This window comes from Camellia sinensis, chromosome 9, assembly GCF_055761805.1.
Source record: "Camellia sinensis isolate YWXY chromosome 9, ASM5576180v1, whole genome shotgun sequence".
Taxonomy (NCBI): Eukaryota; Viridiplantae; Streptophyta; class Magnoliopsida; order Ericales; family Theaceae; genus Camellia; species Camellia sinensis.
Genome location: NC_138969.1, coordinates 93,456,764 through 93,528,852, shown reverse-complemented (window position 1 = coordinate 93,528,852; position 72,089 = coordinate 93,456,764). Strand labels below are relative to the sequence as shown.

General features: G+C 36.7%; 2 protein-coding genes across 3 annotated transcripts; both read right to left on the bottom strand.

The window, feature by feature from the left end:
- Positions 1-7,505: 7,505 nt before the first annotated feature.
- Positions 7,506-8,599, bottom strand: LOC145798692 (uncharacterized). The gene is made up of 3 exons (XM_082887303.1): positions 8,469-8,599; positions 8,277-8,375; positions 7,506-7,988 (listed from the first exon to the last, which is right to left on the bottom strand). The coding sequence occupies exons 2-3, from the start codon at positions 8,328-8,330 to the stop codon at positions 7,677-7,679; spliced, it is 366 nt and encodes a 121-aa protein (XP_082743429.1). The 5' UTR covers positions 8,331-8,375; positions 8,469-8,599; the 3' UTR covers positions 7,506-7,676.
- An 11,854-nt stretch (positions 8,600-20,453) lies between these two features.
- LOC114291961 (Metallo-hydrolase/oxidoreductase superfamily protein) lies at positions 20,454-66,454 on the bottom strand. 2 transcript variants are annotated; one of them, XM_028235844.2, is made up of 11 exons: positions 66,134-66,407; positions 45,281-45,601; positions 44,370-44,505; positions 37,158-37,285; positions 31,067-31,214; positions 30,885-30,990; positions 27,397-27,455; positions 21,419-21,454; positions 21,222-21,331; positions 21,003-21,064; positions 20,454-20,840 (listed from the first exon to the last, which is right to left on the bottom strand). In XM_028235844.2, the coding sequence occupies exons 2-10, from the start codon at positions 45,466-45,468 to the stop codon at positions 21,007-21,009; spliced, it is 969 nt and encodes a 322-aa protein (XP_028091645.2). In that variant the 5' UTR covers positions 45,469-45,601; positions 66,134-66,407; the 3' UTR covers positions 20,454-20,840; positions 21,003-21,006. The 2 variants fall into 2 exon arrangements, with proteins under 2 accessions (XP_028091645.2, XP_082743427.1); XM_082887301.1 differs by lacking the exon at positions 45,281-45,601 and having other exon boundaries at positions 66,134-66,454.
- Positions 66,455-72,089: the final 5,635 nt, after the last annotated feature.

Here is a 72,089-nt window from a genome sequence, read left to right as displayed (position 1 = left end):
GGTGGGGATGGTGCCTTGAGGTCCTAGGAAGGAGAGGGCCACCCCATCTCCTTGTTGTCCTTGAAAAGGATCATTTTTTCGGCCTCTTGAGGGAGCATCATGTTTAGGTTCATGTTGACCATGCCTTAGTTGATTTTTGTGCTTATTATGTCATAATATGCCTCTGTTTTTAGTTGGTTTTGGTACACCATGCTTGCTTAGCATACATGCCTTGTAATGCCATTTTATTGCCTTAACATGCCTTAGGTTGTAAACCATTGTTCTAGCATGCTTTAGCCTTGGCTTTGTGAATCTTTCATGTTTATTTTGCCATGATTAAGGTCTGTCCTTAGTTGTTTGGATCGATTTTAGCATGTATTGCATAGTCCCTTTGCATTTTGTCTTGTTGGCCTCAAGGGTGTGAGTGTATAGAATGCATTACTTGCTTTGATTTAGTGGGTTGGGACCATTTTCCATGTCATTTTAGTCCACTTGACATGCTTATATGCTTGCATTTAATCCTCCTTCAATGTGTTTAAAGGTTGTTACCTTATGCCCCTAGTTTAGGCCTCGGAGTATGCTTGCACTTTTAGACCACTTAGGTGCCATCTAAGTGCACCCTTGGCTTTGTTTAAGTCTGCATTTGACTTGTTTTAAGTCCCCTTAGCCTTGTGAGGTTTGGTGGACTTGACCTTGGTTTAAGCCTCCTTGGCTTGTCTTAAGCACTTGGGCCATTGTTGCATGATATGCTTGCTTTGTTTAGTTGGTTTGGCACCTCCTGTAGCATGATTTTCAGAGCTTAATTTGCATGCTATATGTCCATGTTTGCATCCTCTTGAGTGTGCTTGAGAATTGCTCTTTAATGTTTAAAGTGTTGGAGATCATTTGCATGCATGTTTGTGTGCTTATTAGTCCTTCATTTTTGAGCACCTTGGCCACTGTTTTAGGCCTAATGATGGCTGCCTAAACCATGCTTAAGTCCATCCTTTGCTTGTTTGCATGCTTGCCTTGCATATTTGCATAAATGCATTGCATTGCCATATTGCATCCTTAGCTCGCATGCCTAGGTTGCATTGCATTGTGCATGCATTGCCTCACCTCTTGAAGTGAGTCATGATAGAGGTAGAAGCCCTTTGATTTGTTTATATGCATTGCATGACATTTGAAATCAAAAGTGCACACTTGGTTCCTTAGGCCATCACGCATTGAAATGCGCGATTGGTGGTCCGAGAACCAAGGACCATGTCCCTTTGAGTCATAAACATGATAAGGGATATGGTTGGTGCATACATTGCATGAATTACATTACCATGCAAAGCTCTGTCCTCTGCTGCTGTCAAACAGATTCTGCAGGAGCTTTTTACCGATCGACTGCATGGAGTGCCGACCGGCAATCCATCGGTGGCCGATGGATTCATTTTTGGCCGATCGCCACCAAATCACAGCCGATGATGATTCCCTCCAGCCGGTGGCATCCCCCAATGTCCAAAGAAGCAATTCTGAGAATTTGGAAGTCTTCAGAGGGGCAGAGCAGGGAAAACAGAGGCAGCCTACGCATGGCAGTAGACTTCTGAGCAAGACCCGAGCACGCGTGCATTGAGCTCTTTTCCCGAGGCCCTTTTTCTTGCTTTCTTAAATTAATCAATTCGTTTAATTAATTTAGTTGGTTTGTAATAATTAATTAGCTAGGTTAGTTAATTCATTATTTGAGTTGTATTATTCTTTTGGTCCCTCCGAGCGAGGGCGAATTTGTAATAAGTGCGGGTGAGTGTGTGCATGTCTTCTAACCCCCACTTCTTTCTCCTTTTTACTTACCTGCTTTGATGGTTAGTAATAGGACATGTTTAATTTAGCATACCTTATGCTTTGTATGCGTGCATCATTCATCAGTATTGCATGCACCGGGCTCGGCGCATCATGCTAACTGCATTAGTATTTCAAATCTAACTTGAATACATGCTACTTGTGCATTTTCACATGTCATTCATAGAATAGCCGAGCCTACTCTAGTGACATTCCGTATGCGTTGCATTAGACATTTAAACATGGACTTGGATCATGCATTGATTGCTAACGAGTTCTTTGTTTTGGCACAGAGTACGATGTAAGTATTTATGCTTTAGCATACCGCATGCGTGTGAGTATTGCCATGATAGCATGATTACCATGAGGCTAGCTGCTTATGTGATATAACTGCTTGAATGCCTGCGGGTGAAGGTTGGATTGTCTGAGTTGGAATGGCTCATTGAAATCCGTGTTTTAGCCTACTTGCGAGTAGCAAATTCCAAAACATTTTTCTAAAACAAACGGATATGCAATGCTTGTTCCCAAAATAGGCAATCTAGTCTATACTTGTTTGCTGTGCGCATAACATAGTAATTCTAGGCTAATGATCGGGATAAGGACACATAACGTTTTCAAAAACGGATATCATGGTTAGTAAAGGCTGATCTTCGGATCGGGCGAGAGGGGGTGCTCATAGCTGACCTTCCCCAATCGTACCCTAGCTCCCGAGCCGAGGCAACTTTGGTGATGACGGACGCGTTGCCTTTGGCACCGAGTCAGGGTTTCCTAAATTCCCCCTTAAAAAATATTTAGGTGGCGACTCTGTATCTGGCAAAGCAGTCCATGTTTGGCACTTCTTTCAAAAATCTGTTTTCTCAAAACGATTTGCCAGGTTTGGACTCTTTGGTTCAGATTAAGAACCGTGACACAAATTGAGTCCGAACTGTAGCACGAAGGCCTCACACGGGCGCGTCTACAGTTTCTGGCGACTCCACTGGGGACTTTAGAGAGCTTGACTCGAACTCGTGATATCCTATTTTGATTTCATTTATGTGTTTCTTTGCATTGCATGTGCATTGGTGCGCCTAGGACACCGTGTTTGCCATCTGCCATTCCTGAATGGTTTGCCCGAGGCTTGTCTTGTCAAGACATGACCATAAGGCTGACCGGTTATGGGCTCTGACAGTTTGGGAACACAAACCCCGGTTTTACCGGGGCACCCTTTTCGACCATTCGCCCTAGTGCATATTCGGATCCATAGTGACCATTCCAAGCTAGGACAGGTTGCTTACCCGATGTTAGGTTGTTTGAAAACTGCTGCGTGCATAGTGAAACCCTAGCTCCTGACAAAATAGGACAGGGTAACCCTACCCCTCCATAGGGGTGTTTTGGCTCTCTTTACTTGCTATGTGCTTTTAGAGTGTATCTCTACAGGAACGTACATATCAGTTTGCAAGTTTGAGTATCAGACCTGAGGGCATCAGTGTCAGTTTATGAGAATCAGTTATCTGCGGGTATCAAGTTCAGTTTTGGGGACAGTGATTCTGGGGAACAGTGATCAGTAGTAGAGTGCAGTTGTTCGGCTACACCTGTGATTGATCTGTTTGGGCTGAAATGCTGTTTGTTTTTCCTTTCAGTTCAGAGTGTCCAGAGAATTAACATAGAATAGCTAGTGTTCCCCTTTGTTGAGGCAGGACTTATGACGACGCAGAATTCAGAAGAGATTGTGGTTATGACAGCTACGCTAGATCAAGGGATCACCCTGCGGAATGAAACCAATGTTGATGTATCGCATCCGCCTAGGTCGCCTGTCGCACACCCAGTCTGGACCCCCCAGTTGTATCAGGCTCGTGAGCCCACCACATTCGAGCTGATGGGAATGATTGGTGACCTCCAAAGATCCATGGCCGATCTGGCCTATGGAATGTCGGCTTTGCCGCCAGCGGCACCATATGCCGGGAATTTCATACCACAGGAGCCCCCGCTACTGGGGCGGATTGTGATAGAGCTCAGCCAACTAGAGGTTGTCTCCAGCTACAGCAACGACGTGTCAGCAACAACTGGGCTTCGCTCTGATGCAGTAACCCAAACCCACGATCAGGCTGAGGCCAGAGGCAAGAACAAAATGAAGGCAGATGCCGATCCCATTGAACAACTGCTGCAGGCAGTCGAGGCTTTGAAAGCCGGGGGGATGAACAAGCAACAGATATCCGCAGTTGTGGCAAAAACTGTGGAGGATGCTTTCTCCACTCCACCTGAGGGTAGTTCAAGTCAGTCAGAAAATCGGGATAGGCCCCGTCATGCCAGAACAGTTCCTCCTATTCCCAACCCTGCACCTGGGAAAGATCAGAAAACCAAGGCAGAGCCTGCCGACCCTTTTGCTAATGCGTCTAGTAAGAATGCTCAGACTTCAAAGTACCTGCCCCGAGGGCGCAGGATCTTCCATGCCCTCTACATGCCTCTGTCTAAGGCACTTCAGATTCTTGCTGAAAGGGGGCACCTCAAACCCCTTGAACCTCGGCCTCTCCCGAAGAATCTCCCTCTCACACGTGATGCTCTTTGTACTGTGCGTACCACCAACAGACCGGTCACGCCACCGACAACTGTTTCCGCCTTCGCCATGAAGTGCAGGATCTGATCGATAATGAGGTCATTCTTCCACCTACCTCAGCGAAGTCTGTTACCACCGAGCTGTTGGACTTTGAGGATACTGCGAGTATGTGATCAGGGGTTGGACCACCTGCGGGCGGCACTCGGTGTATTTCAGATGTGGCGTCTGGCACGCACTTTTTGAGCATTTGTAAATGCAATTTTGTAGCTTCTGGCTTGGGTTTTGAGTCAGTTCTCTATTTTGTTTTTGAGTCTGCCTCTTTGCTTTGAGTCAGTCCTTTTGTTTTTGGGCCTGTCTTGTGGTACCGAGTCAGTCCCGTTGTATAGGATGTCAGGTGATTCTAGGGTTGTTGCCTTGAACACCGTTTTGGTTTTGTAAATACCCTTTTGTTTTGAGTCTATCTCTGTTGTGGAGCCAGTTACAATCAGGGAATTTGAATGGAGCAGCTGCGGCTATCATGTTTCCATGCTTATTGCTAATTTTGAGCTAGTTGTGTCAAAGGATTTGAATCGAACGGCCGTGCATTCCACCTATTCTTTTGTGCCCTGAAAATCATCGCATTGACCTATGTTTTTTCAAAACCTCTTTAACACTACGATAAAAATGAAGGGGAAGGAATTCCTCCGGTTTTGCAAAATTTGATCAATTGAGAGAAAGAGAGGCATGCTAAGCCCTTAATGAATGAGATCATGCTTGTCAGCGTGAGTACTGGGAAGGACCCTGGCTTGATCCAGACCGGTTCCACACCATCTTCAGCGCGAGCGATTTGTCGCTTTCTTAAAAACTTTCAAAAACAGATGTTTTGCGCGGCCCTGTGAAGACTTGTGTGGAATCGCTCTTGAGATTGTGCAGCCTAAGATCGCTCTCAGCCTCAAAATTCAACTCGTCCGTTTTCGAACCTTGAACCCGTTCAGAAAGTTCAACGGTCAACCGCCATGTAAGGCCCGTGTGGCCAGTTTTGAAGCAGCCCTCGAACAAGAGGCACCAAAGTCGAATCAAAAAGATTAGATCTCACCAGAAGAAGCTCATGGAGCAGCCATGATGGATTCTCCTACAAATCATTGCAACAGCCGTTCTCCTAGATACATAGAGGCTTCAACTTCAAAAACCATTTGGCATGGACTTGTTTCACTTTTACCCTTTTGAGAGGCTCGCTGGGCCGAAAACCCGGAAGGGCGACCCAGGCAAAAGTTAGAGCAAGAGAAAAATACAAAAAAATGCAAAAAAAGAGAAGAAATAAAATCAAAAAAAAAAAGAAAGAAAAAAAAAAGAGAATGAAAAGATACCAAAAAAAAATCAAGAAAAAAAGAAAATGCAAAGAAGCTCGCAAGGTCGAAAACCCACATCGGGCACCTTGGCAAAAGTTAGAGCTTGAAAAGTGAAGGTTAAAATACCCGAGTGTACCTTAACCGGAACTACGTAAGGCTTGATTCCCATGTTTGGGATACGTAGGCAACTTCATCCTGAAGTCCAGCCCTCAACGCTTTCATAGCGCCTCAGTCCATGTAATGGTTTTGATCATCCTTGCCTTCTCTGAATCCGATAGTTCGGTTGTGACAACCGGATACATAGGCAACTTCGTCCTGAAGTCCAGCCCTCAACACCTTCAAAGTGACTGTGTCCATATATTGGTTTTGACCATCTTCGTCATCTCTGTGTCCAAGAGTTCGGCCGCCACCAATGAAGACTGTTTGCGGGTTGCTGCGGCATCATCCAAACAAGGGGCAACTTTCCGTTGCCACGAGTCGTCATGAGTCGCCGTTCAAACCAGGGGCAACTTTCCGTTGCCATCCACCCCTTTTCAAGCCAGGGGCAATTTTCCATTACCTCCGATCCGAGGTTGCGCATCTCAAAGAGTAAGTTCCATGCTCGTTGAACATTGACTGTTTGCAAAATGGTTTTTGAAAAGTTTTACTGAGGTTGACTATTTTCTCGAAAATTGTTCCATCTTTTCCAAAAATTGGACCATTTTCTTGGACCCAAAAAGGAAAATTTTCAGTGCTTATAGTCTGACTTGCATGGTTTTCAAATCAAAAATCGAACAAGTACGTTAATCCGACTCTCATCTTGATCAAAACTGTTTTAGTAGAAAACCAAAACAAAAATGGTCAAAATGATGAACTAGGGGCACGGTTGAGTCAGGCCTCCTGTCTTTTCCCCCGTCGCCAACATACTTGCCAAGAAGGGCACAACTCAAGCTGTCATTAAAGGGCTAAAAGCTCTCTCAACCTCCGAGCAACGAGGTATCAAACCAAGTGCGAAGCACGAATCTGAAGGGATCAAGGTACTCCGTTCCCTTACTTGGGGCATCGACCAAGCGTCGCTAGAAGGAATAGCCGTGAGCTGATACTATTGGGCATAAACCCACAACTTCCTATTCGTCCATTAAACACCCCGGGGAGGGATAAAAATGAGAGAATAAAGAATAGAGAGGTGTAAGTTGAGAGAAAGAGTGAGCAAAAGGGATTTTGAGGAAAAAACCGAGCCTGAGGGCCGAGTGATGTGAGAATCACAAATCAGAAAGGGTGGGAAATATACCCGGAGGAACTGGCTCCTCGAGATTTAAGGTCTTTCGTTGAACATGTCCGCGCGTCGTGTCTTTCGTTTTGATCACCTCAACTTTTGTTTTAGGTCTTTTCCGAGCGTGTCTCGTTGTGTTTAGGTCGTGTACCCTTTTGTTTGAGTCCTCCCCACTGTGTTCAGTTGTAGGCTCGATACCCCGGTTGAAAATCCTTTTTTATTTCGAAAATCGTTTATGCTCAGAGTGCTGTGCCATTCTCTACATCTGTGCGAAGCAAGAAGAAGAAAAAAAAAATTTTTGGGGCATCTGAGCGTGCTTCAACTTCAACTGGTCCCGTCTTTGTGTTCCGTCTTGTCAGATTGGGCCGTTTGTTCAGGATTTGCTGTGTGCAGAATGAACCGAGTGTGGTGTTAGGGGCTGTATGTAGACTAATCCCCAACAGAGTATGGGCTGTGCGTTCAGTTTGAGCAGTGTGTTGCCTGGCCTGTTTTGCTATGAGGTCGTTTGGTTATCTGATCATTACAGTACAAATGCTCAATTTTTCAGACAACAGGTCAATTCCATTCACATTGAGGTGTAACATGATGTGATGCGATGCAATACATGAGATATGTAAATGTAACACTTTTTAAGCAAAAAGGTTTCTCATTTCATTATCTACATAGCTTTGAAAACAAAAATCTGCCTGCGGCAGTACAGGGTAATCTAACTACCAGCAAAGAAAAAGAAAAAGAAAAAAATTGGTACAAAAAAGAAGAAAAACAGCAATCTGGATCGTCATCAGTAGTCTCGGGCCCGGGGATCTGTCCTCGCCCTCTTCCTGGACGAAGGTCCAGGGGCATCGTCATCAGCGTCTCCATCTGAGCCTGAGTTTGAGTCGTCTCCAGCCTCCTCAGATGACCCGGCCCCTGCCTCTGCCTCGGACTCATCATCGTCATCATCGTCATCATCAGGGGTCGGCGCCCGAGAGCTACTCCCGACATGAACACACCCCGCCCTGGTACGGGGACGTACAGTGTCTCCACACCCTCCTCGAGCAGGAATAGAGGGCCCAGCCGGAGCACCACCCAACAGAGGAATCTGGAAGGGAGGCTGAAAAGCACAAAAGGCAAATACATCAGAATACTGTGAGCAGTGTATCAGTGCAGAATACAGTATACAGTGTGTGAATGCCGTGAGCAGTTTATCAGTGCAGAATGCGGTGTATGAGTACAGTGTATGAATGCCGTGAGCAGTTTATCAGTGCAGAGTGCAGTGTATAAATGCAGTGTATGCAGTGTATCAGATGCTGTGAGATCAGTGTGTTAGGTGTTGTGTCGTGCATCATGATTACGTGAATCAGCTTATGAATGGTTTGAGACCGTCGTCAGAAGGACATACCGGAATACTATAGAGGGCCAGGAGGTCGAAGGTCCGCTGTAGCATCCCCATCATAGAGGCATTCAACTCCACGGACTGCCGGGTGTACTCGGAGGACGCCTGCAAGAGTACAAGATATATCAGTGTTCCACGGAATATCAAATAAACTGAAATGAAATGCCAATGCAAGATGCAAAGTGAAGTAATACATACCGGAGGCAAGTCGGGGATACCGGCTAACTCATGATCAGCCGGGGGAGGAGCAAAGGGGATCTGGTAGGTCGCCCCATCCTGCCCTCTGTATGTCAGTAAAGTGGGCAGAGCAGGCCAGCTGGTCCCCCGCCCTCTCTGAACTCCACCCCTGCCGCGGACTCGAGCTCTCCTCGACGCTCCTGCTCCAGCCCCCGCTCCCGCTCCAGCTACCGGCGCCGCTGGCCTCTCTTCCTCAACTCGATGGCCACCGCTCAAGGGTCACATAATGTAGGTTCGGACATACTTTGCGTAGTCGCCCTCGCCTCTGTGATGCTCTGCACCCCAGCCGACGGTGTAGTCCCCCATCTCCTGGGCGGCGAACCTCTCAGTATCTCTCATATAGGTGGGAGGTGGACCCGGGACTATCTGCTCCGGTAAACCCAGGGTCTGATGCAAGAAACGCTCGCCCAGGTACCAAGCCCGACAGACTGGGCCCTCCAATAGAATCCGACAACGGGCAGTCTCCCCTGCGCCCTCATAGTGATCCCTCACCACGGCCGGCAATGGAGCCCAGGGCTGCCAGGTGATCTGAAAATAATATGCAGTTTGTTATCTATCTGTTATTGAAAACATACAGTGCTAAGTGAAGCCTAAGCAAATTCTAAAGATGAACATACCTCCGCGGCGGTGATGGTGTCGAAGTAACGGAGGAAGAAAATAAAAGACTCCCGTGGCCTCCGCACGCATCGCACATCAAAGCGATGAGAAAAGGGAACACTGAGTGGGGTCTCCACATCAGGTACTGGGGCAAGCCTGGGAAAGTAGGCATACACCCACAACTGCAGAACTGATATAAGTATGAATATCAGATAAAGCAAAATACAGAACAAAGTAGAAATGGCAGAGCCGTGTGTTGTGTAGTGTATTGTACAGAGTATACAGTGTGTGCAGTATACAGTCAAAGTAAAGCAGAGTATATGTGTGCCGCGTGTGCAGTATATAGTCAGTGAGAGGCAGACCGTGGTGTGTGCAGTGTACAGAATACAGAAAACGTGAAGCAGAAATGTAAAAGGGGAAGAAGATGTACCTCCCAAGCTCGCCAGTAGCCGCCGAGAAGTTATCCGTTGAGGCGGGAAGAAGAGCTCATGTAACCATACAAAGTGGCCAAGTCGGCGCCACCCTAGTCATAATGGCGGATCCGCCTGACATCCACCAGTGCGCTCAACAGGCATAGAGGCACGGTGTTCGCCCGGTCGGCGAAAAGGGTCGTCCCGAGCAGAAACATGATGAAGCCCCGCGCATACTAATCCACCTCCTCTGGGGTCATCTGCGCCTCCTCCGCCAAGGCTGGCTGGATCCAGAAATGGCTCTCAAACCAAGAGTACCTGACAAACCCTGCTCGAGCGAGGGGAGGCTGAGTGCAGAGAAGGTACAGCTGGGCGGCGTCCCACTCATCCATATCGGTGTCGAAGGGGATCGGATCACCCCCTACCCCGATGCTGGTGAGCATCGAGAAATCGTAAGGGGTCATCGTCATGTCCCCCGCAGCGGAGAAGTGGAAGGAGTTTGTGGTATCCCACCACCTCTCCACTAAAGCGGCGAGCAAGGGCCTACAGGTCGTAAGCCGGGAGAGTCCCCTGCAGAAGATGCCGAAACCGGCCTCGTCGACGATATGACGAACCGCGTCTGGCAGCTCTATGTACCAATCCCGAGCGACGATATTCCCATACCCGCCGATGGTATGAGAATCCCCCTGTAATCAAAAACAACAATTGCAAGACAATATTCAAAATGCAGTTTTAAGAAGCATACAGGTATACAGCATGTGTGCATGTTTTCAAATTCGAACAGACATCGGTTGCCGGTGTACTTACAGTGAACTACAACGTGTGATGTGTCAGCGTGTTTGAGTGGTTCAGGGCAAATACAGCATGTGTGCATGTTTTCAAACTCAAGTAGATATCGGGTACCAGTGTGTATGCAGTGAAATACAGTGTGCGCCGTGTGTTTGGGTGATTCAGGGTCAGTGCAGTGTGTGTGCACGTGTAAGTTTCAAACATACATCGGTTGTAAGTTTGTTTGCAATCAACTACAGTGTACAGTGTATCGGTGCATCTGGGCTAAGCAGTTAGAGAACAGAATCAACTAATGGCAGTTATGTTCTACATTGCGGAAAATAATAAAACAGAAGAAAGAATGTTACCTCGGAAGCGCCGAAGGACAGATGGGAAGTAGGCTCACGCAAGAGAAGCTCGGGTGCCACGCTCCTCTCGAAGCTCCGGAACTGGCGTAGTCCATCGGGGAGCATCACATGAACCGCAGGCCTGTAGGTCTCCGGATCGAACGACCGGATATGAAGTGGCAAGGGGTCGGCCTCGGGATCCATCTCAAGCTCGGGAGGGGCCCCGCCCTGTGGAAGATCGTCCGCCATCTCGAAGAGAATGTGAAAATGACCGGAAGACGAAAAAACGGGCGAGAATGTGAAGAGTCAACAAAAAGTCAACCCCGAGAGGGCCGGAAAAGGCCGAAAAAGCTGAAGTGCAGAAAAGGCACAGATATCGAGAAAAACTCGAGGGAAACAAGCCTCGAGTGGCGAAAATTGAAAAAAACAACACCGAAATGAAATTTCAATCGGTTCAAAACGTTCGAAACGCAAGGGTGAACGCGAATCGAACGACGAAATGGAGGCTAGAAACGCAAGAAAGCGAAGAATCAAAGGAGGAAAATGATCTAGAGAGAGAGGGGGAGAAATTTCGAGCAAGGGGAAGTGAAGAAAATAGGGCTAGAAGCCCTATTTTAAAAGACCCGTAGCCAAATGACTGAACTGCACCGATACAGGGACTTTTTGCCGGTCGGCCACACTCTTTGCCGGTCGGCAAAATAGTTTGCCGATAGAAATTGTATGATGGCCGATGGATGGCCGGTGATGCATTCTGATGGCCGGTGGATATCCTGTGGTCTCCTACAGTGGTTTGGGAGCCTCCTACATCCTTTTTGGGTTATGTGTGTGGTTCAGGGCCTTCATTGCTCAAGACGATGCAAGAAACGTGCATCTCCGACGCTCAACCGGCCTCCATTTTGACCCCGGACCGTGTCTTCTGTGCGTGGCACTCGAATTCGTGCAAGGTGTATCCTTTCCGTATCCTTTTGGCTTTTACAAAACTCAAAAGTTGCCCCATGTGCATCACATGTCAATTGCACTGTCTTGTGCATTTCAAATCAATCGCACTGTCTTGTGCACTCGCGTTGTCTAAATGCATCGCGCTATTTTGCGCATCTTATTGCATTTTGCATGCATTCCATCGTGCGATCTTGCGCATCTCTTTGCATTTTGCATGCATTCAATTTCGTTACTTGCGTAGACCGCATGTTTTGCTTGCGTAGACCGCATGTTTTTAATCAATTTCATTACTTGCGTAGACCGCATGTTTTGCTTGCGTAGACCGCATGTTTTTAATCAATTTCATTACTTGCGTAGACCGCATGTTTTGCTTGCGTAGACCGCATGTTTGTAATCAATTTCATTACTTGCGTAGACTGCATGTTTTGCTTGCGTAGACCGCATGTTTTGCTTGCGTAGACCGCATGTTTATAATCAATTCCATTACTTGCGTAGACCGCATGTTTTATTTGCGTAGACCGCATATTTTGCTTGCGTAGACCGCACGCTTGAAACCAATTTTTTGCTTGCGTAGACCGCATGCTCATGTTCAATTTCATTGCTTGCATAGACCGCATGCTTATGATCAATTTCGTTGCCTGCGTAGACCGCATGCTCCACTTACATGTCTGTGCCTTCACAGCATTGTTATGCTTCCCACTTGCTTTGCGTTGCCACGCATTTCTAAGTTGCATTTTTTGACGGTCTAGGAGACCCTAAATCCTCTGAAGGTGCAAGTCCTTCGGTGTTTGTCGTGCCCGAACGACTTTTGATAAGTTGCATTTTTTTTTGACGGTCTAGGAGACCCTAAATCCTCTGAAGGTGCAAGTCCTTCGGTGTTTGTCGTGCCTGAACGACTTTTGATAAGTTGCATTTTTTGACGGTCTAGGAGACCCTAAATCCTCTGAAGGTGCAAGTCCTTCGGTGTTTGTCGTGCCCGAACGAATTTTGATAAGTTGCATTTTTTTGACGGTCTAGGAGACCCTAAATCCTCTGAAGGTGCAAGTCCTTCGGTGTTTGTCGTGCCCGAACGACTTCTGATTTAAGTTGCATTATACATGTATTTCAAGTGACTCACGTCGTCGCATATTCAACTTCACGTGCATCTCAAAAGTCGCATGTTGTCGCGCATTCCATGCATCATGCTTCGTCATGCATTTGCATTTCAAAAACAAAAAAAAAACAAAAAATATATAATTGCATTGTCATGCACCATCGTAAGTAGTTGCATTGTCATGCACCATCGTAAACAGTTGCATTGTCATACATCATTGTAATATAGTGTATATTGCATTGTAGCTTGCATGCATTCACTGCATCACTTCCATCTATGGCTCGCGCCTTTCCATGATTGAGCTTGGTCTGGTATGTGCCCATACTTTTCACGTCGAAACATAGTTCAGTGGACCGTTCTATGTTAGACGCGGCTTGTACGTGTACATGCTTTGCCTAGGCAAGATTTGGTTTGGCCCGCAGGCCATATCCATTGTATCCATTCCCACTGCATATTTGTAGATATTGCATTGTAGCTTGCATGCATTCACTGCATCGCCTCCACCTATGGCTTGCGCCTTTCCATGTTGAGCTTGGTCTGGTATGTGCCCATACTTTTCACGTCGAAACATAGTTCAGTAGACCGTTCTATGTTAGACACGGCTTGTATGTGTACATGCTTTTCTTAGGCAAGATTTGGTTTGGCCCGCAGGCCATATCCATCGTATCTTTTCCATCCCAGTGCACATTGCATTGTAATTTGCATGCATTCATCGCATCACCTCCGCCTATGGCTTGCGCCTTTCCATGTTGAGCTTGGTCCGGTATGTGCCCATACTTCTCGTGTCAAAGCATAGTTCAGTGGACCGTTCTATGTTAGACGTGGCTTGTATGTGTACATGCTTTGCCTAGGCAAGATTTGGTTTGGCCCGCGTGCCTTATCCATTGCCATTTTCCCCAGCATTTACATTATATATTACATTGTAGTGTAATTGTTGCATCCAGCATTAGGATCGTAGTCCTTTCCCCAGCGGGTCGTTTCCCCACCTTTGTCATCCCCCCCCCCAATACTTGTTCTTATGTCCGTCTACATTACTCATAGTTCTGTTGATCGTTCTATGGTAGATGGACTTGTTACCTCCATCAATCTATTTGACATAGGTGTGGTTTCGAACCGCTCATGATTGGATCATGATTCAATTGCTTTGCATATAGTTTGCATTGTTTCAATTACATTGCATCTTCATTTGCATTGTTTATATATTGTTTTGTATATATTGCATATCATTTTGCATCCATTTTTGCATTGTCATGCATGTTGCTAATAACATCGTACCTGTTGAGTTGTTTTCTTTGCAGGCACGATATTGTATGTACGGTTCATTTGAGGCTGGTGCAACCAGACGAGCCGCATAGGTATTGTATCCTCCGAGTGAGACGTATCGAGAATTGCATAATTCTCTTACATCATTTCTGCATTGTAGTGTAGTTTGGTGAATGCTAGCTTAAAACTGTCGCATGTTATGCTTCGTCACAGCTTTCTTTGCATGATCATAAGTTATGTTCAGCTTTGTGCATTGTCTTGCATCTTGCCCCCGCCTTCGGGCGCATATCTTGTTTGTCTTGCATGTTTGTCTGAGTCTTCGGCCTTGTCAAAAATGGGTCGTCTCTGGGCTTTAATATTCACTCCCGTCATTGTTATGACTTTCGAGTTCTGTCAAAGAGGGGCAACTGTAGACACCCCATTTTTTACCGTCCTCAAAACTTGGACGTCACCATTGGAACACTTGGTGATTACCCTTGTTTGTGTTCGTCTTGAGTTCCCGGAGGTCTCGGTTGCACGTCTTGCCTCAGGACCTCTCGACTGGACCGTGTTGTGTCTAGTTTTGCACCAAACACTTGTGTTTTGCCTTGGAGGGGCAGGGAATGCCTTGTGAGGCATCCCCATACATCACCGGCCATGGCTTGAGGCCACCGGCAAGTGATTTTATGCCATCGGCAATGTATATTGCCGGTCGGCACTCTTTATTGCCAGTCGGCCATTTATTTTGCCAAAATGACAATTTTGAATGGCCGATCACTGTTCATCTACTTTTGGTAGATATTTTGTACCAGCTGTGATAGCTGGCACCCACTCTGTTCCCCTCCATACACGTGTATGGAGGGATTTCCCTCTTGGATGGCTTGTTTTGGAAGCCTTACAAGAGGGAGTTGTCTATAAGAAGAGGGCTCCTCTCTTGGCATTAGGGTTAGACAACATTTTTAGAGAGCTTTGATATTAGGGTTAGGAATTTGTATCTATTCCATCTCTATATTTCCCTCTCTTGTTAGTTTAGTGTGTGTTTGGTCCTACTTTTGCACACAAACACCCACCATTACACCTTTTCTTGGTTATTGAGGGCCAAAGGAGTGTTCTTGGAGTTCTTGGAGCTGATTTCAACCTCAAGAAGCTGCTGGAGCTCCATTGTTGAAGAAGGTCTACGAGGGTAATCATTTTTCCCTTTTATCTCCCATTTTTGCGCACTACTTTTACCTATCTTGCATCTGTATTTGAGCTTTGTGTATAACATAAAAAAGTTCTGTTTTTCGGCCCTCTAAACAGTTTGTTTAGAGTGTTTTGTGATTTGAGGTTGTTTAACCCCTTTTGAGGCTTGTAAGGCTCCTTTTTGTGCCATTTTGTGTGAGCACCGGGACCATTGAGTTTGGGCCTCCTCACCACTGAAATCTTGAGGGATTTCAGAGGTAGGGATGGTGCCTTGAGGTCCTAGGAAGGAGAGGGCCACCCCCTCTCCTTGTTGTCCTTGAAAAGGACCATTTTTTCGGCCTCTTGAGGGAGCATCATGTTTAGGTTCATGTTGACCATGCCTTAGCTGATTTTTGTGCTTATTATGTCATAATATGCCTCTGTTTTTAGTTAGTTTTGGTACACCATGCTTGCTTAGCATACATGCCTTGTAATGCCATTTTGTTGCCTTAACATACCTTAGGTTGTAAACCATTGTTCTAGCATGTTTTAGCCTTGGCTTTGTGAAGCTTTCATGTTTATTTTGACATGATTAAGGTCTGTCCTTAGTTGTTTGGATCAATTTTAGCATGTATTGCATAGTCCCTTTGCATTTTGGCTTGTTGGCCTCAAGGGTGTGAGTGTATAGAATGCATTACTTGCTTTGATTTAGTAGGTTGGGACCATTTTCCATGTCATTTCAGTCCACTTGACATGCTTATATGCTTGCATTTAATCCTCCTTCAATGTGTTTAAAGGTTATTACCTTATGCCCCTTGTTTAGGCCTCGGAGTATGTTTGCACTTTTAGACCACTTAGGTGCCATCTAAGTGCACCCTTGGCTTTGTTTAAGTCTGCATTTGACTTGTTTTAAGTCCCCTTAGCCTTGTGAGGTTTGGTGGACTTGACCTTGGTTTAAGCCTCCTTGGCTTGTCTTAAGCACTTGGGCCATTGTTGCATGATATGCTTGCTTTGTTTAGTTGGTTTGGCACCTCCTGTAGCATGATTTTCAGAGCTTAATTTGCATGCTATATGTCCATGTTTGCATCCTCTTGAGTGTGCTTGAGAATTGCTCTTTAATGTTTGAAGTTTGGAGATCATTTGCATGCATGTTTGTGTGCTTATTAGTCCTTCATTTTTGAGCACCTTGGCCACTTTTTTAGGCCTAATGATGGCTGCCTAAACCATGCTTAAGTCCATCCTTTGCTTGTTTGCATGCTTGCCTTGCATGTTTGCTTGCATACTTGCATAAATGTATTGCATTGCCATGTTGCATCCTTAGCTCGCATGCCTAGGTTGCATTGCATTGTGCATGCATTGCCTCACCTCTTGAAGTGAGTCATGATAGAGGTAGAAGCCCTTTGATTTGTTTATATGCATTGCATGACATTTGAAATCAAAAGTGCACACTTGGTTCCTTAGGCCATCACGCATCGAAATGCGCGATTGGTGGTCCGAGAACCAAGGACCATGTCCCTTTGAGTCATAAACATGATAAGGGATATGGTTGGTGCATACATTGCTTGAATTACATTGCCATGCAAAGCTCTGTCCTCTGCTACTGTCAAACAGATTCTGCAGGAGCTTTTTGCCGATCGACTGCATGGAGTGCCGACCGGCAATCCATCGGTGGCCGATGGATTCATTTTTGGCCGATCGCCACCAAATCACAGCCGATGATGATTCCCTCCAGCCGGTGGCATCCCCTAATGTCCAAAGAAGCAATTTTGAGACTTTGGAAGTCTTCAGAGGGGCAAAGCAGGGAAAACAAAGGCAGCCTACGCATAACAGTGGACTTCCGAGCAAGACCCGAGCACGCGTGCACTGAGCTCTCTTCCCGAGGCCTTTTTTCTTGCTTTCTTAAATTAATTAATTCGTTTAATTAATTTAGTTGGCCTGTAATAATTAATTAGCTAGGTTAGTTAATTCATTATTTGAGTTGTATTATTCTTTTGGTCCCTCCGAGCGAGGGCGAATTTGTAATAAGTGCGAGTGAGTGTGTGTCTGTCTTCCAACCCCCACTTCTTTCTCCCTTTTACTTACCTGCTTTGATGGTTAGTAATAGGACATGTTTAATTTAGCATACCTTATGCTATGTATGCGTGCATCATTCATCAGTATTGCATACACCGGGCTCGGCGCATCATGCTAACTGCATTAGTATTTCAAATCTAACTTGAATACATGCTACTTGTGCATTTTCACATGTCATTCATAGAATAGCCGAGCCTACTCTAGTGACATTCCGTATGCGTTGCATTAGACATTTAAACATGGACTTGGATCATGCATTGATTGCTAACGAGTTCTTTGTTTTGGCACGGAGTACGATGTAAGTATTTATGCTTTAGCATACCGCATGCGTGTGAGTATTGCCATGATAACATGATTACCATGAGGCTAGCTGCTTATGTGATATAACTGCTTGAATGCCTGCGGGTGAAGGTTGGATTGTCTGAGTTGGAATGGCTCATTGAAATCCGTGTTTTAGCCTACTTACGAGTAGCAAATTCCAAAACATTTTTCTAAAACAAACGGATATGCAATGCTTGTTCCCAAAATAGGCAATCTAGTCTATACTTATTTGCTGTGCGCATAACATAGTAATTCTAGGCTAATGATCGGGATAAGGACACATAACGTTTTCAAAAACGAATATCATGGTTAGTAGAGGCCGATCTTCGGATTCGGCGAGAGGGGATGCTCATAGCTGACCTTCCCCAATCGTACCCTAACTTCCGAGCCGAGGCAACTTTAGTGATGACGGACGCGTGGCGTTTGGCACCGAGTCAGGATTTCCTAAATTCCCCCTTAAAAAATATTTAGGTGGCGACTCTGTATCTGGCAAAGTAGTCCATGTTTGGCACTTCTTTCAAAAATCTGTTTTCTCAAAACGATTTGCCAGATTTAGACTCTTTGGTTCAGATTAAGAACCGTGACACAAATTGAGTCCGAACTGTAGCACGAAGGCCTCACGCGGGCGCGTCTACAGTGTCTATCGTTGACTGGAGACTTACATTAACTCTCCAAATTACCCTTTACGAGTCACGTGTTAAGTTACGATTAGCTTATACAAAATATGTAGCCAATAGACTGTTAAAGTGCCACAACATACTTGATGTATTGGGTAAGGAGAGGGATGTCAAATTTATTTGCTTTGTGTTTTGTTTTTTATGTGGGAGTCACATTAAAAGAATTTTGTTTGAATAATTGAAAAGCAAATTGAAGTATATATATATTAAAGTAAAAAATGGAATAAAATTGTAAATTTAACATATTTTAGATGAAATGTTTCTTTTTAGAAATGTCAAATATGACGATATCAAATTAACCACATAAACCTTTAAAATATATATATATATATATATATATATATATATATATATATATATATATAAATTAATACGTGCACTAAAATTCTTATTAAAAGAAAACGTGTCCAAATATTCTTGGAGGTTTGAGTATCATTTTTTGGGGGGGGAGGGATGTCAAATTTATTTATTGAGTTAGGTTAGGAATTTCAAATATTCTACCAAATCTCTCACATGGGTGTGGGATCTATACACATGTAGATTTATGTGAGTCCCACCCAATGTGAAAAGTTTGATAAAATATTTGGAAAACATAACATTTCTCTTATTTATTTTTTGTTTTTTTAATGTGGGAGTCACATTAAACACATTAAAAAGATTTTTGTTTAAATAATTGAAAAACAATTTGAAATAAAAAATATTAAACTAAAAACTATAATAAAATAGTAAATTTAACATACTGGGTGAAATGTTTCTTTTTAAAAATGTCAAATGTGATGATATCAAATTAACCACAAAAGCCTTAAAAAAATAGAAATTCTACATGTTATTTATTTGGTAAGAAATATAATAAAATTATGTAAGAGCGAATATCAAGTTAATTTGATTTTCTCATAAATAATATACATAAAAACTTAAAAAATAAAAATTCGGATATTTGAAATAGACTCTACGATAGGCCTATAGGCTTGGTTCGGTTGGGAGAAAAAAAAACGTCACCATTTTAAAAAACATTACAAGGCTAGATTGATAGTTCATAAAATCCCCCGCACTTGGAGAAAAATGTCACCATTTCAATAAACATTTTCTCAGTGTAGTTTGTCAAACAAGTTTTTCATTTCACTTTCTACTCTTTTTATTTTCAAGAACAGCTCAAGTATTTCTTTTCCTCCCAAACACTGAACAACATTGGCCTCGTTTGGAAAAAAAGTTAGGTTAAAATAATTAATAAGACAAAATATCATATTTAATTCATAATTACTTTACTTTTCTCTCACAACTATCAAATCAACCAAAAAAAAAAAAAAACCAACCAGCCAACTTTTCAAACACAACTTTTTTAGTCAGACTAAAATAACCAAAAAATAAAATAACCAACTAACATAACCAACTTCCCAAACAAAGCCAAAATAAATAAAAGGCCCATCAATTTTTGTTTCATTTGAAAATTAAAAACAAAAGAAAACATTGTTCACGATTTGGAATTTTCCAAATTTTACGCTTGAACTTTCTATTTTAAACTAAAATACTTTAATAATATTCAAATTTTATTCTAATTTTGATAGTTTTATTTAACCCACATACCACTATATTTGACCCAACCTTATCAATGCTCTCCCAAACCTTTTCTATTAGAATCGAGTTTGAAAAAATACAATTAGATTGGGTAATTTTGTCATCCTTATTCACACCAAAAGGTGACATATTTCTGCCAACCCTCTACAAGTCCAAAAAATAAAACACCCCACCATCCTTTCAACTTCAAAAATATTTGAGAGTTTTAAACCACGAACTCTAATGGGTGAGACCCACCCATTGATTTAATGTTTCAGCTTTTTTTTTTTTATTTATTCAATAATATTTGAAAGCTCTAATTTGTACGTTCTAATATAACTCTAATGATGTAGAGAGTATCTATGTGAAAGTAAAAGCCCACACTCCTCTATCGCTCTCTACTCTGTCTCTCTTCCACCTCACTAAAGCACCATTTAGAACTCTAATATTAGATCTATGTATCATCACTTTTTTTTTTTTCCTTTTTTGACCTTGCCACCTCATTAGAACCCTTATTAGAGCTCCAAATTTAGAGTTATATATAATTACTCTTTTTAACTCTTTTAACTTTTGAGGCCATTGTTTTGGATCCTCAGTAAAGGGCTGATACGTGTATGATGTGGGTTATGGCAGAGATTCACCAAATTACTAGCTGCAGCACACCAAATTGTAATTAATTCTAGCCAAGTACTGCAAGGCACATCCCTCCCAATGGAATTGTAATTCGACACGTATCATTGTAATTCAGAATTGCATCAAAGAAATAAAATACAATGATCTCACTGTGATCCATTCCAAAAATAATTTGTAATTATTTTACATGAATGATGGCCCAATTATTTGACCAATCTAGTATCTTCCTTCGAGGGGAATAATTCTCTTTTGTCAAAAAATGAGTACAATATAGATTTGGAATCATCATTTCCTATCCCCATTGCATCCGGTCCAAACCATCATCTGCATCATATCTTTGATCTGAAACTAGATAATTTGAAGTAAACAACACCCGATCTTTCTCCTCCCAAACATACATTAATGTATACTAATTGGACGTTATTTTTTAATATTAAGTTGTTTCCCATCAAATCAGCAAGGGGAAGAAACAATGAACTATATATATATTCTAGCCGTAATTCATGGCTATATGTCACCTGCAACACAGCATCGGAGAAAATTTTACAAAACAATCACTACTATTGTCATGAGTTTGAAGTTCAGAAATCAAGCATCAAGCAGAAAGGTACTCAACAGCAGTATGCATGACGGTCGTGTTTAAAAAAAATAAAAAATAAAGAACTTTTCAGATACATTACCTCATTAAAGGTCAATGGGAATTCTCAACCCATCACGTGCAAGCTGAACCGGGATCCCTTCTCTATAAGCAAAACAACGACAAAAGCTAGAAAGATCAGTTCTCTACAGTTAAGAAGCTCTAAATATTTCAGTCCTACATCCCATTTGGTCTTTCAACCACAAAGATCGCAATTAGACCACTGAGACAGAGATCACAAAGAAATTGCAAGATACAGTACCTTTTCGACCATTCCCTAAGAAATTCATTGTCCACGTGGTAATCAAATTCATGGGTCATCCCAATTAACAAAGCTCGCTTTGGGCACAACTTCTTCACAGCATCAAGGGTCTGAAAACAAATACTAACATGAACAACCCTGGCAAGCATCAAATTATTTCATGGAAAATTTTCAGTAATTTTAGGAGTTACACAAACCTGGGGGAAGCAAAAGTGAGTGTTATGGGACCCCTTCTGCAGAATTTGGAAGAAAAAAGCAGAAAAGAAAATTAGGGGGAAAAATGAACAAGGGAAAGAAGAAAAAAGACGGCAATAAAATATAAAATGAAGCAACAAGTTTCCATCACCAGAAATAATTAGTGGAAGCTGAGACATAGCGAATCAAAGAAAGTTGTTTGGAAGTATATGGTAAAAATCTATGCATTGTATATACAATAATGATTCAAATGAAATTGTGATCAGCTGTAAAGAGACAAGTAACGTCAGCTGAGATGAAACAAGAAATTTAGGCCCACGAGTTGACCCAAAAAAAAAAAAGGACCTTAGATAATTATAATGACGAGATGGCTCAAAGGAATCATGTAGGCAACACCAAATACTAAGGCAATTGGCTATTTTAGTCAAAAAGCCACTAAATGCCCAAAAAGCTAAAAAGTTTTAACTTAATATAAAAAAGCAAAGATTCCTTCACATTCACTCCACTTTTTGCAAGTCGTTTCATAAAAAGCCAAACAATCCTTCCGAATCATATATCAGTCTTTTCACCTCATATTTTAGCTGAAAAGCCACTTAAAAAACCACTTCCCAAACGGGGCTCTAAAAATGAGGCTTCTCTGAATGCCTGTAGTGGCTTAGCAACTGTAATAATGATTGTATTCAGCCATTGCTGGCTTCTTTCTCCAGTCTTTTAACTATATTTCCTCTGCTGCAAGTTCCACCTCTCTTTCTGACCAAACCGAGGGTCAGAAGAACTGTCCAACTAAGTCTTAAAATTGTTTTCAATAAATTCAAACCATGTGTAGGCACAGGCCACGCAACTAAATATCTCAAAAGAAAATTGTGCGTCATAAATCCTTAAACACACACAACCCCACAGAGACAACAAGTTCTTCAATCTTAAAGATCTTTAAGGACAATTTTTCCAGTCCTTAATAATCTTACCCATTTAAAATTTCTTAAACCTCCACCATTTTCATAGGCAAAAAAATGGATGTATTAATCTCCTTTTTGGGGAAAAAAAATCCTTCTTGTGAAAGTAATAGTATTACTAAAAGTTCTAAATTTTATGTCTGAAGTGTGCAAGATGTATATGGATAAAATGCCTGCATGTTAGGAATTGAAAGTCCCAACCATAAACATCTAAACACATGCAGAAGCCCATGAAAGATGGAAATCATGGGGGAGTGCCTCTAAAATTGAGGTATAAAGTACCACCAGAAGGCCACAATACTTTTATTCTTGTTTCAATGGACTCATTCCAGCTTAATGTCATCAGAAATTATCCTATTCTGTCCTGCCTTTAAATAAAACATCCTAGTGCAATGAAACCCACCATCCACACTATTATTCATGGTCTATTCCAAAACATTAACCAGATTCCACATTGAAAAGAGCTATCGTCCAAGCCATATCAAACCTATCCAAGAATGTTGAAAAAGAAAAAAGAAAGTTCAATCTAGTTACTAGATAAGAACATAAGAATAGGTGTGTAGAAATAATTTTGGCAACAGAAGCAACAAATGCAATCAATCTGCTCCTCTTCCTTATTTTTTATTTTTATTTTTATTTTTTAAATCACTAATGCACTTCTTTTCATGATCGACATTAGAAACAAATACTTTCCCACCAAGTTGGATGGTTGGACACTTGATAGCAAAACTCACTGGAAAATGGTCTTTATTTTGTTACAATTTTTCTCTAGCAAGTCATTCTTTAATGAGCTCCCTGATAATCCTAGTATTGCTCCTCATGATATCATTTGAACTGGATGCATACCTCTTAAAGTTGAAGTGTTTGTGTGGTCATTGGCAAAGAAAAAAATTAGTACCAATGGCATTGTTGGAAAAGGAGGCCTAATCACTTTTTTGCTTCCACAATGGTGTATTTTGTATCAAAGGATGAAGAAAGTATCAAACATCTACTTTTGCATTGTCCGGTGGCTTTTACATTGTGGTGCACACTTTTTAAGCTGTGTAACAATTGGCTTCTATCTCTTGCATCCAAATTCTTTTGATTGATTTTAGCAATTTTGGTATTAATAACAAGGTGCGATTCCTTTGGAATTGTGTTACATTCACCATGTTTTGGGAGACATGATTAGAGAGGAATACTAGTAATTTTTATGATGAGTTTGATGATGAAGAGGGGACATCAGATAAGATTTGTCATCTAGCTTATTTTTGGGCTTTGATTTCATCTCCTTTTAAGGGGATTCCATTATTTTTTTTTATTAGTAGAGATTGGAGAATTGTGTGTGACATGTAATTTTGGTTTTTTGTTGTTATTTTGGTGGATTTTTTGTCCACCACATCCTTGTGCTAATAAATTTTGGGATAATTACTAGCAGATCTTATTGACTGAACTTATTTACTCATGAGTCCTAAGTTAAATTTTTTTACATATTTGTCCCTCGTTTTGATAAAAAACCAAAACCAAACCAAACCTTGAGTTCCATCAAATGGGGTCGGCTACATGAATCCTTCTTCTCTACTCGACTCTATCAATGGCCATTTGGTTAGTCAAATTAAGAAGATTCATATCTATATTTACTACACTAGCCCACGTTAATCTAGGTCAATCCCTCGTTTTGATAATGCCTAGCGGCTGGGCACACGCGATGCATGTGCAAACTCATTATTGACATTTTTTTAAATAATGTACATATATATAACTATGTGCAATGTAACATTTGATATTAATATATTTGATATTTGATAAATAAATAAATAAATAAATAAATATATATATATATATATGTATATATTAAAATATATACAAATCTTTATAAAGAAAGGCACGCACGAAATTAATGAAACAAACAAATCAATTTTTTGGAAACATAATAAACCCACAAACACAAATTTTGATAAAAAGAAGAAAAATAAAAGTCAATTTTTTTATTTTTTTATTTTTATAACTTGATAACATAATGAAACATTTTATTTTATAGAAAGTATAATTAACAGTATTACATAAAAAGACAAATACAAAAATACAAATCCAAGGCACTTACAGCACTGAATTTTTTTTAAGAACACTGAATATTTTTTAAAAACACACAATTAAGTAACAAACAAACCAAATTTTGAAAAATTGAATTTATACACAAAAAATAAACAAATGCTTGAAAAAGTAAAACAGGAAGAAAAAAACCCCAAAGTGTTTAAGTCTAAGTCTAATCTAAAAAATTTCACACACACATGGTGCCAAATTATTCAAAGAAGCCTGCATAAATATGAATTAAGAACCTAAAAATTAATTTAATGAAAATACAAAAAACACTGATTTTTTTTCCAAAAATAAACACACACAAAATTAAGAACATTGATTTTTTTTTTCAAAACACAGACAATGAAACTTTTTAATGAAGGAAAAAAAAAACATAATAGTGTTCTCACAAAAGTAAACAAACAAACAAATCAAATTATAAAAAAAAAAAAAAAAAAAAAACTGAATTTATACACAAAAAGAAACAATAGCTTAAAAAGTGAAATAGGAAAAAATCCAAAACTATTTAAGTCTCTAAAAAATTGCACATAGGTGTCAAAGTGTTTAATTAAAAACACTTATAAATATTAAGAACCTAAAAATTAATTTAATGAAAATACCGATTTTTTTTTCTTTCAAAAACATACACACAAAATTATGAGCACTGATTTTTTTTTTTTCCCCAAAAACACACACAATGAAACTTTTTAATGAAGAAAAAAAAAATACATAATAGCGTTCTGAATCAATATATTTTTTTTTTTCAAAGAACCTAATTACATAATGAAACTTTTTATTAAAGAAAATAAAAATATAATTAACAATACTACACTTACAATGTAGGATAAGCAGTAGATATATATTTCGGACAAAGAGAACCATAAGATTGCAATGTTCTTGAATAGTATTTCTCCCAACAAAAAAGAGAAAAATAATTGAACAAATAAAAGAGAAGATTTTATAGTAAATAGAGAGAGGGGTGAAGATGTTGAAACTGTTTAAAACTGCATAGCAGTTTGAAAACGTGGGAGGTGAGATTGGTTGGTATCATGAGAAGTGGGATTGGTTGTAATTTATTATTTTATCCTTAATTGCAAACTGATAAGTATAAATATAATATAATTATTTAAAAAGTTAAGGTCATTTTAGGAAAATTTGGAAAAAGTTTATGGGGAGTGGCTTCATGACACCAAATTTGTTGTTCCCTTTTAATAATAGAATAGATAAAATTTTGAGACTTTAAAATTTTGTTGTGTTTGTGGAATGATATTTGGTGAATACTGATAAATTTATCAAATAGATAAATGATTGCGACCTCTTGATTTTTGTTTGTGAGTTTTGATTTATTCTAGCTTCATTTGCGTTAGTTTGTATTCAAATATGAAGTGGGAAGTGTGTATATATATGTATATATTTAAATTACCGTGATAAATTCATCCTTGAAAATTGGAGTAAGACTACAAGTCCAGTCCACTGGACTGGCTCGTAACTGCCCCTAATTTTCATTTAAAAAAAAAACAAACAAAAACATCAAGCAGATTTAAATGTGTTCTATATAGTTCAGCAATCAAACATTATAGAGTAGTTAGAATATTGTTGTCCATAATGCATGGGCAACATAGATAGTGACCTGTATTAAAAAAAATTTAAAACTAACTTTTAATCCAAACTTAGAATTTTAAAAACAACAAAAGTAAAAGGAAAAAAAATAAAAATAAAAACTGAACAGGCAAGGAAAATATAAGGAACTAACCTATTGAGCAAAATCATGAGGGAACTTTTAGTTAGTAATAGAGTATATATTTATAGTTCAAAAGAAACGGGATAACAAGACTCAGAGAGAGGAAAACAGAAAAAAGAGCATACATTATTACTCTAAAACAACTCAGTAACAAATAGATATCTAAAAGAAAATAGGAGAAATTATCAATAAGTCTTATTTTGCTCTTAAGATTACTATTGAGTCCGATCAAGTTTCAATATAAACAACTAAGTCCTATTTGTTACAAAATATTCCTAAAAGGTTCATTCTTCCATAATGATGTATCTTATTCCAATTTTACCCCTCATTTAATATGAACAACAATTTCATAAATATCTTTAATCTAAGTAAAATTATATTTTTTTAATTGTAAAATTTATTATATTGTATTAAAAAAAATCATAAATCACAATAAAAAAATTACCAATAAGTTCTATTTTGTTTAGAATTATTATTGAGTTGTATCAAATTTCAATATTAATAAATAAGTCTTATTTTCTTTTTTATTTTATAAATTGTTATAAAAAATTCGATTGTTCAAAATAATATATTTTATTTTATTTTTATTTTTATCATTAAAATATGAACCAAAAAATTCATAAATAATTTATTTTATATAAAATTTTATAATAAAACTATTTTTAATTGTTGAAATTAAATAAATTTCCATAAAAAAAAAAGCATAAATATAAGATTTATCAACTATTTCATACATTGAGAAATATATAAATTTATCGTAGTATTATTTTCGTAACTCTTTGGAATTTTAATAGAATTTAGTCCTTTTAGATTGTTTACACTAAAACAAAAAAATCATAATTTGAAATAACAAAATTATTCATTTTATACTATAATTGTTTTGATCCAATTATTATTTATGATTTTTTAATATAATAATAATAATTTTTACAATTAAAATTTTTAATTTTAGTTAAGTTAAAATTGTTTATAAAGTTATTGTTCATATTAAATAAGAAGAGTAAAATTGGTATAAGATACAACATTATGGAGGAATGAACTTTTTGTGTACATTTTATGACAAATAGGACTTATTGCCCATATTGAAACTTGATACGACTCAATAATAATCTTGAGAGGAAAATAGAACTTGATATTTTTCCCAAGAAAATATTCAAAGCTATTTCCACTGCAAGTCAATCATATTTTCTCAAATTACAATGAAACTAACTTTAGCTTAGTGACTGACCTTGTACAGTGTGTCCAAGATAAGGAGATCGAGTTGTTGATCACTATTTTTTGAAATATCTGCAAAATGAAAACCTTCCTTAAGCCAACAGTTCAATTTGGGTAAAGAAACAAGATTGGAAATGCAATTCTAGTTCCTTGGCAAGAAGGGTAAGGGTGAATGAGAAATAAATAACTTTAACTAACAGAATCATGAACGGAAAAAAAAAAAAAAAAAAAGACCTAATTATAATGCTGTGAACAATGTGAAGCATGCAAAGTATATACCCATGTAATGCCATTGAGTACACAAACCAAGCTGGATAAATTTCATCATGAGGAATGGAGAAGGGAGGTGAGTAACGAATATTAACGTCCATTTTAAAAAAAATAAAGGATTGCCTTAATATTATTTTTTTTTAAGTTACCGCAATTACCTTAATTATGTTTTTGGAGCATACTGGCACATGGCTTCAAAAAAACATTGGTTTTGGATAAAGTAGAAAGGTGAAACAGCCTTCATGTAGGCACCATTGTGTAGTTGGAACAAGATTTTAACTAGTTAAGCTCCAGAGTCGATACCATATACTTGCCAAGTAAAAATAAAGCTTCTTATGATCTCCTAGGTGGTCTGGACACAATTAGAAGCTTAGATGAATATACATTCTTGGAGTCCTCACTGATTGAATAAATATAGCCATGATATATTAGGAATGTGTTAAAAAGGAAGAAATCAATTTAAATTTAGTGGCAAAAGGATTTGGAATGTATCAAAATCAAAGCGAATGGAAGATGAAATCTTGGAGTCTGTTGTCCATATCAGGAGACAAAAATATTTACTATTCCAAGTATTTCTTTCAGAAGTTTAGTTTGTATGTTGAAGAAGATCAGTAATGCTGGAGCCAATTACAAAAGAATAAGGGAAAAAGAAATCATAATACTGGAGAGGTTGACTATAATTCAACAGTTCCTCCATACATTAAAATAAATGGACCTGATGTAAAAGGAGTTTAATCACAATTTTTATGACAATAATATTAGTTACGCTTTGAAATAGAGGCTGAGTTTAAGCTCTATTGAAAAGCCTCTCCAGAAAGGTTGTCATGAACTTGCAACATCAAGAATCGAGGGAAATTTCAATGTGGTGGGCTATAATTCTTTTACCATATACTCTCTTGGTGGTAGGAATGTGGGCGGTGCAGTTTGAGAGTAAAATTGTAAACCAAACGAATAGTGAATTGGCAAATAACCAAATCGTGGTTTGAACAGTTTGGGAAGTTTCAATTTGTTAGTTGATTGAAGAATAAATTTAAACAATTATCAAGCATTTACCTAATATATAACACTAATTTACGTAATATTTTTCATATATATAACACTGACTAATTTTATATAATATTTTTCATATATATTGTAGACACAAATTTCAAAATGTAAATTGTTTCAACACATTTCGAAATTCAAGTTACAAATGTCCACTATTAGTTTTTTTGACTAAACAGTGTTGACTATTCAATAGCAGGCTCCTATTTCTGATCTGTATTCCAAATCGTTAATTACACATTTTAATTAAACGAAATCTCTTAGTGAAAAACATAAAATTTAACAGAAGACAATTTAAGAAAAATAATTATTTAATTGAAATTGTAGGGATTTAGAACCCTTGAATACAAGATACAATTGTTGGGTTTAAAACCCTTTACCTATCGCTTGCCATCGTATCAGATGTCTGTAGTGTAAGCTTTTGAGTTCTCTCGGTTTCTCTTCTTCTTTCTTGTGAAGACTTATTTGATGGAGATAATATTATATTATCAAAATATTAGAAGATATCAGAATAGATGGAAATCCCATGATTTGTTCTTATTATGATTTTTTGTATCTTTGATTTATTTCAATTCCTTAATTGAAGGGATTTGATTTTATCATGTAAACAAGAGTATAAAATTGAGTAAATGAAAGATGTAGCCTTTTAGGGCTTTGTGTGTGTGTGAATGTAGGCCAATATTGGTCGAACCACATTAAACCTTTGTATTCTTACTTTTTTCTTTTTTGTCTCTATTATCTTTCTATATTCAACCTTATTGCCTTATTACAAAACTCAACTTTCTTCGGCTTCTAATTTCTTTCTCTCTAGTTGATCTCTAATCTTTGATTTCTAATCTTTTGGTCTTCCCCCCTTCCCTCCCCTTCTTCTTGTGTGATGGTCTTTATATTTATAGAAGGCCATCTATGTGATAAGAGCGCCTTATCTTCATTATAAATTTCAAATTGTATGATAACGCCTTTGAATTTAGGCGAAATCATATCTGATTAACTGTATATCTGATTAACCGTATTGATCTTTTAAGTTTCATCCCCTATGGTGTCCTTGTTGTACGCTCCACAAGTGTCATCCTTTGGTTGAGCATTCTGTACTTCAAGTCTTGTAGGCTCCACATGGTTGAATATCTTGAATAACATCGTTGAAATATGACGTTGTTGTACTTTATTATGCACTTCGACGGATCATATTGATCCTTTTAGGAAGTAATTACCTATAACATTCCTATCGTAGGCTCTATACATGTCATTGATTGATTGACCATATTTGAAATTTTAACATAAATTTGGTTGAAATTTATGTGCCAACATATATAACACTAATTTGCAACAAATTCCACATCTTAAATCTCTCACACTAATTTTTACTTTAATATTTCATCAGAGATTAAAAAATATATATATATATATATGTGGTGCGGTTTCGAATGCGGATTATAAATTTCAAACCGCAAATCAAACTAACCCGCAGTTAAAGGGAGTATCGGTGCGGATTGAGCGATTTTAGCAAATTGGGTGGTATTTTGCACAGCCCTACTTGGTGGTGGTGGGCTAAATTGCTTACAATACCTTAACTCTTTGCACCATATACATAATGTAGCTCCACTATTTCATAAAAGTGCCAAACATCAAATGTGCCTAACATCATTGCTCATTTATTAAAAAGAAAACCAAATTTATAAATGTAGAGTTCAAAAATGAAACATTAGAAGGACAATTGCATATAAACATGCTTGTGTGTAGAGTACTGTGATTGTGTCCACAACTCCATTAAGCATCCAAGGCCAAGACTCAACAGATTCATAAGATCCATTAACTATTTGTAAACATGCAAGTCAATTGAACCTCAACAATTTACAGGTTATAAGGTGCATGATGCTCATGACTTCTTATCTCAGACTAGGAGACTTAACTTGATTAAACCTTACAGGTTTCCAGTACCAAAAATTAAGTCACCTGATTCAAAGCAATTTCGTTGTTTTTAAACAGAGTTTTAGACGTGCACATAGGAGATAATCGGATCATAATTGATCTTTGAGTCGGGACCCCTAAATAAGCCCAAGTTCTTTGTAGCAAGCACATGATTTGTAGCAACCATATGTAGGAGTGAGAATTATTATAATGGAAGGATGAAACTTCGAGATATAATGGACATGACCACAAACGAGACGAACAAAGGAAAAGACTCACAGTGCTCGGTGGTTGGAAGAATTCGAGAAACATCAGATATATAAGCTACTTTACATTTTTCACCAAAAAGAAAACCCAAAGAAATATAATCTTCACCATGCATCACCTACATCCACAAAGGAAACAGTAAGAAACAAGGGAATACATAATCGTAGTGGAAAGATAGATGTAGAGAAACTAACTGGCAAAGGAACAAGTTCTAGTCCTGATGCAACAAATGGTTTCTGACAGTCATTCTCGATTATCTTCCAGTCAAGCTGTGCAACCCGTCTCAATTCCTGGCCTTCCTTCAGCTTTTTCGGAATCAAGTATGGAAATTTCACACCAACACTGTTTCATATGTGTCAAAAGAAAATAATGAATGCGAATTAGGAGCGCAAATAGTATATAAACTGCAGCGTGATATGCCAGCATAGTCCATATGTGAGACCAAAAACTAAAGTTCTTGCTGAAGAGCTACACACAAGGTGTCATTTCTAGTCCCCAGTGCTAATGTTATGTTCAACTGTGAAATGCCAGCCTCCTGTAGTGCTTTTATCATGAAACTGGTCAACTAGTTATTAATTTATATTCAATAAAGGGGAAAACCTTCGACAGGTTAAAGAAAGTTTTACAAATTATTAATTTGTAGTCTTTGACTTCATCCTCAATAGTCATCCCCGCAAAGGGAAGACATGGGTCAGCAATGACTCGAGACGGAAAGCCTAAGGGGACGGACCAAACACCTACAGCGGAAGTCTCCTCAACCATTGGTACAAGAGGTTGGTAAGATTATATTGGTGAGCAGTTGTTTGCTCACCCGTCCCTTAAACGTACTGTAGAAATTTAATGTATAAAGAGAAATGATTGTATTATTGATTGATATTTGTAATTGATATTCTGTCTATTACAAATGGTTCCTTATATAGATGTAGGTGTAGTGGATGGTGTGTAGTGGATGTTGATAGTGGGTTTAGTGGAGTAGGTGAGGTGGTAGTGGTGTAGTGGGTTAGGTTTAGTGGGTTAGGTTTAGTGGGTGAAGTAGGTGATAGGTTTTAACAGCCCCCCGCAAACTCAAGGGGGATAGGAACTAACCAACTTGAGTTTGGAGAAAGTAACAAAACAAGAAAATACATAAAAAATAAAAGAGGATAGGAGACACTGTATGGTCGTGTCAGACCGTTGTAGAAGACCGATGTAGAAGACACTGGCTCGTGTCGGACCGATGTAGAAGACAGTTTATGGGGTCATGTCGGACCGTTGTAACAGACACTGTTGTGACAGTTGTTGTGACAGTTTACGGAGTCTTGCTGGACCCTTGTAGAAACTAACCGGAATCAATGTCGGGACAGTTTACAGAGTCTTGTCGGACCTTTTGAAGGAGCGAACCGGAATCAATGTCGGGATAGTTTACTGAGTCTTGTCGGACCCTTGAAGGAGCTAACCGGAATCAATGTCGGGACAGTTTACAGAGTCTTGTCGGACCCCTGAAGGAGCTAACCGGAATCAGTGTCGGGACAGTTTACAGAGTCTTGTCGGACCCTTAAAAAGTCGCACCCTCAAAAGGTGTGCCCAATCTTTCAAAAGGCGTGCCATCAAAAGGCGTGCCCAATCCATAAAAAGGCGTGCCATCAAAAGACGTGCCATCAAAAGGCGCGCCAGACACGCGGCGATGCACGTGACCGACAGAACGCGTGTCGGCTTCTTCGTCAGGGTCTTTATAAACCGAAGCGGAGGCTGAGGCTTGGAAGCATAACAAACCAGTTAAAACCTCTGCATTCTCAGAGAGCTTGTCTCGAAGAGCTGCAAATCTTAAAACACTCTGTAACCAACCCTGTCTGACAGTACCAATCGGTAATCGCTGCTTCTCTGAAACACTTAGCAACCCAAAAACATGGCCTCTTCTTCCCGTCCAGCTACCCAGAACATGGCCTCTTCTTCCCGTTCAGCTACCCAGAATATGGCCTCTTCGTCCCGTGGTCTGCTCACTCTCTTTCCCGACCTCAATGAGTCAACAAGAGAGAGAACTGGTGCGGTGGCCAGTGAACCTCAACCAAACACCTCTGTGTTTGCTCCGTTGAACTTTCCGATGCGGTCGGTGGAGCAAAAAATGGCGGTGCAAACCGATATTGAGGCCAATCAGTATACTCTGAAGTCATGTGTGGAAACCATGACTGCGGTCACAAACTTGTCGCACCGGCTGCAGAGCAGGACAAATGAGGTGCAACAGTTAAACTCCCAACTGGCTCTGCTCCAACGCATGTATAAGGATGCGCGAGCAGAGATAAGTGTGCTAAAGGCAGAAAACAAGGAGCTGAAGCGGAAGGCCACCGTGATGTTCCGATTTGGAGGTCCACCATATGCTGTAGTGGAGGAGCAGGGTGGAGTGATCGTGCCCAGTGGAGTGGGAAACACGGAGGCAACACCGGCAAGGGCCGCCCAGGACGGAGGCAAGAAGAAAAGACCGGCGGCTGAGTAGAGAAGAAAAATCCCACTGTGGGTGTGGTAGTTTTGTTTTTGTTTTTGTTTTTTTTTTTTTTTTTTTTTTTTTTTTTGATGTAAAAGTGTGATCGGGGTTGATCCCCTGATATGAATAAAATGACAAGGTTGTGGAATGTTGTTGGTGTTATTTTGTGGTATTGTTTTGTTTAATAAGAAAAATAAAATAAAAGAAAATAATGGATAAAGAAAATAGAAAAAAATATTTGTGGATGGGTGATAAGAAAAACAGCAGTGTGATTTTTTTTTTTTTTTTTATTTTTTTTGGTGGAATATAAAATAAATAATAATAAGAAAATGGAAAACGGGTGATGCTTACTAACAAGGGATAGGGAAAATATATTATAATAAAATATATATATATATATATTAAAATAAAAGAAAAGGGTGAAAGAACGTGGATGGAATAAATTAAGAGAAATGAGAGATATGATGAAAGTGGGTTTGATAGTGGGAAAAGATGAGAGAGAGGGAGATAGAGTGGGTGCATGATGATGATGTTGGGTCCATGGAGAGAGAGAGAGGGATGTCCAAGAAGCTTGTGCTTTTGACAGTTACACATTACCCAAGCTGTATGTGAAGATGCATGTTACTGTCTTACACTTCTGCAGGCTTGGTATTCTTTGTGGGGCACTTGCAACACGTGACATTGAAAATTGTATTCGAAAATGATGACATCTCCAACATGAAACGTCTTGGAAGCAGCCCAGGCCTTGTAATCAATATTCCCAATGATGGTTCAACCGGCGGAGTCCCCAACCTTGTACACTGCTGCCATTGAAACCTTCAAGCCAGCAAACATGGCTACCAACAACAGAGCCACAGCTCTACACCCCACACCCAAATCCATGGCTAAGAGAGAGAGAGCAAATCGGGAAAAAAAACAGCAGTGACGAGCAGAAAAACAGCGCCAGAAACGCCAACGACGACGACGAGTAAGAGTACAACCACGGATATATGAGAGGTGAGGTGAACGGCGATAGAGGCTAGACGATGATGCGGGTGCCGCCGCCGACATAGCGGAGGAGGGGTGTAAGAAAATGTTGGAGCCTGTGCTTTATGCTAAGGAGAGATGAGAAGGTGAATGTTGAAGAAGTCAAGGTATGTGTAGAAAATAAGCGGAATAGGTTGAGGTCCGGCGGGCGGCCAAGGCGAGGTTGCCGCCCGCCGGTGAAGCGAGAAATACCAAGGTCTTAAACTTGCTCTGATACCATGTAGAAATTTAATGTATAAAGAGAAATGATTGTATTATTGATTGATATTTGTAATTGATATTCTGTCTATTACAAATGGTTCCTTATATAGATGTAGGTGTAGTGGATGGTGTGTAGTGGATGTTGATAGTGGGTTTAGTGGAGTAGGTGAGGTGGTAGTGGTGTAGTGGGTTAGGTTTAGTGGGTTAGGTTTAGTGGGTGAAGTAGGTGATAGGTTTTAACACGTACTAACATGTGCCCATTGGTGTGAGTGCCAAACGGGCTATTCATTGTTTACTTTCGAGCATATTAGTGTAGACTTTCAAATACTTGGGCTTGCGCCTTATTTATTTTGAATGTATTTCATTGTAATTCATTCCATAATCTATAATTTAAATGTTGTATTTCATAATTTGTATTATAAAGTACATACTTTCATTTATATTGGGATGTGTGCCGTGTGAGGTTGAGTCATTGCATTGAGAGAACTTTCCATTTTAGGATAAAAATGTGATTTCTCTAAAAACTATAAATTCGGGTACATTTTCTAATATTATTCATTCAAAGACCTTCAGGCACGTTTTACGAAACAAACCTAATTTTTAGAATTGAGAGAAGTTGGCTAAGGAATGCAATTTTGAGAATGAACAAAGTAATAAGGGTAAATTACATTGACACCCCTGAGGTTTTTATTTAATACAAATCTCCCCTCACATTCAAAAAATTACACTTAACCCCCCTGTCAGATTAAAATGACATATTTGCCCCTTGGCCTTTAAACATATAAAATAATAAAACAATATTGATATTTTGTTCATGTCATTTCAAGAGAAATAACAATCATCTTCTTTGGTTTAACTTACACAAAAAATTAATTTTTGTATTTTTCGTGTTTTTTGTTGTTACTGAATTTTTTTTTTAAATACATTAAGCAGTTTTTTTATTTTTTAGATATACCTAATCTAGATATACTTAAGAAGTACAATATTTTGTGATTTTTTTTTTTTTTAAATTCATTAAATACAAAAATTCAGTAATACTGCAATAAATGTGAATGACGGTGTTTACTAATACTGTAATAAATGTGGGTGAATAGACGAGAAAGAAAAATGATGGCGGAAATAAAAATGAAAAATTCTATTGATATATAAAAATTTATACAAAAAATATCATAAAAATGTTGTAATAGTGATGCTATAAATATAAATCATGTTTATGAGTGTTTTGTTTTAAAGTGAAAGACCACCATTAAACCACATCATTGTGTTTGAAAATTTTATATAAAATTTATGTTTATATATCATCACTCAATAAGAATATGTTCAGATATAATTTAATGATAGAAAGTTGTAAAATGTAGTCATGATGATAGGAAGAAGAAATGGTAGGAAAAAAGGGCAAAACGGTCATTTAGAAAAAATTTAGGGCATGATGCCCTCAATCCAAGGGGCTATTTGTAATGAGATTACAAACCTCAGGGAGGGAAATGTAATTTTTCAAATGTGAGGCGGAATCTGTATTAAACAGAAACCTCAAGGGGTGTCTGTGTAATTTAACCAAGTAATAAAGGGAGTTTTTACTTCAAAATATCACGCTTAGATTAATTAGTTTCCGCCTAATTGATCTTTAAAAATCGGACCGTGACATTTGCCTTGCTTTTCGCCCAACAAATAATTCTCTCATCTTAGCTTATCATCTATAATTTTTAACTCTACAAAATTATACAATCATTCTACTAATTCAAATGTTTTGGATAGTCTACGCGCACGTGCACACACACATATATATACATATTCATTTATATTTATATATGTATATATGTTGAATATGATTTGCATATGACACTGGTTGTTAATGCGTGGTGGTGATGGTGGTGGTGGTGGTGATGGCGGTGGTGGTGTTACGAGAGAGATCAATTCCAAAACAGTGATATTGGGTTGGCCGACTGAGTTTAGAGAGAGAAAGGGAAGGGGAATGTTTGGTTGCAAAGATAAGCATTTTTATTGGATGTTTTAATTAGGGTTATTTGGCTACAAAGATAAGAAAAGAGGTAAAAGGAGGAGGTGACAATGTAAATTACATTTTTCATCAAATGTCCATTACCAGCATCTCTAACATGGGAGGGCATTTTAATTGCACAAACCACAAGGGAGGTTCCAGTAATAGCCAGAAACCTCAAGGGAGATCCATGTATTATCCAAAACTTAAATTATCAACAAAGGGATCTTTTTAACTTCATGTTTTCAATCTTATTACCAAGTCAAAATTAATAAAAGAACAAATTAAATCACAGATGAAATGTATGTAAATAAACGCTTAAATATAATTACGTTATACTTTGGATTTGTTAAGCAAATTAAGGTATCTGCAACCCCAGTAAACACAAAAGCAATTATGTGCAACAAAAATGCACACAAATGTGGACATTTATGCTTCTATTTTCATTTCAAGTCTCTAACCCAGGTTGTTATTGAAGCCATCAATACCAATTTATCACACATATCACAGTTATATCTTGGTAGCAAGTGTGAGTTCTAAATGATCAGCTGATGTGGTAGGGGAATGATAAGCATATCAGTCAGAAAGTAGTTCAAGAGGTTACCTATCCATTGCCTCTTGAGAAAGGTAAATGGGAGTGGGAGCAATGTCATTTGTAGGGCTAAATGGTTGCACAAGACGAATATCATCCAGACCAAGAACTGCATCAGCATGTTCGTGAGTCAAAACAATCTGCAGTTTACACAAGCATTAATTCATCACACTCTTGATTTCAAGTATCAAGAGAAGTCACAGATGTTATTCACAGACAATTTTGCACAACACAAAACCAAAAAAAGATCAATTATGAAGTAATTCTCTCAATTCTACTAATCTATATAAGACACTTATATCACCAGCTTAATGTCATTTAATGCTTTTACTTTTCACATCAAATTATTTTTACTGGGTCAGCCTTTTCTAAGCACCTTAGTTCAAATGCCAATATCCAAAGAGAGTTCATTTTGACTCCATGACAGATTGATGAAATTTCCGAATTGTTAGAGCTCACATCAAATGTCTGTACTAGTTCTCGGTTTTATCGAAAAGGAAAAAGAAAAGGAAACCAAGAAGGAGAAAAAGAAAAGGCACCAAATTGACGTTCTTAGAGATATAACTGCACGAGGCAGCAGAGCAAGACAGAGAACTTCTGCATTATAAAATAAATGAAAAGGGTTTTGAACAACATTTAACCAAAAAAACATCCGACATAATGATGTAGGACAGTTTGGAGACCTTTTTTTTTTTTGAACAACTTGGAGACCTTGGACTTAAGCCTTCTAACTGGTTTTTGTGGTGAAATAGGGTTGCAAAAAGCTAGTAAGTTTGGGGTTGAGGTTAGCTCCATTCGGTTCAATTTTTGAATCAATTTTTCAAAACCCAAAACCCAAAATTTGTCTAGTTTAGGGTTTTTGAAATCTCACTCTAAAATCCAAAACATGTTTGGTTTAGGGTTTTTGAAAACTCATTCCAAAACCCAAAACCTATTTGGTTTAGGGTTTTCACAAAATCGATTTTGTTTGGTTTTTCACAAATTGGCGAAATAATTTTTTATGTTTTGGATGTATATGATCTAGATAGACTTAAATAGTAAACAAAATGTGAAGAACACAAAAACAAATTTAATAAATACATAAAACTTTAAAATTGTATTAATTTTTAAATTGAGTCAATTTTTATTTTTATATATTTCTCATTATTCGGTAATTTAAAAAAAATACATTTAAATGTGAAACGTCTTAAATGTATGTAGATTGAGTGGATATAAAACCAAAAAAGAAGTGTCAAAATTTTTAAAACGTTCATAAAAAATAAAAAATATGGAATGAAACTTTGCCCTATAAATTAGATTAGATGCATCTAAAAAGTAAATTTAGATTAGGTATATGAAAGAAGTGAACAAATTTGATTATAACATTGCAAAAAAGTTTTGACTACAAGATCCAAAAAAAACTCAAAAACTAGTTTTGAAAACTAATAAAACAAGTTTTGAATTTTCAAATTTCTAAAAAACTATTTTCAAAATATACAACTCAAAACTAGTTTGAAAACTCACAACCAAACAGGTTTCAAATTTTCAAAACTCTTTTGAAAACTAATTCCAAAACTAAACTAAACGCACTAAAAGGTCTAAAATAGGCTCAATGTAGAATGTGTTTTTTTAAAGAATTGGTGCTGGAGACAGCAACAATTGCAATGGTATTCTGGTGGGCAACAAAAGCCAAAACATAGGGGGAAAAGGATTAGGAGTAATTTAGGCTTCACATCTTTTGATAGGGTTATCGAAATTGGGCTGCTTTGGGGATATGAGCAATCACCTACTTGTTGTCTTGTGAAAAGAAGAATATGTAAAAAGGAAAAGGAACTTTTCGTCCTTGAAGGGTTAGAAAAATTCATATAAACACAATTACCAATTCTCTATTAAACTCAACTTCATTATATAGAAAATTACACGTATATTTATAAGCTGATGGATTTATTCTAATACTACTAGGATTATGAATCGATAATAAAAGACTAAGAGACTGTGCGTACAGAATATTTTAGGCCACTAAAGACCATTTGAAAAACCTGAAAAAATAACTTGACCGGTAATATCATCCATAGGCCATTCGACAATCTATGGCCAGAAAAACTTATAACTATCAAATAACCATGACCACCAAAATATAATACAAGGTAAATAACACTGACCACCCCTATGGTATATAGCACTCCTGTGGCTTCAAAAATTACAAGGACTTCCCTGTCAGGGAATTGTCGGCAAACAACTGTAACAGAAAAAGCTAAATAATCTTTCTACTCTTCATGTCTCAGGTCAAAAAGTCAACAAACACCATTCTTTTTCTTTTTCTTTTTCTTTTGCTTCTTCTCTACAACAGCATCACCACCATTAACTTCATGTGCAATGTACAATTTGATTGTGTAAGGCTAGTATAGTGCTTTTGGTGGCATGATGCTATGTTACATGGACTCAAGTACAAGTATTTGGTGCAGATTTGTCCAGGCATTAGAACTTCATAAACCTAAATCTTAGGATATTAGGATATGTATCCAAAAGTTGGATATGGGTATGGGGATGTGTCATGGACACATATATTGCATATTGTATAATATTATTAGATAATATGTTTTAAATTATGTAGAAATGTTCTCAAAATTAAATAGGATTTAAGACATTGCTTTTGCTAATTCGAATTGAATGATGATATAAAATTGATCTATTTGCGACATCATATCCATAGTTAGCGCATTCATCATAGTTAGCAGCTCCAACTCCGTATCATGGTCACGATCGATATCATCACTAGAAAAAATCTTTTATGATAAAAAAAATTCATTCATTTCAGTTACTTCACAAAAGGAAAAAAAAAAAAATCAGAGATCTATTGAATTTCAAGTATTTAGTTTTACCAATAAGATACTATTACTTCCCATTCTACTTCTAATTGACCATGAACTAGATCTAAATCATTCTCAACGAGTCCATAAAAAGTGTTCCCATTGTTTTCATTGGGTCTGAGTAGAGACCAAGACAAAAACTGTTTCAAGCATCAACAAAACCGGAAGTGCCCCTTGTTTCAAAAAGAGGAGGACGAGGATAGCAAGTTACAAATTATGTCACGATAGGAGAGTGCTTTCGCCATTGGTGTGCTTGGTAGTTTCCTTTCATTCTTGCGAACGTACTCCCTAGGCAAGATACATTACCCTTTAGCTACAACACTGCACGGGTCGATATGCAGAGCGTCTAGTAGCCATCGTTCAAGGCTAGGACTACTGGGGTATGTAATCCCATTTGCTCCTTCCCAAGGACAAATTCTTACATGCTACTCACCCGTTGACCGTAGATCATTACCAACAGAGGACCAGACAGCTGATATCAAAATTCCAAATTCAAAATTCAGTGATCAATCAAATATTGCAAAGCCCCGGTATTTATTATTGATTAGAATTGAACCATAATGAAATTCTGGTCTATACCAGCACCATAATATCAAACTAAACAAGTCCGAACTAATTGAATATTTGTATCAAAAGCTCCCCGAATTGGTCTGCCATTTCCACAAAGGATAGTTTGATAACCTGCTATTAATTCTTCTTTAGCGAAAATGTGCAAAAGCTCTATTTGCTTCTATTTATCTCTCATCTATGTGAGAAGCTAGAAATATTACTTTACTAGCAAATGTAAGTTTCTTCTTCTTCTTCAAACATTGTAAACAATTAAAGGATCCAAGTGTCTAAGTTGGTACAAGTGTTGGACAAATATCCCTCACCCTTATCCTTGTCATGTTTAGCGGATACAAGTACTTCAGGATAAATGGAAGACACCATGTAACATAGGTGTGATGTTAAAAATAAACATAAAGTTTTTTGCTTAGGAGAAGAAAATGTATGTTAAAAAATAAAAATAAAGTTTTTGTTTAGGAGAAGAAAATGTAACGTATGGATTCATAATATGTAGCATATAACAATGTGTGCACCCACCATATAGGAGGTGGGAACTACTTCACACTAAATGTATTAAATTTGTCTTATGAAGAATACTGAACTACTTTAAGAACTTTTACAATTTTGATGAAGTTCTCTATGTGATGAACAAAGAAGATTAACTTAATAAGTTCTACTCAGACACAGCATACATAAGAAAATCACTCAAGTTTAATGACATATAACACACTCAGAATTTGAAGACAAGTTGGTTACACATAAGAGAAGCTAGTAGATATTACCACATGCTTCTTGTTGCATCTCAATCGATTAGTGGATAAGGTTTTTACGCAGGCTGGTCATCTAAATTACATAGATGAATTAAGTAACATTTCATCAAAATTCAGGGTTTCATTGACATGAGATTTCCATGATCAGTACTTCCTTAAGCTGAAGAATGGTAGTGAGGAATGCGTGACGACTTGTTCCTTGTTTTAAATTTGATTTATGCAACATCAACTTAATTCGTCGCAAAATCTTCTAGAACATCACTTCTCATCATCATTAGCAAAGATGCGAAGGAGAAAAGAGGAAGAAGAAATTGAGGACTGGTATCTAGATTGATCAAAAGGCCCAAGACTGTAATGCCAACGCATGATCTGACTACCTCACTAATTTTTTTTTCCCTACAATGGCAAAGGTATACATTTTTTTCCTTTTTCAACCCAACAAAACCATAAGTTTAGAGATTATGCATGATGTAGTGCATAACATCATCTCTAACCCTTCTTCTCTGTTTTTAACATCATCAAAATTGTTTTCCCTACAACAAAAAGTGAACTCAATTTGTATTTCCCTAGCAAGAGATGATGCCAGTAAATCAAGAAATAAGACCTAAGTAGCACAAACACGGAAATGCCAACATGGTGATTTTAAAAAATTGCAGGACACAATACATCTAGGACACGATAAAAATTTATATTTTTATAAATTTATTATATATCAAACACATTAATAGTTTATTCAAAGGTAAACAAAAAAACACAACATAACACTAATTAAAACTTAAAAGCCGTATATTCCATAACTTTAACTTCAAGATATTATTCATTTAACAAATTTTTTTTTTTTTTGTTTTTTTGATTGGCACTGAAGTATCCGGATCAAAGCCGGACTAATCTCTAGGAGTGCACAAGCCCTCAGAAAGGAGTTTCTCACAAGTGCACCACGATCAAGGTTTCAAAAAACGGTTGCGGTCGTCATAATAGTTGCGGTGGCGTGATTGCGGTTGCGGGGTGTAAAACCCATAGCGTAACAGTTGCGGTAACCGGAACCGTGAATTTTTAAATTTTTTACACAATTTGAAAAAAAATTACCAACACGCATATTTCTTTCTTCAAAATCATATTTATAAGGGTTTAAAATATATTTTGATTAATTTTTGTTAATTTTTAAGTATGATCCAGTATATTTCATATTTTTAAATCACTATAAAAGGAGTTTTTTTATATTTTATTTCAATAGTTAATGACTTTAAGAATAATTGATTTTAAATGTTGTAAAATTATTTTTGACCAATATCTAAACTAACTAAATAAAAAATATTTATAATTATTAAATGAAATGATTATAAAAAAAAATGTGTCATAAACAAAAAATATTTTTGAGTTGATATTTTTTTTTCAGAAGACATTTTTTCAAACAACACTTTATAGCTAACTAAATAAAATTATTTACTATTAAGTAATAAATGAAATGATTATAAAAATAAAAATTGTGCCATAAACAAAAATTATTTTTGAGCTACTGATTCTTATTTAAAGACATTTTTTAGACAACACATTAAGGTAGCAAAATAAAAAATATTTACAATTAAATATTAAATAAAACGATTATAAAAATAAATATAACCACTATTTATATATTTTTTTATTTTACATGCTAATGTAATAAAATAAAATAAAATAAATTCATTCAAGGTTTTTTCGTTGGACTTGGATGACATGAGTATTCATTTTTTTTTTTTGTAAGATTTTTTTTTCTTTGGAAAGGAAGCTATTCAGAATATTGTAACGGTGTGCAATGGGCCGTTACGGTACCGCTACAATAGTTACATAACACCGAAACGGCCTTACACATGTGAATTTCCATCACACCGCAAAAGCAGGTGTAACGGGTAGTGTTTACTACCACAACCGTTACGTAACGGCCACAACCATTACGTAACACCGCTTTTTAAAACCTTGACCACAATTAATTCAAGGATTTTTCCTCAGTCCGATGGCCCCAAGAAATTGTTAACACCTAAGAGGTTTCGATCCCTAAACCTTAGAGAGCACACCCTAAAATGCAAGGCCTTGCACCAAGCCAACCACCTGGGGTTTATCATTGACGTAGCAACTGTAATCTAAACAAAAGAATGCAAAACAATTGTAGAATATAAAAATACAAATGATGTATTCAACTTATAAATGTTTCAAAATACATTTAGAGTGAATAATTGCATTCTAAAGAATACAAAACATTGTTACGATGAGAAGATTCATCCCATAAGTCGTGTTTGAAAGGTTTAAGAAGTATCACGTTGTTTGCCGAACTAGATTAGCTGGGATTATGAGGACAGTGAGATTGAGTGAGGGGATTAGCAGTGTAATGGTATTGGGCTGGAGTTGTAAGATAAATTGTATTTATTTATGCACTATTGTAGTGATATTAGTTAGTTGGGATTAAATATATGAAATTACGTAAATACCCTCATTATATAAAATATGACTTTGTTGTTTTGGTAAAGTGGAGGGCAAAGTAGTATTTTCACCCACAATCCCATGGGATTGGATTATCAATACCACCTCCCCCATGGGATTACTAATCCCCTCATTGGAGGGTATTCATAGTCTCATGAGACTATCAATCCCATGGCATTTTTCCCAAACAAACATAAAACTTGTGGAACCCAAAGACCACTAATCCAATCGCCCTCTCCAAATTTCTAAACAAACATGGTGTTCGAGAAGTGTCTGTCTGTAAGGTTTTACGTTTTTAATTAAGACACAAAGAAGTGTCAAACATGCATCTTAGGAGTGTCCAAATAGTGTCGAGTCTGACACCACATGCCTCCTCCATAGAAGTGCATGCTTCTTAAGATAAAACAATAGTTCCCAAATATTTTCTTTTCTTTTCTTTTCTCTTTTTTTTTTTTTTTTTTTGGATGAGTTATCATAGTTCCCAAATCTAACAGTGGAATACATATTAAATGCGTGTGTATGTAGGTCATCTTACGGTTTGAAAAGGCTCATTCATTTAGAATTATACATGTTGTAACAAAAAGCACATAAAGAAGTAAACTCACAGAATCCACCCGAGGTATCTTGTGGAAAGTAAACCACCGAAGCACTTGTTCTCTAAACGTCTTTCCAACATCTATCAATATATAACTGTGTTCACCATCACTACGGCAATAATCAATGAGAAGAGATGTGTTGCACCTACACATTCATAAACCATTAGGCTCAGACCTCCATTTTACAGCTATAAGAACTCAATGGATCAATGACAATAAAAATAAAATACAAAAATAATACAAGCAAAGTGATTGCCAAAGTTGTTTCCATGTTCAAGATTCTTTCAAGTGGCAATGCCAAATGGGGTGCTTCCAGCTACCAAATAAAATATGAAAGGCTCTGTTTGGGAAGAGGGTTGGAGATTAAAATAGTCAAGAAAGACAAAATAGACTAAAATAGTTAATAAGACAAAATGTTACGTCCAAACTATAATCATTTCATTTTTTTGTCATAACCATCAAATCAACTATATAAAAATAAAAAAATAAAAAAATAAAAAAAACAACTTTCTTCTCAAACATAACTTTTTTAAGCCTAAAATAGTCAAACAGCCAAAAATCCAACTAAAATACCCTAGTTCCCAAAACAGGGCCTAAATAAAGAAAAAATAAATACACTCCCACAATGGGTCATCACATATACTGATGAAATCTATGTAAACCCGTCATTTACAATCTATATGTGCAATTTGCAAACCTAAAAAATGTTAATTTTACTCAAATTTAATTCCAAAGAAGCAACAATTAACCATGAAAACATCCAATTGAAGCCAAAAAACACCCATTCAACAAAATCTAAAAACAAGACCATAATAAATAAACGCTACATTCACAGATCCATGTCTGACTTTATAAATTGGCCACAACTCCAACAGAATTCAATTTTAAAAAAAAAAAAATCATGAGATTAATCTGATAACCTGTAGTTAGGGTTGCGGTCAGGAGGGAGAGAAAATGACTGGAAGCAAACTTGGCAGGGAGGATCGGAGGGCTGGATCAAGCACACTGCATTCGGGACAGCGCTCGAACAACCTGTGCCTAGGAATATCAAAGCGGATCGGGCTTCCGCATGGCCGTTCTCCACGACATTGCCGGAGATTTTTTCCATTTTCCGATGTCTCCGAAGAAGAGAGAGAGGAGCGAATGAGGGAGCAAGTGTTGTACAAGGTACACGGTTTTGGCGGTTGGTGTTTTGCACACATGGTTCGTGTCCAACGCTTGCGATTTTTTTTCCTTCTTAACTTTTCGTACCAAGAAAAACAGAGATTAATTTTGCGGAAATATCACTTCAATACTATTTTAACAAATAATTACAAATCAGTCATAAATTTATAACTATCAGTAATTACAAATCAGGTAGCTACTTTTCTCTCTCCTCAAGACATTCAAAATATTCTCAATATTCATATGAGCTATGTTAGAAATTTTAAATATTATCAAATTTTCTATCAAACCTCACGGGCTGGTCCTATGGACCGGTCTTATTACCTAGCAGGTCCTATTCAAAAAAATCAAACAGTATTTTTCATTTTTACCCATAAACTCAGCACTGCAAATTTATCACTAGTTTAAACAGCTTTATCACTGGTATCACTGATTTAAACAAATTTATCACTGGTTTAAACAAATTTATCATTGATTTATCACTAATTTAAACAAATTTATCACTAGTTTAAATTTATCACATTCTTGTCCACAGCTTGGTAACTTTTGCTATTTTTCTCAAACCGTCGTTGAAGTCTCAACAATGGCGATGGCAGGTTTACAGAGACTCACATCCCAATTATATCGAAACTTGTTGGACAATCTTCACTGTATTTAAATAAATTAAATTTTGTTGTATACTTAACAACAACTATAATATAAAAGAAATAAAAGAAAAAAGAGAATTTGTTTGATTACAAAAAATCAAACTAGAAATAAACACAAATAAATAAAAACATATTTTATTTTGTTACAAAAACAAAATTAAAATCTGATTTAAATAAATAATAAAACTCCGAAAATAAATAAATAACTTACTTGATTATTCTTGAAAAATAATGTGATCAAGTCCAGTGTTCGACACTGTGTCCTTAAGACAGATTCGTCCTCTCCACGGTACTTTCAGAATATGGACGTCTATCTCCCAAGATAAAATGATCAATCAACGGAAAATAGCAGCACTACAAATTTTTCGTACGACGAACACACTAAGTATTTATACTCTCTCTTACAAGAAAATAATGCGGCAATATGAAGAAAATAAATGTAGAATTATTTTGGACGAAATCAGTGCAAGAATCATCAAATGAGAGCTATCTATTTATAGATGGATTGGTGGCTTTTCAATTTGAATCCAATAGGTAGCAATCTGTTTTGAATAGATACAGTACCTGTTCGGCACTGTTTAAACAGGTTCAAACTGTTCGGTTTTGAATTTTGAACAAAAACCGAATCTGTTGCACAGGTTTCGGACAGATAAATTCTGTACAGGAAAATTGGACATATTTGAATTAATCTGTACAAAATTTGAAGAAGTGCAAAATAACTTGATTTCAAACATAATTTATTTACCAAAAATTCAAATATTTTTTGCCCAAAAAGATTAGTATTGTGCTGGACAAGCCCAACCCAACAACACACCACGCACCCGCGCCCAGCCCAGTCCGACCGGACGGACGGCGGCGTGCACGTGTGGTGATTTTTGGGTTTAATGGGTCTAGCCCATTTTGGCCATAACCTCTTCCTTCTACAAATTTGGGGTGCCCCTTAGGGCCCTCCCCAAGTTATAATTCCAAGCTATATAAACCCATTCAAAACTTCCCACCAGACCAATGTGGGACAAGCTAATTTCCAAACCTTAAGAAATTTCTACCAAGAACTCCATTTCCATGGAGTACACTTTAGCTTTAATTTCTCATTCACTTGATAATGGTTTTGAGCAACCAAATATACCACGTGAATCACAACGCGACATAGAACGCGTTTCCACTTTGACCCGCGAAAATCGACGCACGGGGCCTACCTAAAAAATAGACCAAACTTAGGAAAAAATTCTGGTTTTACCCAAAATTTTTCCAACCTTTTCTAACAATCCCCCACATGAATGGAATTTGATGACAATGGAAATGCAACAATATGCAGACTTTATCGAAAGAGTATAAGTCGAAAATATCTTGCATCAGCATAGGTAGCTTTCGGCCTTGAACCTTCCCTAGTGATAACCTATCGGACTTACTAGCTAACCTATGCACGGGATGCCTTGAATTGTTTAGCTGTTTGTGTAAGCCAAGACAATAGATTTCACACAAAATATCTTCTAACACATCGTGGTTCTCATTGTTGTGTTCATTTTGGCCTTGAACGCTTCTGATTTTCATGAGTGTTTCTAGAGAATTTAGCCTCTTCCTTCTCATAAAACCGGCCCCAGTTCAACACCCATATAGGTGATTCTTATTGTGAGTATCTCCTTATACTCGTCTTGATTTTTATGCCTAAATCAAGATATAAGTAATCATTAAAAGCAAAGCTTATCCTTATACCCCTGCAGACAACACATGTTGCAGATATCACTCTCACCATAGGAATGGGTAGGGAATTTTAATCCCTTGGTGATTTCTGGCGAGCCACACATAACTTAGTTGTCCCTTTGAACTTAGTTCTTGGAATCTCCAGTTATATAAGTAGGGTTACCATTATGATGACTCTTATGTAATAGGCTTTAATCCCATCCCCTTCGATGAACTATACACTTGCTCTTTTGTCAAACATTTTGTTAACGGATCCGCAATATTCTCTTTAGATTTTATATAATCTATTGAGATTATTCCATTTTGACAACAATTGCCTTACGGTATTATGTCGACGATGAATATGTCGTGACTTACTGTTATACATATGATTTTGTGCCCTGCCTATTGCAAATTCACTATCACAATGAATGCAAATAGCTGGCACAGGTTTTGGCCACATTGGAATGTCTTCTAAGAAATGACGAAGCCATTCTGCCTCTTCTCCTATTTTGTCTAAAGCAATGAACTTGGATTCTATTGTGGATCGTGCGATGCATGTTTGTTTCATAGATTTCCAAGAAGCAGCAGCGTCTCCCAGAGTAAAGACATATCCACTTGTGGATTTTGAATCTTTAGTATCCAATATCCAATTTGCATCACAATAACTTTCGAGTACTGCTGGATATCGAGTAAAATTCAAACCATGATCACAGGTGAATCTTAGATATCTAAGAACCTGAATGATCGCCTTCCAATGGTTTTCTCCGGAGTTACTTGTGTACCTACTTAATTTATTGATAGCATAAGTTATATTAGGACGAGTACAATTCATTAGGTACATTAAGCTTCCAATGATTTGGGAGTATTTTAACTGAGACACCGCATCACCTTTATTTTTCAATAAATAAAGACTAATGTCTACAGGTGTTCTTGCTACATTCATATCATCCTTGATAAATTTACTAAGAATTTTCTCAATATAATGTGATTGAGATAATGCATATCCGTCAGATGTTTTGATAATTTTCATTCCTAAGATAACATTTGCAACCCCCATATCTTTCATATCAAATCTTTTGTTAAGCATTTGCTTAGTTGATTTGACCATGTTTTGACTGCTTCTAATGATAAGTATGTCATCTATATAAAGACAAACTATGACATATTCTTGGTTAGTGTTTTTAACATAGACGCATTTGTCACATTCATTTATCTTAAACCCATTAGTAAGCATTGCATGATCAAATTTTTCATGCCATTGCTTAGGTGCTTGTTTTAATCCATAAAGAGATTTTACAAGCCGACAAACTTTCTTTTCTTACCCCAGTACTACACACCCTTCGGGTTGCTCCAAATAGATCTCTTCATTTAGATCACCGTTTAAGAAAGCTGTTTTAACATCCATTTGATATATTTCTATATTAAACAACGCTGCTATGGTAATAAGCATGCAGATGGATTTTATTCTTATCACAGGGGAATATGTGTCAAAATAGTCCAGACCTTCCTTTTGTCTGTAACCTTTAACTACAAGTCTTGCTTTATACTTGTCAATTGAACTATCTGCTTTCATTTTTCTCTTGAATATCCATTTATATCCAAGAGGTTTAGAACCTGGTGGAAGATCCACCAATTCCCAAGTATGATTTTGCATAATGGATTCAAATTCATTATTAACAGCCTCTTTCCACAAAGGTGCTACAAGACCTGTCATTGCTGCCTTAAAGGTTTAAGATTCATTTTCTAACAGGTATGTTAGGTAATCTGGACCAAAGGATTTTGATGTTCTCGCTCTCTTACTTTGTCTTGGTTCATCATCAGTTAAATCCTGTTGGTCGAAACCATTACTAATCTATTGTGTTTGATTGTCATTAGTCTCTTGACTTTGTGTACAATCATAAGTTATTTTCTGTGAACTTAATTCCTGTCCTTTCTTGTAAGGAAAGAGATGTTCAAAAAACACAGCATTCCTTGACTCTATAATAGTGTTCACATTTATATCAGGTATGTATAATTTATAAGTTAGAAACCGATATGCACTACTATTCTGAGCATAACTAATAAACACACAATCTACTGTTTTTGGTCCAATTTTAGTTTTTTTAGGAACAGAAATTTCAACTTTTGCCAAACACCCCCACACTTTTAAGTATTTGTAGGAAGGTGGTCGACCTTTCTACAATTCATAAGGAGTGCTGTTAGTTTTCTTGTGGGGTATTCTGTTAAGAACATAATTAGCAGACACTATTGATTCCCCCTATAAGTTCTGTGGTAAGCCTGAACTTAGTAACATGGCATTCATCATTTCTTTTAGGGTTCTATTATTCCTTTCAGCAATTTCATTTTGCTGTGGAGAATAGGGTGTTGTAGTTTGGTGAATAATGCCATGTTGTGCACAAAATTCATTTAATGGTGCATCATATTCACCACCCCCATCACTTCTAATATAAATCAGAATATAACACCCATCATTTGTTGACTATGGTGTGCTTGATTCATAAATTTCAAATCAAATTCATGAAAAATCCAAAATAATTATGACTACACAAATCAGAATTAATGTTTTGACAAAATCATATCCACATAAAGATTTTGCTTAAGAATCAAACAATTCAAAAAACCCATTTGATTGTATATATTCTTGCAACTCATTTACGAATAAGTGTCACTGTCACAAAAATATTTGTGACAAAAGAAAATTAAATTATCTCATCTAATGCAAGAGATACACTCCTAGATTAATATAATGGTTTATAGTTTAACAAATTCTACTACGCAAGTAAAATAATAATTAACGACATCTTATGTCACAAAATCAAAACAAACTAATAATCAACATAAAAGATTTCTTAAATTTACTTCCAATAAAATGAAACGATATAACTACTTAAATCTTCATGTTTAAATTTCTTTGGTGTTTAAACACCCATTCAAAATTGGTTAGAAATACTCAAATTAATCTGCTTATGTACAAAGTCAACATATCAATTTATCATTCCGAACCACATGAAATTATTTTTAAGAAATAACTTGAGTTGATATCAATACATGTATATCAAACGCATCAAATAAAAGAATAAATTTACAAAATAAATTTATCATGCATGATCCAATAACTTGCATCAAGAGATAAAAAGATTCTCAACCCATAAATAAAATCCAACGTAAGTAAACCAGCACGTTTTAAACTTTAAACTCAAAAAACGACAAAACATACATTGATTTAACCAGTTTGATTTGTACACAAATAAACTAATTATATATATACATTAAAATGTTCTTGTGAATATATATATATATATTTTCCGACTCATGTGCAAAAACTATTCACGATTACGGATCCACACATAGAAATTAAAAAATGATTCAGAAAACCAATAAAGAAAATAAACTTGCCAAAAAGGTTTCTTCGTAATAAAAATGAAATTAGTTTGTAAAACTAATATTTTACTCCAGAATCAAATTCTTCCATGTATACTCACGAAGAACTGTGATAAGGTCAAAAGAACTAACACCCTTTCACAAAGGGTTCAATAAATTAAGTGACCTTCAAAACAAAACCGTAAGTCACATACAAAATTTACAGATTGTGACCGAGACACAAAGTTACATGACTATACAAAAAATTAAACCATAAATACAGAATTTAATTTTGTAAAAATAAAAGAGGCAAGAATTTTAATTAAAGAAAACTCAAAAATTATTTCTGAAAATCAAAATTAATTTTCTAGTTACTAAAACCGGAAAATAAATTATAACATAAAATAATTTTATTTTCCTTGTTACTAAAACTAGAAAATAAAATACCACAATAATTTTCTGCAACATCTAATTCTGCAATTGTTAATGACACCAGTATATTACTACTAGTTGTTAAAGAAAATAGACAATATATTACTACTATCTATCAAATAGTTTATAAATACTATTTGTATTTTTCAACCAGAATATCACTTTGTGAAAACACAGAAAATTAAATACAATAAAGATACAAAAAATTAATTTATGTCTTAAGATTGTTGGACAATCTTTCCTGTATTTAAATGAATTAAATTTTGTTGTGTACTTAACAACAACTATAATATAAAAGAAATAAAGAAAAAAAGAGAATTTGTTTGATTACAAAAAATCAAACTAGAAATAAACATAAATAAATAAAAACAGATTTTATTTTGTTACAAAAACAAAATTAAAATTTGATTTAAATAAATAATAAAAACACCGAAAATAAATAAATAACTTACTTGATTATTCTTGAAAAATAATGTGATCAAGTCCAGTGTTCGACGTGTGTCTTTAAGATAGATTCGTCCTCTCCACGGTGCTTTCAGAATATGGAAGTCTATCTCCCAGGATAAAATGATCAATCAATGAAAAATAGCAGCACTACAAATTTTCCGTACGACGAACACACTAAGTGTTTATACTCTCTCTCACAAGAAAATAATGCAGCAATATGAAGAGAATAGATGCAGAATTATTTTGGACGAAATCAGTGAAAGAATCATCAAATGAGGGCTATCTATTTATAGATGGATTGATAGCTTTTCAATTTGAATCCAATATGTAGCAATCTGTTTTGAACAGATACAGTACCTGTTCGGCATTGTTTAAACACATTCAAATTGTTCGGTTTTGAATTTTGAACAAAAACCGAATCTGTGGCACAGGTTTCGGACAGATAAATTCTGTACAGGAAAACTGGACAGATTTGAATTAATCTGTACAAAATTTGAAGAGGTGTGTCATGACCCAAACCCGCCCCTATGGGTTTAGCATCGTAACCGGCCAGTAATCCGAGATTACCGAAGGCCTGTTTAACAGTAATACAGAGTACAGGGGCTGGCGGAAGCCAATACAGTAAATAAACAATGTCCAATGAGCTGTGACAGTCTGTATGCCAAAAAGACTTTTCATTCAAATATATACCGTCAGACAAAACAGCATGTACATATAAACAATCATTCAGTCAAGGACCTAATCCCTATTAAACAGTACGGTAACAGTCTATACAGTCGAACAGGACAGATACAGAGACAGACGGGGAATTTAAAAACACCCCTAAGCCGTAGCTTGACAAGCTCGGAACCTCGCAGTGAGGCACAACGGTTGGCTTGACAAAACTGGAGTTTACCCCGACGCTTCTAGCTGCGGTCTGGTGCCTGCACACCTACATATATATATGAGCAGTGAGCTAAAGCCCAGTGAATAACACAATGCGTAAAGGGGTTAAGAATGAATGTCCTTACAGTAATGAAAACAGTTCATTAAATCAGTATTTCAATCGTTCAGTCGATACAGTCATATGTGGTACATCCATTAGCATAACAGTACAGTAAATAGTAGGTCTTAAAAAGACCGAGCAGTAAATGATGGCCATCAGTCAGTAACAGTAGTGGTTCCAACGAGGGAACCGACAGAGATCTCTGTAACAGTATCAGTAAACAGTAGGTGCTAAGGATGCCACAATACAGTTCAGAATATAGGACATATATTCATTCAGTTAACAGTAGTCAGTTCAGAAAGCAGTACAGTTCAGTTGTTCAGAAGATAATCATTTTGAACATATCTTTACACAGTTGTTACTCACAGAGTTCTGGGCTACGGTAAGGCTAGAACGCGTCCTCAGTCGTCAACCCTACACAGTTTATAGATTAAACACACACTAAGCTACACAGTTTGGAAGGATATTAACGTAATCCCTAATATGCCTCGGTGTGGTTCTACATCTATATCCTCATTAAGATGCCTTAAACTAGGCCTAAGAATGCCTAGGATGAGATGAGGATGCAAAGATGCACTTGAAAAGCATTTTCGGAAGTTTCAGAAAACAGGGGTCACGCTCGAACGTATGTTCATCCGCTCGAGTGGACATGTAGACAAAGGTTTCCGCTTGAGCGTAGACTTACCCGCTCGAGCATTCTGCAAAACAGTCAAAAGTGCTGGATAGGCGAAAATCACGCTCGATTCGGCGCTCGACACCCGCTCGAGCATGAGACACAATGTCCCGCTCGAGCGTCAATTATTCCGCTCGAGCGGACTTCAAAACAGAACAAAATGCTGGGAGCACGATTTCCACACTCGAGCGCCAGTCACCCCGCTCGAGCGTGAGTCCAAATTCTGGAAATTCCAGATTTGAACCTCAAGCTCAAAACCAAGTTTTAAACCATAAATTTCGATCCTCTTGGGCCAATTTTCCATAAAACACATCAAAACTCATACTTTAACATGATTCAAAGCTCAATTTGCAAAATCAAACCCCAAGGGTGTTTCAAACAAACTCAATTCGAAACCAATTTCATGAATATGGAGAACATGCAAACATGCATGGATTAAAACCATTTCAAAGCTTCAATTTGATGCTCTAAGGAGCCAATTGTTCCAAAAACAAGATGAAAACATGGACTTAACATAGCCATGAGCATGCATGAGACAATTCTCCATGGAATCAACTCAAATTCAACAATTCAAGCATGCATACATGGAATGAGTTCCAATTCAACATTAATGAACCAATTCATGCCTTAAATCACTAAAGGCTCAAGAATTATGCAAGAATAAGTTCAAATACACAATAAAGAAGGTCAATGATCTACCTTAGGCCTTGGATTATGGGTCAATGTTGCTATCAACCTTCAATTCTACCAAGATTCAAGCCAATTCACAATGAAACAAGTTGAAATCAACTCTTCTAGCTTCTCTCTCTCTCTAAGGTCGGTTGTGTGCAAGAAATGGAAGAAGAAATGTTTTGTTTGAGTGTATGAGAAGATCAAAAAGGTTCAAGAGTGGGCCACTTAAGTGGCAAAATGGTAAATAAGGCCAACTATGCAATTTAACTCATTTTAACCTAATTTAGTCATACCTAACCAGTTTTCAGATAATTATACCATAAAATCACGTAAATTACGATGATCATAAAACACTAACCGGTTTCCAGTTCGGCCGCCGATAAGGCCTTCAATTTGCAATTTAAACATAGAACACAAACAAATAATCAAACAATCAAACAGATAGACATACAATTGAACAGATATACTTAGTCAATTCAGTTTCAATTTCAGTCAGTCAGTTCAGTAGTTTATTCAGTTCACTTATCAGTCATAATCAGTTCAGTTTAACGGCAATCAGTGGTTAATCAGTAAACAGTGACGAGGGTTGTTACAAGGTGCAAAATAACTTGATTTCAAACAGAATTTATTTACCAAAAATTCAAATGTTTTTTGCCCAAAAAGATTAGTATTGGGTCAGACAAGCCCAACCCAACCACACACTCGCGCCCAGGTCCAGCCCGACCGACCGGGCGGACAGCGGCGGCGGCACGCGCGGATGTGGTGATTTTTGGGTCCAATGGGTCTAGTCCATTTTGCCCATAACTTCTCCCTTCTACAAACTTGGGGTGCCCCTTGGGGCCCTCCCAATTTATAATTCCAAGCTATATAAACCCATTCAAAACTTCCCACCAAACCAATGTGGGACAAGCCAATTTCCAAACCTTAAGAAATTTCTACCAAGAACTCCATTTCCATGGAACACACTTTGGCTTCAATTTTTCATTCACCCGATAATGGTTTTGAGCAACCAAATATACTACGTGAATCACAACGCGGCATAGAACGCGTTTCCACTTTGACCCGCAAAAATCGATGCACGAGGCCCATATTAAAAATAGACCAAACTTAGGAAAAAATTCTGATTTTACCCAGAATTTTTCCAACCATTTCTAACAAAACCCTTCACTTTCTCTCTCATCCAAAGCCATAATCACCCGATCATCTGCTTCATCATCCTCACCATCATCATCATCCAAGAAAGTCTTTGATCGAATCATGAAGCTCTTCGTGATCGATCTCAACGGCAAGAAGATGGTGGCGGATTCTCTCTCTTTCTTCTCCGCTGACCATTCATGGCGTAGATATGCTCTCTCTCTCTTTCTCTCTCTCTCTCTCTCTTCTTTGCCAACCATTCATGGCGGATTCTCTCTCTCTCTTTCTAGATTTGGATTCGTAAATCTAGAGAGAGAGTTTTTTTTTTTTTTTCCATCTCTAGATCTGAGTATAACAACATAAGGGTAAAAATGGAATAAATAAAAATGTTCAGGACTTATATGTAAAAAAAAAATTATATTAAGGACCTGTTGGGTAATAACCATTGAAAATAGGACTGACCCATAAAAATTTCTAATTTATTTGGGGTCCATAGTATTTTACAATTCACATTCCTAGGTTTGTTATTGTGAGTAACATCCCCTACTTGGAAGAATTCATCTAATAGAAAAGTTTCAACTAAAGCTGCTGATGGTGTGATTACTGAGCAGGAATATTCGGATACTTTATATCAATAGGTCTAAATTTGGAAAATTAAAAGTCTGTAGGAATTGAAGAGTTTTATTTGGTAACTTATGTATGGGAAGATTCTTACCAACCACTAAAGAGTTATTCGAGGTCTTACGAATACGAACATTTGTCCAACATGCAATTTTCAATGTAGAGACATCTCTCATCTATTCCATAAGTACCCTATTTTCAACAAAATTTGGAAAGTTGTTAGAAGTGCTAATTGGTGCCATCATAAGTCTAGTATGACCATCAATCAATGGTTACAAACCAACCTTCAAAGTAAGAAATTGGAGCAAAACAATATCTACTGGAGCACAATCTTCATCGTTGCCCTATGGAGGATTTGGAAGATTAGAAATAATGTGGTGTTTTTCCAAGAGGATTGCAATATTCAAGAAGCAACTAGACTCATCTTCCAGCAAGCAAATGAAATTCATAAGGCTTTTCACTCTAACCCTATTACTGGATTATTTATTAACAAACTAACTCATTGGTGTTGTCCCCTACAAGTGCTATCAAGCTCAATACAAATGGTTACTCAAAAGGAAACTCGAGTCCTGCTTGTTTTAAGGGCTTGCTTCAAGATGCTAGAGGTGCATGGCTAATTGGTTTTCATGGCAACTTAGAAACAACTAGCGAGGAAGCATAATTATAGGGTGTATACAGAGGTCTGACTATCATCTTCGAGAAAGGCTTGAAGAAAGTCATCATCGAATCTAATTCGGAACAATTGATTAATTTAATCAAATGAGAGACTTGCCTCAACTTTCCCCAAAGAGCACTAAGTTCCTTATGGAACATTGTGATTGCTCTCTCAACCATATCCGACGCGAAGGAAATGCATGTGCTGACACTCTTGCCAACATGGATATAATTAACCAAGACCCTTCAATTGTCTTTGAAGACCCGCCTAATCAACTTGTAAGTTTGCTTGTTGCAAACAAGGTTAACATTTCCTGTGAGAGGCACTAGTTGCCCTCTTGTACTCTGTCTGTTGTTGTTATTTTGAATTAATCCAAAAAAAAAAAAAAAACTATTAGTAATTAAAATTTTAAAAATTTTCATTAATAGGTAAATATTTTGTCAAAACACTACTAATTTATAATTTTTGCATTAATTTTTAAGCCACTTTCCTAATTTATTAGAGTTTTCTTGTTTAAGAATTGTTTTTAATTTGAACTTTAGAAATATATAAATACTACTACTTTAAAAAATGTGAAGCCTTGAGAACATGAATATGAATCACAACTACTACTGCCAATAGTTGTGATGTTTCAAAATAAACATGAATCATTTGCTGCCTACATGAGTAGACACCATTAATCTCATTGTTTGATTATATATGTAGATATATGTGTATGTAGATATATGTGTATGTAGATATATGTGTATGTATATATAAAATGAAGAAGAAGAGAAAAAAAAATGAGCGGTGGCAGTGTGATGGGAAAGAAGGACCTCCAACAACAGCAGGTGTGAGAGGGGAAGGGACAGCAGTGATTTGTTAGGATTAAACACACACAGCAAATGGTCTACAAACAATCACACACAGCTGAGACACAAACATTTACGTGGTTTGGCCCAATACTACAACAGAGCAAAAATACAAAACAAAGGAGGAGGAAGAGTATCTCACTCTTTCTACTCAACTCAGAGCACTCATACGCTTCTCACAACTCTCTCTCTTTTTCTTCACCCTCTGATTGATATATTCAACTCACAGCTCTTCTCCAATTTCTACATAAACAGGAGAGCTGCTTGCCAACAACCAATTACTATTGCCAACCTCTGCTTGCCAACAACCAATTACCAAAGTTAATAACATAGCCACCCTAGGTTGGAAAGAAAATCTGTAGCCCAAACTCTGCAGCCTCCATTCTTGCCTCATGGTGTGGATACTCAACAATTCTCCCCCTCCATACCCATGAGGAGTAGGATCCTTACTGAGAGTCCATTCAAGAAATGTCCCTGCATACTTCGAGTTTGTCTCTCGAGACTACATTTGTAAGCATGTTGGCTGGATTCTTATCTGTGTGGATCTTGACCAATTCCAATAACTGCTTCTCCATCACTTGGCATATCCAACGATACCGAACATCAATGTGCTTTGTGCGAAAATGGTATATAGAATTCTTGCTCAGGTCTATAGCACTCTAGCTATCACAATGTACCATGAACTTCTCTTGCTTTAGTCCTAGTTCTGGGAGAAATCGCTTCAACCACAACATCTATTTCCCATCTTCTGCTGCAGCAATATATTTTACCTCGGTTGTGGATAAAGCAATACACTTCTGCAGCTTGGATTGCCAAGACACAGCTCCCCCTGCAAAAGTAAATAGAAATCCTGATGTAGATTTTCTACCATCAAGATCACCTTTCATACCTGAATCTGTATAACCTTCCAAGATTTGTTTTTCTTCTCCAAAGCACAGACACATTTTAGATGTACCCTTAAGGTACCTCAGAATCTACTTGACTACTTCTCAATGCTCTTTCCCTGGATTGGAAAGAAATCTGCTTACAACTCCAACAGTATGAGCAAAACCTTGTCGGGTGGATACCATTGCATACATCAAACTCCCTACAGCGGATAAGTAGGGAATTGCTTTCATCTCTTCTCTTTAGATGTACCCTTAAGGTACCTCAGAATCTACTTGACTACTTCTCAATGTTCTTTCCCTGGATTGGAAAGAAATCTGCTTATAATTCCAACAGTACGAGCAAAACTTTGTCGGGTAGATACCATTGCATACATCAAACTCCCTGCAGCGGATGAGTAGGGAATTGCTTTCATCTCTTCTCTTTCTTTTGTAGAAGAGAGAGAAGAACTCTTGCTCAGCTTGAAATGATTAGCCAGCAGAGTACTGACTGGCTTGGCATCTTTCATATTAAACTTTACAAGTACCCGTTCAACGTACTTCTCATATGACAACCACAACTTCTTGGTTTTCCTGTCATGCATAATTTTCATGCCCAAAATTTATTGTGCAGGGCCTAGGTTCTTCATGTCAAAAGACTGTGATAAGTCCTTCTTCAGTGATCTAATTACTGTGGCATCCTATCCAACAATTAGCATGTTATCAACAGAAAGTATGCATATGATGAAGTTTCCACCGGGAAATTCCCTTACATATACACACTGGTTTGCAGTAGTTCTCTTGTACGCATGACCCACCATGAATGAGTCAAACTTCTTGTACCATTGTCTCGGTGCTTGTTTGGGGCCGTAGAGACTCTTCTTTAATCTGCAAACTAAGTTTTCTTTCCCTTTTACTTCAAAACTTTCTGGTTGCTCCATGTAAATTTGTTCCTCCGAATTACCATGGAGAAATGTCGTCTTCATATCCATTTGTTCAAGTTCCAAATTCAAATTGGCCGCTAGTCCCAAAACTACTCGAATGGATGTCATTTTTACAATTGGCAAGAAGATTTCATCAAAATCAATACATTTTTTCTTTTTCTCTATCAATATGCTCGCATTGCCATCAATTTCGAATGTTGTTTTTTTGTGAATTTTTTAGATCATTACTTGTTTAGTTGCTATGAAATTATCAGTGTTTCTCCAAGGCATGAATTTCTAAATTGATTTTTGTGAATTTTATAGATCACTGGTGTAGACACCCCATTTTTGACCGCCCTTAAGACTTGGGCACCACTGATGTTTTGCTTGGCGGAGAAAGGTGTGCAGGGAAAATGTTCAGTTTCTTCGGCAAGGAGAGAGGCAAATCCTTCAAAACACTTTGTTTAGGGGTTTGGAGTTGAAGAAGAGAGGAAAGGAGAGGAGAAAACTAGTTTGGGAGAAGTTCGGCATGAATCCGGGTAGAAGCGAGTCGAGCAGCCCTCGCTGAATCGGGCTTATCTATCTGTACACTTGGAGTTTAGTTATGAGGTCACCACTGTTGGAAAGAAGACTTCCGGGGCTTCATTTTGCACTCAAGAATCTCTTAAATCCGAGACCGGAGGGGGGAGATATGATTGGTTGAAGTTGGGCATCATCCCGGTTGGACCGAAACTGAGCAGCCTTCACCAAAACAAGCATAACTTTTTTCAAAGTTGGAATTTTGATGCAAGGCTGGTGCCATTGGAAATCTTACTTCCGGGACTTCAATTTGGACACAAGATTGACCTGAAAAGGAGTTCATATGAAGAAGTTATGCCCGTTTGAAGTTGGACCTGCAGAGCAGATTTTTCCTGCCGGCCGGCCAAACATTATGCCGACCGGCCAAGTAGATGGCCGACCGGCCAGAACAGATGGCCGACCGGCCAAATAGATTGCTGACCGGCAGGTTAAAGTAGCCGACCGACCAATTTTGCTAGCCGACGACCTTCCGGAGTATTCTACAGATTGAATGGATGCCAGCTGTGCCAGCTGGAGGGCACAGACTGGATCCTCCATACACGTGTATGGAGGATCTTGGCTCTTGGTTTTGAAGCTTCTAAGAGAAGTCTTACTCCCTTGGCTCTATAAAGGAAGCTCTCTTCTTCCTTATACTAGGTTAGAAAAACCAGCTGGGATTGATACATACATCCCTCCATATATCTCCCTCTATCTCTCCCATTCAACCATCAAACACCTTTGTTCTTGGGCCATTTCTTCATCAACTCATAGCACAATGCATCCTTACTCCATTGCAGCAACTTGAGGCTGTTCTTCAGAGCTTAGGAGCACCTAAACTTGGTCCAAGAGGTGCTGGTTTGCTGGTCTTCAAGGGTGAGTCCTCCTCTTCCATTTTCTAGTATTTTCTTGCTTCATATCTAAGCCATAGTTGCTTGCATTTTTGGGCTCCGACCCAAACTGTAAATTATTATATTTTGAGGTCATCTTCATGTTTGATTGATGACCTCTTGCTGTTTGAGGACAGTAGCTAGCACTTCCTTCTTTATCTCTCCTTTAGACCCTAATCTTGTATGCTATTTTTGGCCTATGTGTAATCTGTTTTGGGGCATGTCATAAACTGTAGATAGGCTTATTTTGAGCCCTTCTTCAACATTGAGGAAGGGCTCATCACTGTTCGGAACCTCCATGTTATACTTGCCTTTATACTCTCTTTTTGGTCCCATTTTTGCATGCCTTGGCAGCCCCTGATGTTGCTGTTTTTGGGCTGAGGTCCGAACTCAAAACAGCCTCATTTTGACCCATTCTTCATGTTTCATTAAGGGTCTTTGGCTGTTTGTTGAATATTTTGTATACTTTGTGTTATAGCCTCTTTTGAGCCTCATCTTGCATGACATTTTGAGTGTATTTATATACTGTTTTTGGGGCTTCCATAAACTGTAAATAGTCATATTCTTGGCCCCTCTTCAGTGTTGTAGAAGAGTCTTTTTCTGTTTGGGCTTTGCATCTACCACTCGCTTCTTTGTCCATTTTTCGGTCCAATTCTTGCATAAGAGCTTAGCCATACCTATGTTTGTCTTTGGGGTTTTTACAGTTCTGTAAAATGTCATATTTTGGGCCCCTCTTCAATGTTGTTGAAGGGCCCTAACCTGTTTGGGGTCAGCAGCTGTGAGTTGCTTCTTTATCTCACATTTAGGGCCATTTTTGCATGCTAGTTTTTCCCTATGTGTGTTTGCTGTTTGGCCTTGTTTAAAACTGCAAAAATGCTTGTTTTGGGGCTGCCTTGAATCTGTCTTCACATGTCATGATCAAATAATGTATGCTTTGTATAGCTGTAGGCCATTGCGTATGCCTAATTTTTCATTTCGGGTCGTATGTCATGCATCGGGTGCCATTTTGCCATGATTCGGGGCTGTTTCGGGTCATGTTTAGCTTCTAAAATTTGCATGCTAGCATTTCATCTTGTCATGTCTTGTTAGAGTGGCATTTGGTGCCTTAGGGTCGGTCCTCGATTTGCGTGCACGAGTGCACGTACTTCGAGAATCTCATTTTCATCTAATGGCCACTGATGTGGGTGCGGCTGAGGTCCACTCACATTGGTGTAAGTCCATCTTGCATTGTGTATGCCATGTTTCAATACGTAGTCCATGTTATGTTGTTAGCATTGTGTGTGCCATGTAGTTATATTGCATGTTTGTATGTTTGCTTGCATGCTTAGGTCGCATGTGCATTGTTGTGCATTGCCTCGCCTCTTGACCAACCATGATTGAGGTTGGGTCCCTTGTATGTTTTGTGTGCATTGCATTTGACATTGAAATGCATACTTGACTCTTTGGCCATCATGCATCGAAATGCGTGATTGATGGCCCGAGGGTCGAGGGCCATGTTCCCTTGAGTCCATTACATGATAGGGAGTGTGTCCATGCATACATGTGCCTGAAATCCTATGCCATATGCTGTCTATTCTCTGTTGTTGTCAAAACTGTCTTCTGCAGGGAGCTTCCGCCGACCGGCAGAATTTAGTGCCGACCGGCACTTTTTGAAATGCCGGTGACCCAATAAACAGCCGATGGAAGTTGTGAACTGCCGGTGGGAATTTCCCCTAGCCGGTGGTGCTCTGCAACATGCAAGGAACCTGTCCTGGAGTTTTGGCAATTTTCAGAGAGACAGGGCAGTATAAACAGAGGTGGCAGTGTTATGGTACGGGCTTTCCGGGCAAGGCGGATCCGAGCATGCATCACTCACGCATCCCAAGGCAGGGCTGCGGCCACCTTCTTGCTGCATTTATTTTGTTAATTAATTAAGGGTCTGTAATAATTAATTAGCTAGGATAGTCGATTTATTATTCGGACTGTATTATTCTTTTGGTCCCTCCGAGCGAGGGCAAACTTGTAATAAGTGTGGGTGCGTGTGTGCATGTCTTCCAACCCCCACTTCTTTCTCCCTTTTATTTACCCGCTTATGATGGTAGACTAGGGCATATTTAAATTAGCATAACAGTATGATAGCATGCGTGCATCCATACATCTGTCTTACATGCACCGGGCTCGGCACATCATGCTAACTGCACTTGTATTTCAATTCCAAGTTGAGAACTTGTTAGTTGCAGCATTTCACATGCCATCTTTAGGATAGTCGAACCTGTTTAGATTGCATCTTTGCATGTGTTGCATTAGCCATTTTTAAACATGAACTAGGATCATGCATATGATTACTGACTAGTTCCTGTTTTGGCTCGGAGTACTAGGTAAGCTTTTATGCTTTAGCATATCGCATGCGTGTGAATGTTGCCATGATAGCATGATTACCATGAGGCTAGCTGCTTATGTGATATAACTTCTTGAATGCCTATGGATGGAGGTTAAATTACCTAAATTGGAATAATGCATTAAAACTGTGAGTTTTAAGCCCACTATATAGTGGAAAAATCATCTTTTCTAAAGCCCACTTGAGGGTGGCAAAACCTGCATTTTAGCCTACTTGCGAGTAGCAAACCATTTTCAAAACAAACATGCTATGTTTCGTTCCAATTTAAGCGATTTGGTCTATACTTGTTTGCTGTGCGCATAACATAGTAATTCTAGGCTAAAAACCGGAATAAGAACACATAACGTTGTCAAAACTGGATATCATGGTTAGTAGAGGCCGATCTTCGGATCGGGCGAGAGGGGGTGCTCATAGCTGACCTTCCCCAATCGTACCCAAGTTCCCGAGCCGAGGCAACTTTGGTGATGACGGACACGTGGCCTTTGGCACCGAGTCAAGGTTTCCTAAATTCTCCCAAAATAAATGCGACTCTGTATCTGGCAAAGCAGTCCATGTTTGACACTTCTTTCAAAATCTGTTTTCTCAAAACGATTTGCCGGATTTGGACTCTTTGGTTCAGATTTAGAACCGTGACACAAATCTAGAGTCTGAGCTGTAATGAGGTCCCCCTCCGCGGGCACGTGTTACAACTGGTTATTTGGTTACTGTGAAATCATTAGTGTTTCTCCATGTTTTGCCTTCGCTTCTAGATCTAGATCTAGATCAACCACCATTGTGACTCCGATATGGTCACAGTGGTTGTTTGGTTGCTGTAAAATCATCAGTGTTTCTCCACATAGCAGCCACTACTACCATCGCCGTCGGCGAAAGAAAAAGGAAGAGAAGAGACGAGAGATGAGCTTTTAGAGATGGAGATATAAGAAGAGAGTGAAGAAATTGTGTGTAGCTTTGCAAAGTTTTTTGTTTTGAAATTGGAGAAGCGAAATAGAGAGAAGTGGTGGTCATCACCATTGTTGCAATTGCAGAGCTCAGTGTGTGTGTTAAATTTTATGGTTTGTCAATTTTGTGAACTTGAGTTACTGTTCAAGTATATTTATTTATGCAAAAAGATTCCATATCCATAATTCCTATTGAAAGTATTCTGAAATGTACAAATCTCTTTCTCTCTCTATTTATCTAAAAAAATTAGCACATTGTTGTATCAAAATATAAAAAAATTATACAGATAAAATTTAGATAGAACATTTGTGTAGATAAAACAATTGAATAGATAAATTTTGGATAGATAAAAAATTGGGGATGCACAGTTAGTTGTAGTGTTCTACTGAGTGTGGTAGAAGTCCCAAATTTGAGTTTTTTTTTTTTTTTTCTTCTTTTTTTATGCGCAAAACCAATGTATGGAGGTGGGTTAATGAAGAGAGAGAGAGAGTAATTGCAAACATAAGGGTTAAAGGGTTCTTGGGTGGGTTGGGTTCGATATCTGGTTTAAAGAGAAGCATCAAGTACAAGGGGTATGGGATTTGAAGTGAACTAAATAGGTATTGAAAAAGCTCTGATTTTTGCACAGATGTGTATTTGTAGAGTATATTTGAGTGTTAGTATTGAAGAATTTCAACAGATAAAAAACAAGTTTGTGAATTTCAAATAGAAATGAATGGGTTTTCAAATATGAGTTTAACAGATTAAAAAAAATTCAACAAATAATTTCAATAGATAAGAATTTTTTAACAGATAGATTTTATTTGGATGGATATTTGAACAGAAAAAAGGAATTTTGAATTGAAAAGATCATATAGGATAAAAAAAAATTAAACAGATAGGGAAAAAATTTGAACATATAGAAAATAATTTGAATAGATAGATATCAATTTAAATAAATAGTCAACGAAAAGTTAATAGATAAATTAAGGAATAAAATTAAAAACAAAATGTCTTCCAAAACCAATAAAAGGATTTCTCACTAAATTATTTCACTAAAGGTAAATTTCTCACCAACAAAAAATATCTATTAAACCTAATGTTTTATAATTTGAACTTTTCAACAATTATCTCTATTTAAAATATCTTACATACTAAAACCAAAACCAAATTGTTTACCACTTCCACACAGAACTCAAGGCTTATATATTAAGGGTATAAGTGACCATTTCATGTCAAAAGAAACAGTGTATCACAGTAGCAATGATGAAGAAATATTTATAATGTGCATATATATGTACTAGCAACTTATACATGTGATGTAAGTGTAATTTAAATAATTAAAAATAAAATAAAAAAGTAAGAGTTTTCTTTATAAATTACTGATTTTAAGTTTGAGTCCCACAATTTTCTCTATTATTATTATTACTATTGTAATTGTTATTATTATTTGAATAGAGAATTTTGTTTTGAATATATACCTCCAATATTTTTCACTTCATACAGATATATATTATATTTGAAAAAGACTGAGACCCCTTTCAAAGGTACCTCCACGACCCTCTTTGCCTTTTGATTGGTCAAAATTGTTTTTTTTCTTTTCTTCTCTACTCACCAACCCCCCATGTGTGTGTGTGTGGGGGTGGTGGGGGTGGGAATATGAGGGGTCATAATCACAGCTGATATTATATTAAATATGAATAGGAAATATTTTTGACAACAATTAAAAAAAAAAAATCAAAACATAGCCCAAAAATGTTACTTTTAATCAAATTTAATTTCAAAGAAACTACCGTTAACTATAAAAACATCCAATTTAGCCCGGAAAATACTCATTCAATAAAATCTGAAAACTAGATAATTATAAATTGTTCACAACTTGAATAGAATTCAATAAAAAAATCATAAGATTAATTTGATTACCTGTAGTTAGGGTTGTGCTCGGGAGGAACAGAAAATGACTGGAAGCAAACTTGGCAAGGAGGATTAGAGGGCCGGATCAAGCACACGGCATTTGGGACAGAGCCTGAACTACCTGTGCCAAGGAATATCAAAGCTGATTGGGGTTCAACTTGGCTGTTCTCTACAACATTTTTGGAGATATCCATTTTCTCAAGTCTTCAAAGAGTCTTCAAAGATGACGGAGTACAGAGAGAGAGAGAGAGAGAAAGAGAGAGAGAGAGGACAAGGAGAGGGAATAAAGGAGGTACAATATATAATAGGGATTAGACAGAGTGTTTGTTTGAGATGTGAGTTGGTTTTTTTTTTATTATTTTAATTTGGGGTTAAAAAATTTTGTTTGGAATGATATTTTTTGATTTTTTTTGACTTTTATAAGAAAAAAATTATAATTTATATAAAACATTTTATTTTATCAATTTTTTAACATATTTTATCTTTCAGTAATGATTCAGACCCACACAACTCCTACTCATTTGTGATTAATCCAAATAAAAAAGAGAAAGAAAAAAAAAATACAAACACATCATTAATACACAACAGTGCGAAGGTGATAAGAATCTCTCCAAAAGAAGATCCCAAATATTTATTTTAGGTCAAAAAAATTCATGCCAAGCAGGCATTTTGGACCGAGTAGGTGCACTATTTTGGCTATTGGTGTTTTCTGCACGCGGTGCATGTCCATTGGTTCTAATTTTCTCTTTCTTGTCATACACGGAAAAACATATATTCATTCTTACACTAATATTATAGCTCACACCTGTACGTCATTATAAAAAAAAAAAAAATTTATATTTTCTGAGTTATAATTAAAAAAAATCATAATTAAATAACACATAAGTCATAATTAAAATAAAGTTATAATTAAAAAAAATTGATCATAATTAATAAAAAAAACAGAATAAAATAATTAAAAAAGAAAATGATATAACTTAATAATGCATATGATAGGGGAAGCGGCGGAGCCAAGAAACTAAATTAGAAGGGGCACTTATTGATTACAAGTTCAAATTTTTTCTTTCCTCCCCATAATCAATAATAAGAAGATAATAATAATTTTTAAATTAATATTAAGTACAAAAACTTAAATAAATTATTACAAAAGTATTTCAAATAAAATTTTACAATTAATTTCGAGTAAAATCGAAAAGAAAATATTGCGTGTAACTAGTGTATCACGGACAATATAAAAAAGTCAAATATTTAAGTCTTAATATAAATTATATAATGGTAAGATAAATTAAATTTTTACAAAATTTGAGTAAAAATTTTATATAATAGTGATATCATGTCATTATTGACATATGATATTATCAACCAATAGTAAAACAACATATGAAGGGTGAACTCTACATGCAAATATAACTAATACTCTAGTAATTTTTAAATATATATAGTGAGATTAATTATATTTGATTATCAATAACGATAATTTATATTGAGATTTTTTTACAAAATTTTCATACATAAAAATATAATTTGCTGTAGTCACTTCATTTTCAATAAAACAATCACCATTGTTTTCATAAATTTAAAAATGTCTTTGACATTTTATTCTAAATATTATTTTTGTTTAAAATTTTATTATATACATATGTAAAAAAATAATAACAAAAAAATCACGGGGCACATGACCCCCTGGTCACATGGTGGCTCCGCCACTGGATAGGGGTGTGTATAGTAAATTTCCTGTATATATGTTTTATATTATTTTTTGGATACCTAGTTTAGAATGATTTATAAATTAAAAAAAAAAGAAAAAAAATCAAATAAATAATAATAATAATAATAATTTTTTAATTTTTTTTTTCTTCAGTGAATTTTAAAAAAATAAATAAAAATTTTCAAATTTGTCCTGTCTAATAGAACTTAAAAATGAATGAAACTTTTTCAAAAAAATGAATTTAAAAAAATGGTTTGGCTTCTCTCATATTGGGAATCCAACTTGAGAGAGCATTTAGATTTAGTGAGCCAATTGTAAGCACATTCTCAGTGATCTAAACTGTTCACTTTTTAGTACTCGTTAAAAAGAATATTAATGTAAAAAATCAAGATGATTAGATTTTGATAGCTACATGTTTGAATCACATCTGTCTTTAAAAAATGAACAGTTATTCTTGAAATTTTATTTGCCATATATTGTTTTTTTAAAGAGAAATGTGATTAAAATATATAGCTACCAAATTTTAATTATTTTGATTTTTACATGAATGTTCTTCTTGATAAATTCTAAAAGTGAACAATTTGGATCATTGAAATTGGGCTTATAATGAGCCCACTAAATCCAAATGCTCTCTCAAAAAAACTGCTAAAAAATATTGTCAAACTCAATTTTAATTTCACGTGAAGTTCATGTTTAACTTTATTTGATTTGGTTGTAATGAAGTTCATGTATCCCTAACTTTCTTTGATTTTGTTTGTTGTTCACCATTGTTTTGTCACATTATTAATAGTAGTCAAATATTAAAAATAACAATGTTATATCTACCTAATTTATTACTTCTAAATAATTTTTAATGATATGGCATTAAGTTTAGACTCCGCATGATAATTTTTTTGATAAATCATAATTTGATACTTGTCAGACACATCATTAGAGGTGGTCTTTAGGGATAATAATTAGGTGTTTTAAACATTTTTTTATTAAAAAAATTAATGTTTTATCTACACAATTTTTTCCCCACAATCCCCACAAATGTGGTGACAAGATATAATGCAAGTTCATACCAATTGGAATGTAGGTCAATTTTTGAAAATTTGTTTGCCACCTCATTTGTCAGGATTATGGGAGAGAAAATTGTGTGAATGTAACATTGCTGAAAAATTTATTTTATAAGATTTTGGGTTCTCTCCTTGGTAATTTCAAGCGGAGTCATGTTTGGTCCTTTGTAGTCCAAGTACTGGATCCATCTCGATGACGTGAATAATTTATTTTATAAGATTTTCAAAATGGGATTAGCTTGTCTCTAGTCCACAAAGTGGACTAAACCGTATTGTTTAGGCTTGTGGAGACCAAGGTTTCAGTCTTGATAATTCGAACCGTTCATATTTTAGATCACAACGTGTAGATCATCGATAAAAAAATAGGTCGATTTGATAATCGTAACCACATTAGTTTATTATATTTATCTCCAAAAAAATGAATGGTCTAGTTTGCAAATAATATTTGTTGTTCATTTTTTTTTGCTAATAAATGTCATAAAATAATATAGCTATGATTATGGGATTGACTTGATTTTTTCATGGATGATGTACATGTTATGGTCTAAAAAATAAATAGTTCAGCCCAAACAACAAGGTTCAAAGGCAACCTAATGCCTTTCAAAACACATCATCATATAAAAAATTATATTGATCAGACAATTATAATAATATAATCATATTACATGTGTTAAAAAAGTGAACAAAATTATAATTTTAATAATAAATCGAATTTTTTAAGATAATTGTTATTTAATCATTTGGTTATAACTTTCTGATTAATATGATTTTTTACATGAATAATCTATTCAAAAGACCTTACAAAGTACCGGTTCAAATCATTAAAATTTGTCTGAGAAAAGGCCAATATGACCGTCTAGTTGAATTTACCAATCAACAATGATTCATATCACTAAAAAAAAGATCACTAATAACACTAATGCATTGGAAATGTCAAAAAAAAAAAAAACACAAAAACAAAACAAGGCATAGACAGTGGGCAGCATCACTTTTAGTGCCCTCAATCATTTTTCTTTACCAATAGAGTAATTTTTTATGTTTAGATATAGTTACCAAATTTAATATAATTTAAGAATTATTAAATGCACGTAATAAAGTTCACTATGTGCATATGAAATATTAATATTAGATGGTTACATCATGTGTCAATATTAACATTAACATAATATTATCATTGTAAAGAATTTTCAATACAAAATTTGACATAATTTGTAGGGCTGAGCAAGAAATCCGTGAAATCCGTAATCCGATCCAGTCCAGTCCAATCCGATAGGTTTGGATTGGTTTTTTGAATCCGTGGTTCGGTTCCGGATTGAACAATTAAAAATCCGTAGTCCACGGATTGGTTCCGGATTGAACCTCACGGTTCCGGATTGAAACCGATCCGAACCGTATACAAATAGTCTATATTTTTATTATACATCCTCCCCATATTATCTTCTCTTATTCCATATAAAACCTAAACTCAAACTTAAACCCGCATAATATCTTCTTTTATAACTTTTGTTTGTTAGTTTTTAGTTTTAATTTGTAATGGTTTAAATACTTATGGTAAAACCAATTTTCTTATGATTGTTTAAATTCTAGAACAGTATGTCGCTATTATAGAAAGACATGTTGCTATTGTGGAACTAATATAGCGCTATGTTTATATTTTTATGAAATTAAAGTATTATATATATATTTTTTTGTTATTTAATTATGTGAATCCGTGGTCCTAAACCGATCCAATCCGTGTTTAAATGGATTGGTTCGGATTGGTTCCATGATTTAAACGGATTGGATTGGTTCCAATTTTTCAAGAACCGTAAATAACGGATTGGTCCTGGTTTTACCCCCAATCCGGTCCAATCCGGACCATGCTCACCCCTAATAATTTGATCTCTTCCTTTAAATTTTTAGGTTAAATTCTCGGGTACTAGGGTCATGAATTCAATATTAAAATTTTTAAGGCAATATGCCCAAGCTCTTATCTTTTGTGGCCGTAAGGTAATAATAATTTGAAAGACTACATTACTCTTAATTATTTGTCTATCTATTTATTATTTTATTTATTTATCCACGTCACCTATTTGTGCAGTGCCACTTATTAATTGATTATAATTAAACCAATTAATAACTTAAATGAAATAGTATACATCATTGTGATAAATTTAAGTGTCATATTTTATAATAATTGTAAGGAGATTTCATGTAAGGTTTTGGGGTTTATAGATGTTGGGATGTTATTTTATATTATTTTCATGTAATTCCACAATTTGAAATGGGGACAAAACTTTGTTTGGCTATGGTTGCTAAACAAATAAAGATTATTCAAATCTAGTTACTGAACATCTTAAAGTTGTTTGGACAATTAAGTCAAATCTAGTTACTGAACATCTTAAGGTTGTTTGGACAATTAAGTCCGAACATGACTAATTTTGCCCATTTTTGTTCGTTCAGCCCGCCAGAGCTAAATAAAAATGATTTGTCCAGTCTTGATTGGCTAAACAAAGCTCGAATATATATATATATATATATATATATAAAAGTATCTATAAAAAAAATCATCTTCCACATCAATACCATCCTAACCCTCTCTATTCCCTACCTTGTTGCTGTCCTTCTCCAATAGAGATGAAAACCAAATTCAAAGAATGAAGAAAAGAAATAGATTTTGTAAGACTCTCAATATATATTATCTATAAAAAAAAATTAATTTGATCTAATAATCGTAACTTCTTCATTTTTATAGCATTTGTCTTTGAAAAAATAGACAATAAATATAATTTTGAAATAGAGCATTCATTTTTTAGAGACAAATGCGATAAAATGTAAAAGTTACATTGTCGGATTGATTTAAATTTTATCGTAGATGATGTACATTGAGAATTCTACAAAATGAACAGTTTGAATCATTGAAACGAGACCCGTAGTAAGCCCTACAAGCCCTCAAGTTCTCTCATGTTGAGTTTGTTGAGATCTTAACATGATAAAAACCCAACCCTTAGGATGTGTTTGGTAACGTTTACGTTTTCAGTTTATATTTACAAAAATTTTATAAACTGATTTTTGGTTATTTTTTGTTTATTTTTAGAAAAATATAAATTACAAACGCGTTTGGTAATTGACAAAATGTTTAAAAAAATTTAAAAATATAAAAAAGAGTGAGAAATGGCAAGTGGCGGCAAGTAGCAGTGGAAGACGGTGGTGGAAAGTG

What these genes read in the sequence shown, in the direction of transcription:
- LOC145798692 (XM_082887303.1), bottom strand. Translation starts at nt 8,330, where the DNA reads ATGATGGGGATGCTACAGCGGACCTTCGACCTCCTGGCCCTCTATAGT. An exon ending in TGGCCCTCTATAGTATTCCG is followed by an intron (nt 7,989 to 8,276) that starts GTATGTCCTTCT and finishes TGTGCTTTTCAG; the next exon opens with CCTCCCTTCCAGATTCCTCT.
- LOC114291961 (XM_028235844.2), bottom strand. Translation starts at nt 45,468, where the DNA reads ATGGAAAAAATCTCCGGCAATGTCGTGGAGAACGGCCATGCGGAAGCC. An exon ending in GACCGCAACCCTAACTACAG is followed by an intron (nt 44,506 to 45,280) that starts GTTATCAGATTA and finishes ATGAATGTGTAG; the next exon opens with GTGCAACACATCTCTTCTCA. An exon ending in TCTTGGACACACTGTACAAG is followed by an intron (nt 21,455 to 27,396) that starts GTCAGTCACTAA and finishes CAAATTCTGCAG; the next exon opens with AAGGGGTCCCATAACACTCA.